The 61,145-nt window shown below is 43.0% G+C and overlaps 1 protein-coding gene and 2 pseudogenes across 1 annotated transcript; all 3 read right to left on the bottom strand.

Moving 5' to 3' along the window:
- Positions 1 to 4,749: 4,749 nt before the first annotated feature.
- On the bottom strand, positions 4,750 to 9,421 carry LOC123191368 (uncharacterized; annotated as a pseudogene).
- A 515-nt stretch (positions 9,422 to 9,936) lies between these two features.
- LOC123184381 (GDSL esterase/lipase At5g33370-like) lies at positions 9,937 to 12,591 on the bottom strand. The gene is made up of 4 exons (XM_044596522.1): positions 12,256 to 12,591; positions 12,056 to 12,183; positions 11,698 to 11,940; positions 9,937 to 10,893 (listed from the first exon to the last, which is right to left on the bottom strand). Exons 1-4 carry the CDS (start codon positions 12,503 to 12,505, stop codon positions 10,405 to 10,407), a joined length of 1,110 nt encoding a protein of 369 aa, XP_044452457.1. The 5' UTR covers positions 12,506 to 12,591; the 3' UTR covers positions 9,937 to 10,404.
- A 21,365-nt stretch (positions 12,592 to 33,956) lies between these two features.
- On the bottom strand, positions 33,957 to 36,741 carry LOC123184380 (indole-2-monooxygenase-like; annotated as a pseudogene).
- Between the last annotated feature and the right edge of the window lie 24,404 nt (positions 36,742 to 61,145).

Raw genomic sequence — 61,145 nt, 5'->3', positions numbered from 1 at the left:
TGAATTCTTTGTAAACTTGTGTGAATCTCATGTTTGTGATTAACTTTACTAGTGCCATTAGTTTTTCATTTCTACTTAGAACTAAATACTTATAGTTTTTTAGTGATTTCTTTTTTCTTTTAAGTCACAAAAATTATAAACTTTCTGTTAGTGATTCTAGTTTTTCAAATTAGAATAGTTATAATTTGAATTCTTTGTAAACTTGTGTGAATCTCATGTTTGTGATTAACTTTACTAGTGCCATTAGTTTTTCGTTTCTACTTAGAACTAAATACTTATAGTTTTTTAGTGATTTATTTTTTCTTTTAAGTCACAAAAATTATAAACTTTCTGTTAGTGATTCTAGTTTTTTCAAATTAGAATAGTTTTTCAAATTAGAACTAAATACCCTCACCCTTTGGTCCCGGTTCGGGCCACAAACCGGGACCAATGGTGGTGGGCCAGGAGCCAGGCCCATTGGTCCCGGTTCGTCCCACCAACCAGGACCAAAAGGTCCCGACGAACTGGGACCAATGGCCCACGTGGCCCGGCCGGCCCCCTGGGCTCACGAACCGGGTCCAATGCCCCCATTGGTCCCGGTTCTAGATTGAACCGGGACTAATGGGCCGACCCGGCCTGGACCGTTGCCCCCTTTTCTACTAGTGTCGTCATGTCCGTGATCACATCCGGGACCCCGAACAACATTCGGTCACCAACATACATAACTCATATAATACTATATCATCAACGAACATTTAAGCGTGCGGACCCTACGGGTTTGAGAACAATGTAGACATGACCGAGACACCTCTCTGGTCAATAACCAATAGTGGAACCTAGATGCCCATATTGGCTCCTACATATTCTACGAAGATCTTTATCAGTCAAACCTCATAACAACATACGTTGTTCCCTTTGTCATCGGTATGTTACTTGCCCGAGATTCGATCGTCGGTATCTTAATACCTAGTTCAACCTCGTTACCGGCAAGTCTCTTTACTCGTTATGTAATACATCATCCCGCAACTAACTCATTAGTTACAATGCTTGCAAGGCTTATAGTGATGTGCATTACCGAGTGGGCCCAGAGATACCTCTCCGACAATCGGAGTAACAAATCCTAATCTCGAAATACGCCAACCCAACAAGTACCTTTGGAGACACCTGTAGAGCACCTTTATAATCACCCAGTTATGTTGTGACGTTTGGTAGCACTCAAAGTGTTCCTCCGGTAAACGGGAGTTGCATAATCTCATAGTCATAGGAACATGTATAAGTCATGAAGAAAGCAATAGCAACATACTAAACGATCAAGTGCTAAGCTAACAGGATGGGTCAAGTCAATCACATCATTCTCCTAATGATGTGATCCCGTTAATCAAATGACAACTCATGTCCATGGCTAGGAAACTTAACCATCTTCGATCAACAAGCTAGTCAAGTAGAGGCATGCTAGTGACACTATGTTTGTCTATGTATTCACACATGTATTATGTTTCCGGTTAATACAATTCTAGCATGAATAATAAACATTTATCATGACATAAGGAAATGAATAATAACTTTGTTATTGCCTATAGGGCATATTTCCTTCAAGTTCGACTTTAGATGTCATCCTGGAGGCAGAAGTTTCATGTCCAGCCAATCCGCCATGCATGGCCTCTATAGTGCACCGTGCTCATCCTCTAATTGGGTTCCAACAGCAGCATGTCCTGCAGCCCTTATTTCTTGATGTTCGATTCCACCATGTGCTGTTTCAATTCTATATGGTAGGAGCATCAATCCATTGCGTTCCTTGAGCATTACGCTATTCAAAAAATTACTTGGGTGTGTGGAGTCTGTGGACTTTGTATAGCACATGATCGACTATGGAGAAAGAGTAGGTGATGGGTGATGATGTTACTATAATCATTGATGATAGGAAATATGCCAATCTATAATAACTGCAAAGTGAGGCTGGACCGCTGGAGTGAATGCATTTGTTAATTACTACGGTTTTCCTCCTAGACCGAGGGAGTATGTGCTAATTTACCTCTTTTGTTTACCTTGATGATTAGCTACGGTTTTCTTCTTCAATTTGTCAGAAGAGGCTGGACCACTAGAGTGAATAGATTTGTTAATTACCATGTGCTAATTTTCTCCTTTTTTACTTATTGGTTAGCTACAATTTTCTTCTTCAATTTGTAAGAAATTTGTTGGGCCTAGGAGCCACTGGATCGAACGTGTTAGTTATCTCTCTATATCTACTCCGGACCTTTGGTTCCTTGATTTTGGAGTACATGTGCATGCTTGACTCAGTGTCCCAATGGTATATCTCATACATCCAGGTACGATATTTCTATCCTTCAAAGTATATATGGAGATAAAGCCATAGTTTGGTTTGAATGCTATTCATGCAGTTTTTTTAATCTAATTGGGATAATTCGGTTATAAAGCACATACGGCAGGTTTATAATACAAGCAAGCCGTGTGCATACACACCTCTCTACTTCCCTGCTACTTCCCAACCACGTAATGTTCAATTCTCCTATGTCATATTTTTTCAATAGAGAGTGTAAGTTGACCTCCTGTGAAGCCATTAAAATTGATAGGTGAAACAAAAACAATAACAAAATTCGCATGAGGCTTGGCATCAAAATATGCCTGTACTGATTTAGTTATTCCCTATATGTAATGCATTTAGTATTTTTTTCTTAAAGATTATTAATGAAGACAATCACTTGCTCTATCTTTTCATATTAAGATTATCATATCTACTTGAGGAAAAAAGGGTTCAAAAAGTATAGGTCAAAGCCCTAGATTCAAATGTTAATTGCATATTTGAAACATATGGACTTTTGACTTTGCTAGCTGAATGTTTGGTCCTTTACATCCAATATGTGACCCCCATGTAATATGCTAAACTTACAGGAAAACTGAGATATAGAAAAAAAATGTTGTCTCATAAGTTGGCATAGTAATATATTTATGTTCCTGCAGGTCTTTCTCAACTTCCCTTTGGTATGTAACAATCAATTGTTCTCAAAATTCTTAATAGTTTCTTTGAATTCCACTTTCTATTGCCAAAAACAAACTAAATAAATGACTTAACACAAATATAGCTTCAAATCCATTGTGGTTTAGAATATACCGAAATTATATTTGTTATTTATTTAATAGCACCTTCTACAACAATATCGAATATCATTAAAATATTTTGAATTAATCTATATTTTTAACTGATTTGTTACCCTGAAAACTCACAACCAATAATAGGAGTACTCTCAGATTACCCATTATTAGTAGAGGCGAGTTTCATGGTTTGCGAGTTGCTTACGTTATGCCATTATATGTTTAACCAAAGGTTACAACAAAGTATGTTTCTTCATGGAAATAATCATCCTCAAACAATATTTGTTTCGTTTCTAACAATATCATGCAAAACAATGTTCCAATATGTAGTTGACTTAAACTTTGTTCTTCTCTTTTCTTTTTGCGAAAATTTGTTCTTCTCATTTGTGTTGCCCATAATATGTTCTCAGTTATTTTCAGTTTATTTATTGTTGCTACAGGTTGCATCTTTCTTAGAGTGTATTTAAGATTTAGGAAATTACTAAAGGGATATTTTTAATTTTCCCCTATACATCACCAAGGACTACTTTCACATGTTCTAATAAGTATGCATTTTAAGTTCTTTTATGCTAGCCCATGCAGTTGCATGGGTTGATGACTAGTATATGAGTCAAATACACAAGACGAGTTGAAAAAACGTGTGGCAATGGACTCGTAATATGTGATGGGGCAAACTCCATTTGTTATTTTAGGCAAAATATACTTTCATTACTGGACTGTCACCATTACAGGGATGAAGTAAAGCTCCCTAGGGATTCCAAGCCAGACATGAAAACCATTCCCTAGTGCTAAAGCATTCTTTGCAAGACGATCGACCTCAACATTCGAGGTCTGAAACTCATGACTAACAACACCATAAGTAGGTGCACTCCCATTCTTGATTGCGTCCTCCCCCCTCCCCCCCCCCACCTTACAATATGATGCCACTGTTGTCCTCCGGAGGTATAGATCATCAGCCAACGCTAGGGCCTCCCCGACTGCCAAAGCTTCCAGCGTCGTTTGGTCGACAATGTAAATTTACACTACCGCTGAAGAACCATGGAATAGACCATACTAGTCTCGACATAATGCTGCCACCGCAACATGGTCTCCCGCTCTTGTCACTGCAGCATCAACGTTGATTTTCATATGTCCATCAGGTCGTGGGATCCACCTAGTTGGTCTAGGACATCTGTGCACTACCAGCGACATGGTAGACCTATGAAGAGACTCATTCTCCCTCATATACAATGTGATGAAACTATGTGTTGCATAAGGGCTCTGGAAAATGTCTTCATGGATTGCCTTACATCGTGAACTCCAGATTGCCCACAAAGATACTATGAGTGTGGTGAACTAGTCCTCTAGTATTTCTTCATGCATTGTAAATAACTAGTTCTTTGCACTTGGGTCCTGGTTGCAACACATGTGTTCCTGAAAAAATAGGTTAGCTCTAGTAGTTCACGTACCAACTAGAAGTGAGAATACAAAAAATAAAGAGAAGAATGACCACAGTAGTTGTTAAAAAAGATTACATAACTTAAAGTCATAATCTATTAGTGATGTGCTAGCCAAACCGGTTGAATAACGCACGTGCAACCATCTCCAGACGGTTGCACTCAAAAACCATGTGCTGTGTAGGGTCCCAGTGATGACCACATACACAAATATAATCTAGCCCTAAAGGTAACCTGCAAAAAGTAACAGAACGATCTATTAAAGACGTAGTCATTTGAGCAATTTAAAATCGGCCAAAGTAAGGCACAGTCCCCTACACGGATATGACTCTTAAGCTTTTCTATGATACCAACAAATCAATTTCCAAACTAATTTGGGACACTAGTTGGGGGTGACAAGTTATACACAGCATGAACTATACGCCAAATCAAAGCTGCGAAAAGGGCAGAAAATAAAAGGATGTTTAATAGATTCATTTGATAATAAAAAACAACATTTTTTCATCCATTCCAGTTTCTTTGTTGAGGATCACCTCCCTTTGAACAAACCACATATTTTTTAATCTTTAAAGAAACTATGATTTTCCAAACATTGTTTCTATGAAACACTAGCCCCGTATTGATAATATCCCTATACATACACTTGATAGTAACACTCAGTTGGTATTTACTCTCCATGTAAAAACATCAGGCACATGAGATAAGTTGACCACCATCAACCAGCAAACTAAACGGAGGCATGCCTTCCATTCATCAGCAATCAGGGCCCTCCTAAATTGGATATTTAGAGGTGTTGATCCAAGTACATATTTAATAGTAGCACATTTGTTGTACTATATTGTAAAGTGGAAGGTACTGGACTATGAGAGGATTATTACCAAGCTAGGAATCTTCCTAGAAACTCGTGGATTTGCCATCACCAACTTCGAATGAACCTCTCATAAAGAAGAATACTTGACCTTTATGACAAACTTCAAAAAAGGAGAATCCATTGGTTTGGAATCTACTTGAGATATGGTTTTGGAGTATAGTTTATTATGAAGGAGCTCTTGTGAGATATCTCCTTGTTTTGTAAGTTCAATACCATTTACGAAGCACTCACTTATTTTTAATTTCTAAATTTTTGATACTCAACCCACCCTGATCCTTAGGGCCATACAAGATATCTCATTTATCAAGTCTATTCTTCCGTTTATGCCCATCACATTGCAGAAGAATCTAAACCGATAAAAATCTAGTAGTTTCAATACCCATTTGCGTATTTCAAAAAAACATCATAAACATGGACAAAGATGTGAGACCCAAGTTGACAAGAGTTAATTGTGCCCCATATGACATGAGTTTACCCTACTAATAACTCAATTTTTTTTCTCAAAACAGTCCTCAATGCTTTTCTGTTCTTTGTTGGCGAGCTTACGATGATGAATGGGTATTCCAAGATTGGTGAACAGGAGCGTGCCCACCTTACACCCGAAGATCTACCTATATTGGTGTTTCTATTTTTGTGGGTCTACCAAAGCAAAAACAATCACTCTCATGGATGTTTATTTTGTTATGGGAAAGATGCTAAAAAGACAAAAAAAAATCAATTTCATATTGACCTCCTTTTGAAACCATTCTCGATAAAAATAACCGTATTGTCGGCATATTGAAGAATAGACACACGTCCATGCACTAGGTGCGGGATGACCCCCGATCTGACCATCGTCCTTAGCCATTCATATAAATATAAAGATTGCCAACTTATCGGTGATGATGTTAAAATGGATGGGAAACACAGGATCACCCTGCCGAAAACCTTTTATGGTCAAGAAATAATGACCAATATTACCACTTACCTTGACACCAATGCTCCCACCTCGAACAAAAGATTAAACCTAATGGCGCCATTCCGTGGAAAAAAACCCATTCTACGCTGAGCTTACTAAAGAAAAGAAAAGTTTTAACTTATCATACACCTTTTCAAAATCGAATTTAAAGACAAACTCCATCAAGTCTCTTTTCGTGAAGCTCATGGACAGTTTCATGTAGAACGACCACCCCGTCCAACATGTTTCGTCCATGCATGAAAGAATATTGCAAAGGGCATACCACAGAATGGGAAATAGTGGGAAGCCCATTAGTACCCACTTTCATGAATATTTTAGTACTGACATGTAGCAAAACAATAGTCCCGAACTGCTCGATTCGAATTGGCGCTTCTTTCTTAGGAAGCTATGTGATTATCCCAAAATTGTGCCAAAACAACGATAGATCATCATATTGAAAAAGTTCCTCAAAATGGGTAGAAGGTTACATTTGATTCTAATCCCCCAACACTTCGAACTATGCAGGGAACCATCTAGTCCCTAGGCTTTATTCCTTTTGAATTGACAAATGGAGTAAAAAGTCTACTTCTCTGAGAAAGGTGCTACCAAAATAGAATTTTCCTTGAGAGAGAGTTGGGCTATATGATCAGTAATCTCCTCGTCCATCATGACAAAATTGGTGACAGGATGCCCAAGCAAACACTTATAATAATTGATAATATATTCCTTAACTATATCCTGACCAACAATATTACCTTAATCTTGTTTGAGTTGATAAATCTTCTTTTTAGCACGCTTTGCAGTAGCAGTCAAGCGAAAAACCAAGTATTACTGTCTCCTTCCCAGACAAATTAAACTCCAACATATTGAGACCGTTTCAACTCTTCCTCCCACATAAGGGCAACTCTAACCGATCCCCTGGAACTTAAGGGAGTAAACGGCGGCGTAAAGTTAGTGGAGTAAAATTTTACTCCATAACAGTGGCCGCACCGAGCCGATCCCCTAGAAGTTAGGGGAGTAAAAATAAAATTGTCTCAATTTTGTGTCCTAGCCGTACCATCTTCAAACACTACTTAATACATATCTTAAAAAACATTCAAATTAAAATATGCATAGCATAACCATCATAACATAATGTTTCATCATCCCATTTTTCAAAGTAAAACATGTCAAGTTCACCCAAAAGACATCACGTCAAATACAATGTTTGATTAAAAATCACCACAAACATATCATGTATATGTTGTAGATCGAGCAAACGTTTGGCATGCACCACTACCTCCTCGGCCACCACCACTCAAATGATGTCGTAGGCAAAGAAATCAACTTCACCATCCTCTCAGCCACCACGACCACCGCCATGCACACCGACATCCTCACGACCAACACCACCAACATCAACACCGCCATCCTCTTGGTCACCGCCACTACCAACACCATCGCCTCCACCACCCCCTCGGCCACCACCATCAACACCACCTCCTCGGCCACCACCATCGACACCACCTCCTCGGCCACCACCATCAACACCACCCCTCAGCCACCACCAACATTCCGAAGAGAGGCTTCTAAGATCTCTCCATGAGTGAGCTCCCAATACTTTCTTGTGCTTTCTTCCATTGTGTTTCGATTCATGAACATGATAGCCCATTTCAGCCTTCTTGGCATCATGTATCCTCTCCTCATCCAGTGCAAGCCTATGCCCCTCCGCCTTCAACTTTCCCTCTTCGTACACCGACTTGGCCTTCCATTTATCATCCTCCAATGCCTTGAGCTCATTCCACCTCATCATCTTCTCCTCTTTGCGTAAGTCCGCCAACATCTTCTTGGTCTCCATCATTGCCACAAGTTCTTCCTTGTAAGTGCCAGCGAATGCACTTGTCTTCTTTTTTCTTTTGCAATCGTGTTTCCTTCTGGTCTATTATTGGCATCTTCATCAACCTCATCGTCCTCCTCAACGGAAATGCTCAACCTTGACCTCTTTGTAGTGGTCTACACAATTCTTTGGATCCAGTTCTCGTTCTTGCATAGTTCTTTGTAAAAATGATGCAAATTGAAGGGCTTGTGGCTGAACTTGGTGTTCTGATGCTTGAATAGCTCTTGGATGTAGGGGCCATACTCCGCCACTTGCACACCACTCGGTGGATCATGATTCACTTGGTCGATGCAACTGGACCATCGGCTGCATTGGTCATGAATGAAGATCCAACGATGCCCAAGAGAACCTTGGGTACGGCTTGAACGCACGTCCACGGAGTTGTTGTAGCGGTCGGTAATCCTCTCCCAAAACATGGTCTTGGTTTGATCCGTTCCGATCGTTGCATCCATGGAGATGGCGCACCAAGCATCACAAAGTGCAATGTCCTCCTTTTGGTTGTAATTTTGGGTGTGGCACCTTGGGACCTTTGTGCTATTGCTTCGGTCACCTCCGCAACCTCGTCCTCCTTGGCCAACACCTCTTCGACCTCCTCACGGCCACCCCCTCCTCCATGTCTTAGGTGGTCGAATGATCCCAAAATGAGTCGTAGTTGAGCTCATCAAGACCAATGGCAGCTGAGGACTCCAACGATGTGAAGAATTCAGACGTGTTCATTTCCACACTACAATATCAAAGAAAACACTATCAACAATCATTACCGGTCACCAACAATATCGCATAGAGACACGACGCAAGGTTTTTATTATTGCCTTGTTGGCATTTCATCGAGCACTTGGCGGCTGCGATTCTTGTTGTCGGCTGCAGCCGCCGCTCAAGCCGGAGCAGTCGGCGTAGGGGCTGTCGGAGTTGCAACACGATGCATCGGCCTAGGAGGATGCGCCGTTTAGGCCTGGTACATCTTCTTCGCGGCTGCCTCTGTTAGTTGTGGCGAGCGGGTTGTGCGCCATTGCCGGAGAGTCGGTGGCCACCCTGGAGACCATTCAAGCGATTGGGGGAGGAGTTTGGACGCAGTGGGTCTTCTTCACACCCAAACTCTTCTTCGGCAGCGACGACGCGTTGGTGGTTTCCGACGATGAAAAGTCGGTGCCGGTGGCCGGCGGGGTGAGGGAAGGGGCCGGGCTATCCATTCCGGCCAGCCCGGCAGTCATCGGCGGTGGCGGCGGGGTGTGGCGGCTGCGTCGGCGCGAGACAGTGCGGCGCGGGAGGGGCGAGAGGGAGAGGCGCCAGTTTTACTCCGCCGTGGCGGGATGACATTAATTTAGGAATTTTTTTGGGGAAATATGGAGGAGTAAAAAATCTACTCCACTAAGCCGGATAAGGGATCGGCTAGGTGCGCCTTAAGGGAGTAAACCAGAAACTTTATTCTCTTATGGTCTTTTAGGGGGAACAGTTAGAAATGCCCTAAGTTGGCTATGCAGAGGGGTGATGATTCGTCCTTGATATGTAAAGCGGCACTCAGATTCTTCGTCCAACCCTAAAGAAACTGCTTGAGATGAGGAATAATGAACTACCAATTCTCAATATTAGGTGAACCTCTCGTTTCCTTGGACCATTTGAGATACCAAATGTTGCAACCCTTCCCTTTTAAACCAAAGATGTTTCGAAAGAGAAAGCACCCTTGTTACAGAAATGAGCTGCCGCACGGAGTCCAAAACAAGAGAAGTATTGTCAAAAGTACTTATGTGGAGGGCTCGAACAATCACCAGATGGGACTTCTGCTCCCACTCAAAGCTCGTCAATATACGATCAAATTTTTCATAAGTGGGAACCTTACGTTTATTAGCCCAGTTAAAATGTCGACATGGCAAAGCAATCTCTCCAATGTTCAAGTTTTCAACACTGAAAAAAATAGCGCACTATAGCGTCGCTAATAGCACGCTATAGCATATTGAGAATTGCCTCGCTATGTATATCCGTGTACAACGTCTCGCTAATAGCACGTTATAGCGCGATATAGCACGCTAATACTAGCATATTTTGAGATCGGCACTATTTTGCTGTAGCACGCTATTTTTTTCATTGGTTTTCAATGATCGCATTAAACATAAACAACCATTTTATATATATCTAGCTAGGCAGTAAGTGTACTGCTTCCTAGCTTTGGCATCATACTAGTATTATGTGGAGTATATCAATCCATTAGGGCGGCGTCTATGTGGAGGGCAGTGCCGAGGTTAAGCGGGCTGATGTAGTCGAGCGAGCCGGTCATGAACTGGCTGACGATGATCCGGTTGGCGCGCTCAGTTGGGTGGTAGGCGTCCCAGAACACGTACTGGTCCCTGTCGGTGCAGACGTTGGATAGCGCGGTGCACAACCCGATCCCGTTGTGCGGCCCCTGCCCGCAGCATGCCTCCGTGGCCGTCTGGAACCCGTACGCTGCCGGGTCGCTGATGAAGTCGAAGTGGATGCGGAAGGTGTTGGCGGCGATGAAAGTTCCGCTGCCGTAGCGCGCGTTGAGCTCCTGCAGGGCCCGGGACAGCTGCGGGTTGAACAGCTCCGCGGCGCGCATCAGGCCGGCGTCGCACTCCCCGCCGCGGCTCCGGGCGAGCTGCGCCGGCGCGCAACCTAGCGGGCCTGTCCCCGTCACCAGCACACGTCGTGCGCCCATATCATACAGCCTCTGCATACATTCCAGCGTATGTACATGTTAGCTGGTGCTTGTCAACCTTGTTAATACCTTTTTTTAGGGGAACCTTGTTAGTACTTCGTTTCTTTTTACTCCGTATATAAAGAACGTGTATTTGGTGAACATGGTTTTCGCTCACTCCTTAAGAATAATAAATTCGAAAAAAATACTAGAAAAAATCAATAAAATCTAAATATTTTTTGTAGCATACTTATTCAACCGATATATCCATGTATGAAGTTTCACAAAGAAAACACATCATTATTATTCTGGACAAAAATGGAAAAATCGAAGCTATATTAAGAAACGCTATTTAATGAATAGTAAGGTCTCAATTGTATTTATTTTCACATTGGAGTAGAATGGTTGACAAGTTTATTAACCCAAAATTTTAGAAATTTTTTCAATTTTCCTAGTATATTTTTTGAACTTACTATTCACGTGGGTGCGCGTGAAACCATGCTCACCTTTGTATTTTGCATATATAAGTCTTATATGCGGAGTAAAATGGACTCCACTACAAATTAAGATTTTTGACCATAGCAAATCGATTTTTTTTATGATAAATTATGTTCTTCCAGGATGGCAAAGTTTAGTCGGCGAGCATGACAAATCCGTCTCAGTTTATCTTTTGGCTAAAAAATTGCAGTGCTTGCAAATTAAATTTGCAATCATCCGTCAACATAAATTGCCATAAAAAACGTCAGATTTGCCATGGCTAAAAATATAACGTTTGATTTTTAGCGTTTCCGGAAAAGAAACGAACGAAATACAGACAGAAAGTACAAATGGTGTTACCACGAGGATTTTCTTGTACTCAGAGATGAGATAGCGGACGTAGTTGGGAAGAGAGAACTGGAGCGAGCGGAGGGAGAAGGGCATGAAGAAGTAGTTGTTGACGAAGTCGTTGCCGCCGAGGGTGATGAGCACCAGCGCCCTGCTCACGATCTGCGTCGCCTGGGACGCGCCCACCACCGCGCGCAGCTTCCCCTGGTACTCATGGAAGTACTGCAGCTGCCTGCTCATCCTCACCATCTCAATCTGTGTACGAGTAGATCCCATGGTTTACCAGTATGGTTGATTGAGATATTAGTACTCTTTTTTGCACAAACTTGTAAATTTGACAGAACTAGAGATGAATTCGTGTCGCGCGTACAAATTGGATGCCCGTGTCGTTGAGGATGCCGACGCCCGCCGACGCGAAGTTGGCGCCCACGAGCAGCTTCTCGCCGTGGAGCTCCGGGGATAAGTACGGCAGCGTGGGCTCCGCGCCCAGATGCTCACCTGAGACGACATCTACATTAATTGCGCCATGCACTAGCTAATCAATGGCAGTGGTCGTCACGTAGTACGTACTGATGATGTCCGGGATGTTGAGGCCGTTGGAGAAGCGGCCGGTGGCCTGGTGCGTGGGGTAGTCAATCCCGTACGGCGGCGAGTCGGCGCGCGCCGTGCTCATCAGGTAGTTGTTGTTGCCGTTGTCCACCAGGGAGTCACCGAACACGAAGAAGGCGCGTGCGGACTCCGCCGGCGACGCCAGAAGGACTACGCCCAGCGCCATTGTCGCCGCCAGGAGAACGCAGCCCGGTGAACTACTGTTGGCCATCGTCACCGTGAACTGATCGGTCGAGGCAAATCTTGCATCGATCCCTTGATTCACCCCCACGACATGTAGTGGGCAATGCACGAGACCGGTCTGGCTGCCTTCAAGCTAAAGAGGCCTGTGTACATATATAGAGGAGCCCAGCAGAATGTTCGCATCAAATTTACTAGACAATTTCAGTATCTTACTCTTTTTTTTTTTGCGGGTGAGTATCTTATTCTTCTGAACCAGGAAAAGCGTTCTGGTAAGGAGATCATCTACTCAGTCCTAAATATATAGGGCCATTGCATAATTATAAAATAATAAGTAATGAACATAAAATCGTATACTATAATGAAAACATTTTTACATGCTGAGATAGACCTTTCCGCCTGCACACATGCTGTGATGATATAGTTGGATGTTGAGATAAATATGTCAGTGGAGATCATCTACTCAGTTCTATATCGAAGATTCACAAGGGCAAACACCTGCCAAGCCCCGCCCAGCCACTCAATTGCATCGCGATTCTTGAAGTATATAGTTGGATCGCGCACGAGTGCACAGTAAGTTTTAAGATTAAATAGTAGGAACTTACAATTTTGCATCTGAAAAATATGATTTTCTCAGTCATCAGTATCAAGTTTCAGAGTTGGAACTTTAGGCGATTTTTTTGTTGATCGCAGGTACCAAACTCGTGATTTTATTTACCACTTGTACTAAGTTTCAAGTGTTGAAACTTAACATTTTTTTCAAAATTTATCAAAATGTATTCAAAAGGATCTTGTTTGAAAGCCCTCATGAATCCCAGCCCGAAAAGAAAAAAAGCAAGCCCATTTGAATGCATATATTTGTCTTTCTTTTCCTTTACCAGTAAATTTCTTTTTTTTTGTGTGTGGGTACGCCAAAGGCGTACCTTAGCTTTATAGAAGGAGGGTTTACCAGTAAATTTCTAAAAAAAAAAATACTTACAAAGTTCACTCAGACTGATATGATACCAGTAAATTTCTAAAAACACCAGTGTGGTGGGCTTGTTGTCGTGTGCTAGGTACGGACGGACCCATCCACCTATATATGCATCATACTACTTATATGAATGGGATCAATCATTCAAACATGCCAGGACCTGACAAGTGGTGACGACAAAGAAATGCAACCAGACATGGTTCCACCGAGTTATCGTGCGCTGAAGGCTGAAGCCGCCGGCCTCAGGGACGATTATTTTGACCGCTACGTGCTATCTGCTGGCAAGCATGCATGCATACACGCACAACGTCCAACGTAAGCCATGGCTGGAGTTGCTGTACTCGATCGCATCGCGCGTGTGCCTGTCTGCTGTTGGCACTGGCCGGGACCGCCGGTTACTATTCTCCGGCGATCTCGCACGTGTACAGCCTGGCTCGGCCGGTCGATGCTTCTCGCCGGCGGCAAACACGCAAGTAGAGCCTGGCTTTGGAAGCAGTCTGATGGATCGATTCTTAACATGGACGTATGGTGGGTCCATTTCTATATGAAAAGAGAAGAAGAAAATGGGAGTGACTGGTGGTTCGGACAGGGCAGCTTTGGGCCATGTTATTTGGTCCCATGAGCTCATGCTGCTAGCACGAGCTGTCTGATCATGTGCAACTACTCCTTGGCACTGGGATAGCTCCCCTCTTAGTGATATCTTGAGATTTCAGACATGTTGGCAGGAGAGAGATGGTTTTAACTAGGTTGCGCAAAAAAGCTGGAATACTTCTACTTTTGTATGTATGACTAGCACATATGCCCGTGCTTTGCAACGGGAGAAAATTGATGTTTTGTGAAAGCATAATGTCCCACAACATGGGATTCACTATGAAGAACATGCTGCAACGCAACATCTTTCTACAAAATGAACATAAAAAAGCAATTTAGCCGTGCTCATATTTTGTGCAAGCATAATGTCCCACAGCATGGGATTCACTATGAAGAACATGCTGCAATGCAGCATCTTTCTACAAAACTAGATGACCCGTTGCGCCAATGGCGCAAAGGGCTGCAGCAAACCAGGTACTCATAGAAAGTTAGTATGCGTTGAGATAAGGCGTAATCAGTAACTGGTTGTTCAATCCGTAACTACTTGCTGATACAGAAAAGTATCACCAAGCAGACAGGTTAAGGGACATGTTAGTCTATGGGCAAAAGGCTCATATACCAAACCGAAATAGAAGATCCGAGATCAAATACTTGATGTGTAAAATTTTGCTAACGAACCAAAGAAAATCTGATTCATCTTTTTATTTTTTTATTTTTTTGAAAAGTAAAAGGTAGAGATCGCTCTACCTTATATATTTCAAACAGGCAAGGCCTGGGTAACCAAGAGTGTGGTACAAAGAATCGCACCAAGGTGCAAAGGAAAAGGAAAGGAGAAGAGATCATCTTTTTATTTATTACTGTAAAACAAAGCAACTCAATAGTAGGATGATACAAATCCACAAACATGCATGATGGAATGCGCCGTTTGTCTCCGCTCTGCCTCCCTCCTCTCAAACCATCCACCGTGACCTGAACTTGAGAGACTATAGTCAGCGGTGAAAAAGGTCTGAACTTGAAACAACTAATGTCAGCAAGACCCCAAGGCTTGAAGCTTTGCATATAATAAAAAACCAATTCCCAACTATTTTTGCCCAATCATCCCAAACAAGCACCATGTATTTTAAAGAGAAGTTCAGTCCAAGCAGCTTCATTAATCCTTCAGGTGCATAATCAATCACTGTAGTGTTCTATACTTAAGAAACTGAAAAAGAAACAATAAAAAACAAAAGTAAAATCATGTGTAGCAGCAGCAAAAGCAAAACTAATCACATTCTGTCATTCTGACCTATCATCTTTTAAATCAAACTACACAAGAATAAAATTATCTAACAGAACATGAACACCATGTATCCTATTCAGAGCGGTACCAAAAAGGAGACATCTTCACTGCATATATATGCTAGATAATCAAAAATCTGAAAGCATCTTAGAGGAAGCCCTCACTAAGAACCTTGGCAGACGTTCATGAAGCTGCGCCTACATTGGCTACATGACCGACAATTACTCAAATCTGTCATAGTACACAAATAACACAGTTGAACAACAGAAAAATAGGAAGAGAAATACATGAATTGCAGTCAGATTTACATGCCTGCTGCTCCTCGACACTGCAACCCTTCCTCGAGGGCCGACATGATTTGGTCTGCTTGTTTTGTTTACTCCGGCTATTCATTGTTGGTGCTGGATTTTTATTGTCTGCATTGCTGCATAAGATGAATATTTGCAACCGTAAATATTCCAAGGGAAAAATTGATTTGTGAGATTATTTTCTATAGGATGTGAGAAGCAATACTTACTCTTGCTTTTGTCTTTTGGGAGGAGCACAATCCTATTCCCTTTTTTTTGCGGGGAACGTTCCTATTCCTTTGAGCTGCATTCCAAAATATTGTACATACGTACTGCTACTGTATGAGTGGATATAGAAGAATAGATAAAAAATCAACGAAAACAATACAGAGAACTAACAAAAATTGCAGGAAAACTAATTATGCCTGCCTTCTTTTAGATAATATAAGATAGTTTAGGGGCTAAACCAACTAATCAATAAAAAGGAGAGCATGTAAGTAGTTCATCTAGTTATTATGAAACATGTGCTTTATAAGCATATGAGTGTTGTGATATCTGTCAAATTTTTCGGATTAGAAGGCAGTGTTACATAGCAATGAAGCAAAATTTAATTCAGATTTCAATCAAGGAAACAAAAAATCTGAATTATTAATTCAGATTTGAATTAAGCAAAAAAAATACAGAATTAGCCACCAAGGGGAACCTGGGAAGAGTATGTACCAGGAGCCAAAAATCAGAGGCGTATGCGTATGCAGTGACGTGATGGACGAAGATGACTACTTGAGCTTCTCCAGATCACAACACCTGCAAAAGTGATGCAAGCAGCAACATGAAATAATTAGAATGCAATGTTAGATATCCAATCAAGGAAAAAGAAATTCAGATTCGAATTAAGGAAACAAAATTTCAGAATTAGCAATGGACGGGAACTTGGGAAGAATATGTACCAGTAGGAGGAAAAAATTGAAGGAGTATGTGTACGCAGTGACGGGGCCGACGAAGATGACTACTTCAGCGTCGTCCAGCCCGCACCACCTGAAATTAGAAATATTAGAAAACCCAACTCCTTCTAAATATTTACAGGAGTTCCTTCCCAACTCCAGTCAGACTACTTATGGTTATCAATATATTCAATAGTCAGAACACATAACTAAGAGTCTAAATACCGAGGTACAAATTCAACAACAAAAAAGTACCCACAAAATGGGACATAAAGGAACATAGGCAGAAATCCAGCATTGGAATCTTCATGCTTGATACAAGGAAGATAATCAAACGTATGCACACACTAAAATGCAAGCAAGATTAACTGACAGATTAAGTACCAATTAATCGAAGCAAGTCGATGTGCCTTCAACCTTCTTGCCAGCTGACAAATGTCTGCGGAAACTGGACAACAGACTGAGTTCAGCAAAGTAAGTGATTAGTTCCTATAAGTGCATTTCCCAGCTGAGTGTTGCATGCTACATAGAGGGTCAATCTCCGCGTCGAGCGGACAAATGGACGGAACTACAGCCAACAACTATATGCATCTCAGCCACCGGAATGTAACTCTAGATACCTGCACAGCAAGAAATATCACCGGTCAACAAAATATGTACTATCCATTCAGAAAATTCATTGAGTATAGAAACTGTTGGAATTAAACACGACAAAAGCCTCCCATAATGGTACGTGTCCAGGTTGGTGTGCATACATGTATCCGTGTAGTGCTAGAGCTTGTCTCCGAGTAGTATTGGAATTAGCTTCCGGTAGTTTTTCCTCTCGTAGCTAGCTAGCTTGGTACTACTATTTATATGGGTGCAAACAGACCTGTAACTTGTACCTTGAGTTGAAACAATAAAGCATACACAAGGCTCGATACGAGCCTTTGGCAATACGCCGGCGTCTCGCGTGCGTGCGTTTGTGTTTCCGGCCGTGCTGGCCGTTGTGTGCGTGCGTGGCTATTAGTAGATCGTTTACGATCAGCCGTGATACGTAGGTGTATTTTGCTTCGGCCACTTGGGGCAGGAACCAAGACTGTCGGCAAGTTCTTCGTCGTCGTTCTTCGTCGGTCGTTTACGTGTCGCCGGAAAGTACTCGGCGTGCACAGTTTGGGCCAACAATTGGTACCAGAGCAAGGTTGATCTTCTAGTAACGGAGGATCATGGCGGACGACGAGAAGAACAAGCAGCTGGCGGAGTACTCCGGTGCGGCTAAAGTAATTGCTGCTCCGGCGAGATCGGAGTATCCACGATTCGACCGTGGGAACTTCATGGTGTGGGCGACCATGATGGAGTGGGCGCTCGAGGACAATGAGCTCTGGGAAGCCGTCGACCCCGGCGGTGACGAGTACCTGAAGGGTGGTGCCTTGTATCGGAAGGATCGCCAGGCTATCACGGCCATCTGCTCGATGATGCCGGTGGACGTGCAGCAACATCTAATCTCGAAGAAATCAGCGAAGGAAGCATGTGACACGCTCAAGACATTGCATCTAGGGCACTCGCGTGTGCGCGAGGCGAACTTGCAAACTTTGCTGAAAAGTTACGAGAATCTGAGGATGGGAGAAGATGAGACGGTGGATGCCTTTGCAGCAAGGGTCGCCACGATGGTAAACGGGATTCGCGGTCTCGGGGAGAAGCTAGAGGACATCTCCGTTGTCCGGCGTTTCCTACGTGCCGCTCCACCGCGCTACATGCCGATTGTGTCAGCGATCGAACAATGCGTTGATCTCAAGACTCTCACTTTGGATGATCTGGTTGGTCGCTTCAAGGCCCATGATGAGCGGATGAAGCTGAGTTACGGCGACGCAAAACAGGATGAGTACCTGATGCTAACACGTGCTCAGTGGGAGGCAATGGTTTCCAAGGAGAACAATTTCGACAAGGCGTCTGGTAGCAGCGGAAAGTACCGTCCCGCAAAGGACACCGACGAACAGTCGGAGAAGCCAAGAAAGAAAAAGTTCGACAAGAGGAAGATCCGTTGTCACAACTGTAATCTGCTCGGACACTTCAAGTCCGAGTGTAAGAATCCCCCGAAGGAGAAGGCGCTCATGGCTCAGCTAGGAGATGAAGGTGACATGATGTTGATGTGTGAACTCGTGGACAAGGAGGATCCAGTTCTTCAAGTGCCGGCTAAAGAAACTGTCGCGCTCGTGGAAGAAAAAGTTTGCCATCATGATCGTGGTTCGAAAACCTGTGCCGAAGCTACAGGTGCGGGGAGTGATTCCGAAACTTACGTCAGTGCTATGGACGTAAGTGCCAACTTTGCTGGAGCGGATGAAGCGATAGCTGCGTGTGCTCGACCATGGAGAAGCAGTCTTCCTGCGATGCGTTTAGAAATAATGGAGGCGTACGTGGCGCCGGAAGTCCAAGAAGAAATAAGAGACAAAAGTGATGCAACTATAGTTGATGTGTGTGCAAAGGTGATCGCGAGTGCAGCAAGAGCGGCCACAAGTGCAAGTGTTTTGGCGGATGCAAGTGAAGCTTTCCGCATGTATGCCGTTGGCTCATCTAGTGCAAGGGATGTTGCACCGTATGCAGTTGGCGCTGCTCCGGACGGGAAAAAACAGGCAGCCGCACTTAGCAATGACGTGCCGGCAGCAAGTAATGGATTCCTGGAACGAGGCGGCATAGGTGGGCTAGGCCCATCGGCTGGACTGGGTGGTGGCTTGGACAGCAGGCCACATAGGCCATGGATCACCGGAGGAGGCCATCCAGGAGGGCAAGGCCCATATGCTCAATCCGGGAATCACCCTACATCAAGGAAGGTGGCAACGTATGCTTCTGTTGGTCTAGTTGAAGGAAATATGCCCTAGAGGCAATAATAAAGTTATTATTTATTTCCTTATTTCATGATAAATGTTTATTATTCATGCTAGAATTGTATTAACCGGAAACATAATACATGTGTGAGTACATAAACAAATAGAGTGTCACTAGTATGCCTCTACTTGACTAGCTCGTTAATCAAAGATGGTTATGTTTCCTAACCATGGACAAAGAGTTGTTATTTGATTAACGGGGTCACATCATTAGTTGAATGATCTGATTGACATGACCCATTCCGTTAGCTTAGCACTCGATCGTTTAGTATGTTGCTATTGCTTTCTTCATGACTTATACATGTTCCTTTGACTATGAGATTATGCAACTCCCGTTTGCCGGAGGAACACTTGGGGTGCTACCAAACGTCACAACGTAACTGGGTGATTATAAAGGAGCATTACATGTGTCTCCAAAGGTAGATGTTGGGTTGGCGTATTTCGAGATTAGGATTTGTCACTCCGATTGTCGGAGAGGTATCTCTGGGCCCTCTCGGTAATGCACATCATATAAGCCTTGCAAGCATTGCAACTAATATTTTAGTTGTGAGATGATGTATTACAGAACGAGTAAAGAGACTTGCCGGTAACGAGATTGAACTAGGTATTGGATACCTACGATCGAATCTCGGGCAAGTAACATACCGATGACAAAGGGAACAACGTATGTTGTTTTGCGGTCTGACCGATAAAGATCTTCGTAGAATATGTAGGAGCCAATATGGGCATCCAGGTCCCGCTATTAGTTATTGACCGGAGACGTGTCTCGGTCATGTCTACATTGTTCTCGAACCGTAGGGTCCGCACGCTTAAGGTTTCGATGACGATTATATTATGAGTTTATGTATTTTGATGTACCGAAGGAGTTCGTAGTCCCGGATGAGATCGGGGACATGACGAGGAGTCTCGAAATGGTCGAGACGTAAAGATCGGTATATTGGACGACTATATTCGGACATCGGAAAGGTTCTGAGTGATTCGGGTATTTTCGGAGGTACCGGGGAGTTACGGGAATACGAGGAAGAAGCAATGGGCCTTGATGGGCCTTAGTGGGAAGGACCAGGAGGTGGCGCGCGCCCCTCCCAAGTCCAGTCCGAATTGGACAAGGGATTTGGGGCGCGGCCCCTCTCTCCCTTCCTTCCCCTCTTCCCCTCTTTCCCCCCTTGACCTAGTTGGACTAGGAAAGGTGGAATCCTACTCCCGGTGGGAGTAGGACTCCCCTTGGCGCGCCCAAACAAGGCCGGCCGCCCCCTCCCCCTTGATCCTTTATATACGGGGGCAGGGGGGCACCTCTAGAGACACAATTTGATCCTTGAGATCGTTCCTTAGCCGTGTGCGGTGCCCCCCTCCACCATATTCCATCTCGGTCGTATTGTTGCAGCGCTTAGGCGAAGCCCTGCGATAGTAGAACATCAAGATCGTCACCACGCCGTCGTGCTGACGGAACTCTCTCCCCGGAGCTTTGCTGGATCGGAACCCGAGGAGCGTCACCGAGCTGTATGTGTGTCAAGAACTCGGAGGCGCCGGAGTAACGGCGCTGGGATCGGTCGGATCGCGAGGAGAACGTACGACTACTTCCTCTACGTTATGATCGCTTCCGCTTCGGTCTACAAGGGTATGTAGACAACACTCTCCCCTCTCGTTGCTATGCATCACCATGATCTTGCGTGTGCGTAGGAAATTTTTTGAAATTACTACGTTCCCCAACAGTGGCATCCGAGCCTAGGTTTTTATGGTTTGATGTTATATGCACGAGTAGAACACAAGTGAGTTGTGGACGATACAAGTCATACTGCCTACCAGCATGTCATACTTTGGTTCAGCAGTATTGTTGGATGAGATGACCCGGACCAACCTTACGCGTACGCTTACGCGAGACCGGTTCCCTCGACGTGCTTTGCACACAGATGGCTTGCGGGAGACATCTCACCAACTTTAGTTGAATCAAGTGTGGCTACGCCCGGTCCTTGAGAAGGTTAAAACGGAGTCTATTTGACAAACTATCGTTGTGGTTTTGATGCGTAGGTAAGATGAGTTCTTGCTTAAGCCCGTAGCAGCCACGTAAAACTTGCAACAAACAAAGTAGAGGACGTCTAACTTGTTTTCGCAGGGCATGTTGTGATGTGATATGGTCAAGACATGATGCTAAATTTTATTGTATGAGATGATCATGTTTTGTAACCGAGTTATCGGCAACTGGCAGGAGCCATATGGTCGTCGCTTTATTGTATGCAATGCAATCGCCCTGTAATGCTTTACTTTATCACTAAGCGGTAGCGATAGTCGTAGAAGCATAAGATTGGCGAGACGACAACGATGCTACGATGGAGATCAAGGTGTCGCGCCGGTGACGATGGTGATCATGATGGTGCTGCAGAGATGGAGATCACGAAGCACAAGATGATGATGACCATATCATATCACTTATATTGATTTGCATGTGATGTTTATCTTTTATGCATCTTATCTTGCTTTGATTGACGGTAGCATTATAAGATGATCTCTCACTAAATTATCAAGAAGTGTTCTCCCCGAGTATGCACCGTTGCCAAAGTTCGTCGTGCCCAGACACCACGTGATGATCGGGTGTGATAAGCTCTACGTCCATCTACAACGGGTGCAAGCCAGTTTTGCACACGCGGAATACTCGGGTTATACTTGACGAGCCTAGCATATGCAGATATGGCCTCGGAACACGGAGACCGAAAGGTCGAGCGTGAATCATATAGTAGATATGATCAACATAATGATGTTCACCATTGAAGACTAATCCATTTCACGTGATGATCGGTTATGGTTTAGTTGATTTGGATCACGTGATCACTTAGAGGATTAGAGGGATGTCCATCTAAGTGGGAGTTCTTAAGTAATATGATTAATTGAACTTTAATTTATCATGAACTTAGTCCTGGTAGTATTTTGCAAATTATGTTGTAGATCAATAGCTCGTGTTGCTGCCTCCCTGTGTTTATTTTGATATGTTCCTAGAGAAAATTATGTTGAAAGATGTTAGTAGCAATGATGCGGATTGGATCCGTGATCTGAGGTTTATCCTCATTGCTGCACAGAAGAACTATGTCCTTGATGCACCGCTAGGTGACAGACCTATTGCAGGAGCAGATGCAGACGTTATGAATGTTTGGCTAGCTCAATATGATGACTACTTGATAGTTTAAGTGCACCATGCTTAACGGCTTAGAATCGGGACTTCAAAGACGTTTTGAACGTCATGGACCATATGAGATGTTCCAGGAGTTGAAGTTAATATTTCAAGCAAATACCCGAGTTGAGAGATATGAAGTCTCCAACAAGTTCTATAGCTAAAAGATGGAGGAGAATCGCTCAACTAGTGAGCATGTGCTCAGATTGTCTGGGTACTATAATCGCTTGAATCAAGTGGGAGTTAATCTTCCAGATAAGATAGTGATTGACAGAATTCTCTAGTCACCATCACCAAGTTAGAAGTTCGTGATGAACTATAATATGCAAGGGATAACGGAAACAACTCCCAAGCTCTTCGTGATGATGAAATCAACGAAGGTAGAAATCAGGAAAAACATCAAGTGTTGATGGTTGACAAGACCACTAGTTTCAAGAAAAGGGCAAAGGGAAGAAGGGGAACTTCAAGAAGAACGGCAAGCAAGTTGCTGCTCAAGTGAAGAAGCCCAAGTCTGGTCCTAAGCATGAGACTAAGTGCTTCTACTGCAAAGGGACTGGTCACTGGAAGCGGAACCACCCCAAGTGATTGGCGGATAAGAAGGATGGCAAAGTGAACATAAGTATATTTGATATATATGTTATTAATGTGTACTTTACTAGTGTTTATAGCAACCCCTCAGTATTTGATGCTAGTTCAGTTGCTAAAGAGTAGTAACTCGAAACGGGAGTTGCAGAATAAACAGAGACTAGTTAAGGGTGAAGTGACGATGTGTGTTGGAAGTGGTTCCAAAGATTGATATGATCATCATCGCAGACCCCCTATACTTTCGGGATTAGTGTTGAACCTAAATAAGTGTTATTTGGTGTTTGCGTTAAGCATGAATATGATTTGATCATGTTTATTGCAATACGGTTATTCATTTAAGTTAGAAAACAATTGTTGTTCTGTTTACATGAATAAAACCTTCTATGGTCATACACACCAACGAAAATGGTTTGTTGGATCTCGATCGTAATGATACACATATTCATAATATTGAAGCCAAAAGATGCAAAGTTAATAATGATAGTGCAACTTGTTTGTGGCACTGCCGTTTAGGTCATATTGGTGTAAAGCGCATGAAGAAACTCCATGCTGATGGAATTTTGGAATCACTTGATTATGAATCACTTGATGCTTGCGAACCATGCCTCATGGGCAAGATGACTAAGACTCCGTTCTCCGGAACAATAGAGCGAGCAACAGATTTGTTGGAAATCATACATACTGATGTATGTGGTCCGATGAATATTAAGGCTCGCGACAAGTATCATTATTTTCTGACCTTCACAGACGATTTGAGCAGATAAGGGTATATCTACTTGATGAAACATAAGTCTGAAACATTTGAAAAGTTCAAAGAATTTCAGAGTGAAGTGGAAAATCATCGTGACAAGAAAATAAGGTTTCTACGATCTGATCGCGGAGACAAATATTTGAGTTACGAGTTTGGTCTTCAATTAAAACAATGTGGAATAGTTTCACAAACTCATGCCACCTGGAACACCACAGCATAATGGTGAGTCCGAACGTCATAACCGTACTTTATTGGATATAGTACTATCTATGATGTCTCTTACCGATCTACCACTATCGTTTTTGGGGTTATGCATTAAAGACAGCTGCATTCACGTTAAAAGGGCACCATCTAAATCTGTTGAGACAACACCGTATGAACTGTGGTTTGGCAAGAAACCAAAGTTGTTGTTTCTTAAAGTTTGGAGTTGCGATGCTTATGTGAAAAGGTTTCATCATGATAAGCTCGAACCAAATCGGAGAAATGCGTCTTCATAGGATACCCAAAGGAGATTGTTGGGTACACCTTCTATCACAGATCCGAAGGCAAGACTTTCGTTGCTGAGAATGGATCCTTTCCAGAGAAGGAGTTTCTCTCGAAAGAAGTGAGTGGGAGGAAAGTAGAAAACTTGATAAGGTAATTGTACCTTCTCCCTTAGTGGAAAGTAGTTCATCACAGAAATCTCTTCTTGTGACTACTACACCAATTAGTGAGGAAGCTAATGATGATGATCATGTAACTTCAGATCAAGTTACTACTGAACCTCGTAGGTAAACCAGAGTGAGATCCGCACGAGAGTGGTACGGTAATCCTGTTCTGGAGGTCATGTTACTTGACCATGACGAACCTACGAACTATGAAGAAGCGATGGTGAGCCCAGATTCCGCGAAATGGTTTGAAGCCATGAAATCTGAGATGGGATCCATGTATAAGAACAAAGTGTGGACTTTGGTTGACTTGCTCGATGATCGGCAAGCAATTAAGATTAAATGGATCTTCAAGAGGAAGACAGACGATGATAGTAGTGTTACTATGTACAAAGCTAGAATTGTCGCAAAAGGTTTTCGACAAGTTCAAGGTGTTGACTACGATGAGAGTTTCTCACTCGTATCTATGCTTAAGTCTGTCCGGATCATGTTAGCAAATGCCGCATTTTATGAAATCTGGCAAATGGATAACAAAACTGCAATCCTTAATGGATTTATTAAAGAAGAGTTGTATATGATGCAACCAGAAGGTTTTATCAATCCTAAAGGTGCTAACAAAATATGCAAGCTCCAGCGATCCATCTATGGACTGGTGCAAGCATCTCGGAGTTGGAATACACGCTTTGATAAGTTGATCAAAGCATATAGTTTTATACAGACTTGCGATGAAGCCTGTATTTACAAGAAAGTGAGTGGGAGCACTACAACATTTCTGATAAGTATATGTGAATGACATATTGTTGATCGGAAATAATGTAGAATTATTCTGTAAAGCAATAAGGAGTGTTTGAAAGGAGTTTTTCAAAGAAAGACTTCGGTGAAGCTGCTTACATATTGAGCATCAAGATCTATAGAGATAGATCAAGACGCTTGATAAGTTTTTTCAATAAGTACATACCTTGACAAGATTTTGAAGTAGTTCAAAATGGAACAGTCAAAGAAAGAGTTCTTGACTGTGTTACAAGGTGTAAAAATTGAGTAAGACTCAAAACCCGACCACGGCAAAAGATAGAAAGAGAATGAAAGTCATTCCCTATGCTTTGGCCATAGGTTCTATAAAGTATGTCATGCTGTGTACCAGATCTATTGTATACCCTGCACTAATTTTGGCATGGGAATACAATAGTGATCTAGGAGTAGATCACCGGACAGCGGTCAAAATTATCCTTAGTGGAATAAGGATATGTTTCTCGATTATGGACGTGACAAAAAGGTTCGTCGTAAAAGGTTACGTCGATGCAAGTTTTGACACTAATCTAGATGACTCTAAGTCTCAATCTAGATACATATTGAAAATGGGAGCAATTAGCTAAAGTAGCTCCGTGCAGAGCATTGTAGACATAGAAATTTGCAAAATACTAACGGATCTGAATGTGGCAGACCCGTAGAATAAGATTCTCTCACAAGCAAAACATGATCACACCTTAGTACACTTTGGGTGTTAATCACATAGCGATGTGAACTAGATTATTGAATCTAGTAAACCCTTTGGGTGTTGGTCACATGGCGATGTGAACTATGGGTGTTAATCACATGATGATGTGAACTATCGATGTTAATCACATGGTGATGTGATCTAGATTATTGACTCTAGTGCAAGTGGGAGACTGAAGGAAATATGCCCTAGAGGCAATAATAAAGTTATTATTTATTTCCTTATTTCATGATAAATGTTTATTATTCATGCTAGAATTGTATTAACCGGAAACATAATACATGTGTGAATACATAAACAAATAGAGTGTCACTAGTATGCCTCTACTTGACTAGCTCGTTAATCAAAGATGGTTATGTTTCCTAACCATGGACAAAGAGTTGTTATTTGATTAACGGGGTCACATCATTAGTTGAATGATCTGATTGACATGACCTATTCCGTTAGCTTAGCACTCGATCGTTTAGTATGTTGCTATTGCTTTCTTCATGACTTATACATGTTCCTTTAACTATGAGATTATGCAACTCCCGTTTGCCGGAGGAACACTTTGGGTGCTACCAAACGTCACAACGTAACTAGGTGATTATAAAGGAGCATTACATGTGTCTCCAAAGGTAGATGTTGGGTTGGCGTATTTCGAGATTAGGATTTGTCACTCCGATTGTCGGAGAGGTATCTCTGGGCCCTCTCGGTAATGCACATCATATAAGCCTTGCAAGCATTGCAACTAATATTTTAGTTGTGAGATGATGTATTACAGAACGAGTAAAGAGACTTGCCGGTAACGAGATTGAACTAGGTATTGGATACCGACGATCGAATCTCGGGCAAGTAACATACCGATGACAAAGGGAACAACGTATGTTGTTTTGCGGTCTGACCGATAAAGATCTTCGTAGAATATGTAGGAGCCAATATGGGCATCCAGGTCCCGCTATTGGTTATTGACCGGAGACGTGTCTCGGTCATGTCTACATTGCTCTCGAACCGTAGGGTCCGCACGCTTAAGGTTTCGATGACGGTTATATTATGAGTTTATGTATTTTGATGTACCGAAGGAGTTCGGAGTCCCGGATGAGATCGGGGACATGACGAGGAGTCTCGAAATGGTCGAGACGTAAAGATCGGTATATTGGACGACTATATTCGGACATCGGAAAGGTTCTGAGTGATTCGGGTATTTTCGGAGGTACCGGGGAGTTACGGGAATACGAGGAAGAAGCAATGGGCCTTGATGGGCCTTAGTGGGAAGGACCAGGAGGTGGCGCGCGCCCCTCCCAAGTCCAGTCCGAATTGGACAAGGGATTTGGGGCGCGGCCCCTCTCTCCCTTCCTTCCCCTCTTCCCCTCTTTCCCCCCTTGAACTAGTTGGACTAGGAAAGGTGGAATCCTACTCCCGGTGGGAGTAGGACTCCCCTTGGCGCGCCCAAACAAGGCCGGCCGCCCCCTCCCCCTTGATCCTTTATATACGGGGGCAGGGGGCACCTCTAGAGACACAAGTTGATCCTTGAGATCGTTCCTTAGCCGTGTGCGGTGCCCCCCTCCACCATATTCCACCTCGGTCGTATTGTTGCAGCGCTTAGGCGAAGCCCTGCGATAGTAGAACATCAAGATCGTCACCACGCCGTCGTGCTGACGGAACTCTCTCCCCGGAGCTTTGCTGGATCGGAACCCGAGGAGCGTCACCGAGCTGTATGTGTGTCAAGAACTCGGAGGCGCCGGAGTAACGGCGCTGGGATCGGTCGGATCGCGAGGAGAACGTACGACTACTTCCTCTACGTTGTGATCGCTTCCGCTTCGGTCTACAAGGGTATGTAGACAACACTCTCCCCTCTCGTTGCTATGCATCACCATGATCTTGCGTGTGCGTAGGAAATTTTTTGAAATTACTACGTTCCCCAACACTAGTGTGCAGTCCGGGAGGGATCTTACCTGCAATTTTGCCACGTTCAGCCATTGCATCACAAGGAGACAGGAACAACAAGGTAATGCTAGTGCCTGTGGAGGAAGAAAAGACACGTCTACCTACAACCGACCATCTAAGCCCGGTGATCAACATATATCCGGAGGAACCTCTTCGGACGATTGACCCGGTAAAAGTGAAAGGGAGTGGGTGGCGGTGTCTAGCAAACTCCGAGGAACCGACAGATTTTGAGGACGCGAATACGAAGTGGTGTTGGCGTCAGGCTATGAAAGAGGAGTTGAGGTCGATCCACGACAATAATGCATGGGAGCTTGTGGATCTTCCCAACAATGAAAAAGCCATGGATCTCAAGTGGGAATTTACGATCAAGAGAGATGTCGAAGGGTCCGTGAAGCACAAAGCAAGGCTAGTAGTCAAAGAGTATGTGCAAGAGAAAGGTGTTGACTTCGAAGAAGTGTTCGTTCCCATTGAAAGGATGGAATCAGTGAGATTACTCATCGCTCTCGCGGTTCAGGAATCATGAAAGATACATCACATGGATGTACAATCCGCGTTTCTGAACAGAGAGTTAGAAGGAGACGTTTATGTGAGCCAACCACCAGGATTCATCAAAGAGGGAGAAGAACACAAAGTACTGGAGCTACACAAAGTCTTGTTCGGGCTACGCCAAGGCTCTCGGGCATGGAGCATCAAACTTGATCGAACGATGATTTCTCTTGGATTTGAGAAAGCTCCACTAGAGCATGCGATGTACAAGGAAGGTATGACGAAGGTCAACTATGTTTGCACCGATGATCAGCTGGCGGACATCCTGACTAAAGCTTTGGATCGAGAGAAGATCCTGAAGATGCGAAGAAGAATCGGCATCGATGCAGTGACGTGACGACGTCGTGTTTAGGGGGGTGATTGTTGGAATTAAACACGACAAAAGCCTCCCATAATGGTACGTGTCCAGGTTGGTGTGCATACATGTATCCGTGTAGTGCTAGAGCTTGTCTCCGAGTAGTATTGGAATTAGCTTCCGGTAGTTTTTCCTCTCGTAGCTAGCTAGCTTGGTACTACTATTTATATGGGTGCAAACAGACCTGTAACTTGTACCTTGAGTTGAAGCAATAAAGCATACACAAGGCTCGATACGAGCCTTTGGCAATACGCCGGCGTCTCGCGTGCGTGCGTTTGTGTTTCCGGCCGTGCTGGCCGTTGTGTGCGTGCGTGGCTATTAGTAGATCGTTTACGATCAGCCGTGATACGTAGGTGTATTTTGCTTCGGCCACTTGGGGCAGGAACCAAGACTGTCGGCAAGTTCTTTGTCGTCGTTCGTCGTCGGTCGTTTACGTGTCGCCGGAAAGTACTCGGCGTGCACAGTTTGGGCCAACAGAAACTGTGTCAAAATCTCCAAAGTTGAATCATCTCAGCATCATTAAACAAAATCGGCATTTGAGATGGGGAACAACAAAATGTCTATCATTGTTTTTTTACTCTACGCATTATCAAGTAATAGTTTCACCACTACTATAATGATAGCTTAGTTGGATGGGGAAACCATTCCTAGCCTGCTGATTAAAAACTAATAGGAACGTAGTAACAAAACAGATGCGGTCATCATCGTGCACCTGCAAATGATTTAGCGCTGGCCGTCCACCTCGACGGCTTGTATCGGCAACAGGCCGGCCCTCGTCTGCCTGTCCAGCACAGCAGCACGGTTAGCTCCAGAGAACATAAATTTTGAAGGAGATCAGGTTAGGCATATGAAGGCAAATAACCATGGCTCCAACGGCGCAAGCACTCGATTCAAACCAAAATCAGGTCCTTGCTTTTGTACCTTCACAAGTTGGCATTCTTCCAATTTTATTAAACAAAAGAACAGTTACAATCATAGTTTGCTTGAGTTGACTGACAAATATCCTTGAGAAGCAACAACCCAAATACTGGACACGGAAGAAATAAATGTGGATTCGTACAATAACAGCTGAACCAAAATCGAGCAAGATGTATCGCCATGCTGAATAGGGCATAGAGCAGTATTTTCCATGGATGAGCTCATGAGCATAACAGGACAGTGTTCCATTCAACAGAAGATGTAACTAATTTAACATCCATACACATGTATTACAATTTGTATTATATGATGAATCCCCTTTTCACTTTACTCAATCCAAAGAGGGGCAATGTTTTTTCATGCTAACAACTTCGATATAGCAGGATATGTGCCTCCCGCAACACACATGTTAAAAATTATTGACAGACATAATCAACATTTGTTATTATTAGTACTACAAAAGGACACACCGAAGAAACTTTTCAATGTTTATTACAGCCCAAGGAGCACTATCATGCCTCCCTTCAGCTGACCCAACTAATAAAACGAAGCTATCTTTTTAGCTAGGAAGTTCAGTAATCCATGTCAAGGGAAAAAGAAGCTGAGGTATCAGAACGCCACTTGGACCAGTCCTCTTGTTAGATAAAGATTGGTGTTCTCTCCATGCGACATCATAGTTAAAACTGTGTGAGTAATACGACATCTCTTGGATTTGTTTTTATGTGGTTGATTGTAGCTAGAGACAAAAGGCAACATATATAGAGCTGAACTAAAGAAAATACCAAACCATCTGAGATAGGAGATTGACTTGCAGGGAAGACCATAGCATCCATATAAAAAGAATAAGGTGAGACCAATCTGGAATCGAACCAACCAAATGACATTTTTTTTCTAGAACTTACCCATAATCCTTTCTTTAATTAGCCACATCCGTTTAAATATTCTATTTAAGCCCACAATCCTTCCTTTATTTTCTCATTCGCTTAATTAGCTCGCTCTAAACATGATGATTGCCACTCGTATATTTAGACCGAGTTGGAATTAGTAAATGTGAAAGGCGCATAGGTTGTTGGTTCTTATATCGAAGAGCTACACAGGAGGTCATGTGTTCAATTCCCACAATGTTGATTTATTTTGACCCAATTATTTTTCGCGGTCTCTATGAAAGCCCATAAAAGGCCCATCAACATACAATACCTGGCCCAGATCGCTTAGCGTGTGTAAACCAAACGAAAAGGACTAAACCAAACCATGAATACATATTCCCTTTAATGTAAGTATGACAAGATAAATGGCAATAGAAAACTAGGAGATTGAGGAGATATTGGAATGGATGGCAAATCAATATTGAAAGGGTGCGTAGAAATCTAAAAAAGGAAATTTCTAGCAAATTTGATGATTTGGTAAAAAAAAAGATGAAACTAGAGCTACTAATCTAAAGAAGCTTCTTAGAAATGAAGAATTGAAATGGAAACAGAGAACAAACAGTAATTTTTTATTAGAAGGAGATGGGAATACTAACTACGTCCATCTCAAAGCCGTTGGACGAAAAAAATTGCAACTTTGCAAAATAATGGTGTTGAGCGTAGGAGATGATGAGCAGATAAAGCACATTACTCAAATCTATAAAACCCTTTTTTGTGCTCATGACACTACCTCCATTTCTTTTGATGGTTTACATTGTTCTCACTTAAGTACTGAGGAACAATATTTTCTTACCAAGGAAATTGATTTGGAGGAGAAGAAAAAAGATATGTTTGGTTTGTACCATAATAAATCTACACAACCTATTAGTTTACCTATATAATTTTACCAAGTGTTTTGGAAAGATATTACACATGATTAGAAAGAAATGTTTGATGCATTTCATAAAGGAGTGTTGGATGTTGAGAGGTGGAATTACGGCATTATTACCCTGTTTCCAAAAGTTCACAATGCTAAGGCATGCTTCATAAGTTCGGGCCAATATGCCAGCTAAGTGTCAACAGTAAAATACTTAAAAACTTTTAGATATTAGATTTGGACTAGTGATGGGAAAGTATATTTCTGACACTCGGACTGATATTATTAGGGGTAGGTATATAATGGTGGGTGTTTGTTTATTTCATGAAACCATTCATGCAATTCAATCAACAAAAAAACTGGGGTGTTGCTTATGTTAGATTTTGAAAAGGTATATGACAAAGTTTGAGTGGACTTTTCAAAATCTAACATAAGCAACACCCCATCTTATGTGAGAAGTCATGGCTGAAATCCTTCATGTAGACTCCTAGGCATGCGATGCGGCTTTTTGGGCTAAGGACAGTTGATCCTGGATGGTTTAGATCTATATAATATACATGATCTGTTTTTGGAGGAGATTGTGTTTAGATGTTGTTATAGTTTTTGTTGCTTTGATACATATGTTGCAGGTGGCTGGTGTTGGCCTTGGTTCTTTTACTCTTTTGAATCATTCAGAGCTTGTGATGTTATTCTCCTTAGCTAGTCTGTTAACTATGGTTTGCATTATTTCTAGTTATGCTTGTTTTTAAAACAGTTGTGGTGGTTTCTCTTAGGTGGATTTGAGCCAGTTTCTCCATACTTGCAGATGCACATGTTTCCTTCCTTGTTGATTAACAATCTTTGAATCAGTGTTGAAACTATACTTTGATACTAATGCAGTTTTAGTATTACCATAACTGTGTGCTCATTTCCAACAGACTCATATCCGATCAAGGTTCAATACGGTGGTTAGCCTAATTGTCTCATTGTTGTTGGAGGTGTTGTTTAAAATGGTTATGGAAGAAGGTGCCCTGACACGTGGCATGATAAACCTTTATTATTCAAATTACTCTTATGGAACATGATAGAAGACATCATCTATTGCAAGGATTTTTATGGTCCAAATTTGGAAGACTAAATACCGGCTGGTGTCATGGAAGATGAATGGAGAGTGTTGAACCTAAATGCCATTGGTATGATTTGTTTGTACATCAATAGTGATATATTCCATAAAGTTGCAACTGAAACAAAAGCTTATGAAATGTGGTAGAAGTTAGACACCATATTTGGAAGAAAGATATTAGTAAACAAGGCCATGGTAATCAAATATTTGTGAAGCTTGACTAGCAAAATGAAATAAGGTGATTGAGAAATTGAATGTCTTCTAATATTGTCTAATCAACTCTTATCTATGAAGATCAAGTTTGACGACTAGGTGCAAGCATTGTTGCAAATGAGTTCCATTCTTAATAGCTAGAACACATTTTTTTGTGTCACTCAGCAGTTCAGGTTCAAATGGTAGGCCAACACTAGAGATGGTGACGAACATCATGTTGAATGAAGAATCCAAAAATATATAACATGGAGAAACAGTGCCTCTTCTCATTATGCAAATGTGGCTAAACCCAAGGTAAAATATGGGAATCATGGAAGTAGACATGCAAGACTCAGCAAGGCATAGATAAATCTAGTGGGAGATCAAGGTTAAGACAAAAAGGAGTTTACTTGTGGCAATCCAGGACATCAAAGGAATGATTGCATGCTATATAAAACAGATCTTGGAGAAGGTAAAGCTACAAAGTAAAACCAAGAAAATGGAAGAGACGTTTTCCGACATGACTACACAATGTGAGGATTATTTAGTCATTAGAGATGAAGAATGATATATTGTTGTTCATGACAATGCAATGAGTTAGGGTGTGCATTGATGTGTGTCCTTACATATCACATCATACTAAGAGCACTTCAGATCACACACCACTTGCATTAGTGGCTCTATGAGAATGAGAGACAGTGGTCTATCAAAAAATATTGACAACCATATGCTTTAAACCAAACATTGGTTGCAGGTTGTTGCTCAATGACACGAGGCATATTTCATTAATAAGGTCGCTTGATGATCTCATCAATGGCAATTACCATGGTGAAGGAAAATGGAAACCCACCAGAGGCTCTTTGATTGTGACCCGCAGAAGTAAGCAAGGGTATCTATCTGTTACCAAAAACCAAGTTGTACAAGGAAGTATTGAGTATTGCTGCTAAGGACATTTCAATCAACGAGTCGCACATATAATGTTATAAACTGTTCAGATGAGCATTCATGTACTAGTCTTAATTTATACTAATGAATATGGTGATCGATTTTTGATGCAATGCTTTGTTTATTCAATACACTCGTGCTTAACAAAAAGTCCGAAAATCCATATGACTATTATGTAGGTAGTTCCTATGTTCCAGTTTTTATTAATCTTCCAGCACTGCAGGGACAAGGAGGAGCTTCTCCTTTCGGTGTACTGTTACCCCAAATGATTCAGTCATACTGATGCCAGCTTCCATTGATTCTGATGGTAGCTTCCAGTCGAAGTGGTACATGAGATTTGCTAGCATGATTTCAATCGTCACAATAGCAAAGTTGATACCTGGGCATATCCTCCGCCCAGTCCCAAAGGGCAAGTAAGGGAAATTGTTTCCCTTGTAGTCCATAGTTGCAGCGCTACCACCTTCCATAAACCGCTCAGGCATGAACTCTTCTGCGCTCTCCCAACTACTGGGATCCCTTGCAAGAGCCCAGCTGTTTACGATGGCGCGCGTCCCTGATGGTATGGTGTAGCCATTGATTTTGCAGTCGGCCATGGAGAGGTGAGGCACAAGGAGCGGTGCGGGCATATGGAGCCGAAGTGTCTCTTTGATGACTGCCTTTAGGTAGGCCAAACTGCTCAGATCGTCTTCAGCAATCATTTCTTTCCCCTTGGATATAGTGCTCCTGACCTCGGTTTTCAGCTTATTCATGAGGTGGGGTTTTTGCATGAGCCGAACCATGGCATATTCCAACACTATGAACGATGTATCGGTGCCAGCTTCAAACATGATCTGCATACATAAATACATACGTATACACATATAAGAACGAACAACATATATAAGCTACACTCTCCGTTCCAAATTATTTAAAGTTTTATGTTTGTCTTAAGTCAACTCTTTTAAATTGACCAAGTTTATAGAAAAAATATAACAATATTATTGAAGCCAAATTAGCTTTGTTACAAAATATATTCCGTATACTATATATATTTGATGTTTTAAATACTAAGACACTTTTGAATAGACTTAGTCAAATATAGTAAAATTTGACTAAACACAAAGCTATAACTTCAAATACTTTGGAACGGAACCTTAATATATGTAGGTAGGTGAGGTTTGTGAGGTCCTACCTCCAACTGAGCCTTAATATGGTCTCTCGTAAGATTGTACTCTTGTTGAATGGAAAGCAACACATCGATGAAGTCGCTGTCCTCGCCGCCTTGTTCTGACGCGGGCCTGCTTGCATGGTCATCGATGAGGCTATTGAGAAGTTTGTCCCACATCTTGTTCACCTTCTGGGCCTTGGCGCACACCATCTTCTTGATGAAGTCCAACTTCACCAACACTGGGAAGTAGTCTTCCAGGTTGAAACCGCCGATGAGCGACGAGTTGGCCTCGACGAGCTCCCGGAAGAGCTTGTTGTGGCCTTGTTTCCTGAAAGACTTACCGGACACAGCATGGCAAACGATGTCGTTGGCGAATGCGTTGAGGAGGTCACTCATGTCCATGGCGATGCCAGTGGTGGCCGCCTCCCGGATCTTGGCCACCACCAACCTCACCTTGTTAATCGAGGAGGCGAGCAGAGGCAGCAATAGTTAATTTCAGTATGGCTAATGAGGTGGACAACATGCACTGACGCAGATTTTTTGAGCACCTGCATCCCGGCCCTGCTATCCTGACTCTCTAATGTCGCTTTAAGATCTATGTGACACAACTAACTTTCTACATATGTTTTTTTATTTTTTGTTTCTCTCATATAGAACATGCCTTGAAGTTCAAACCATTGCAGTGTGTCAAAGCTTTTTAATTAGAATCTAGGATAAATGTTTCAGAATTTTTGGTCCGACATAAATACTAAAAATAAGATTTTTTTAATCAGACAAATCTTATTTTGTATATTTATGTTTGACAAAAAATCTAAAAGTTTTATCCTAGATTCTAGTTAGAAAGTTTTGCTGCTCTACATAGGTTTAAACTTCAAGACATGTTCTACTCCCTCTGTTCTCAAATAATTGTCTTTCTAGCCATCTCAAATGGACTACAACATACGGATGTATGTAGACATGTTTTAGAGTGTAGATTCACTCATTTTGCTCCGTATGTAGTCACTTGTTGAAATCTCTAGAAAGATAATTATTTAGGAACTGAGGGAGTATATAAGAGAAACAAAAAAGAGAAATGTACTTGCATGAATCATGATGCGGGGAATGGATGACTAGGTAAGAATGGCCTGGATGCAGGTGCTCTAAAACATATTTTCGCAGCATGCACTGATGCACAATGTGCAACCAAATTCAAGTTGATGGTTGGCTACCTCGTTCTCACGCGCATGGCGGTAGGAGCGGACCTTCTTGTTGGTGAGGAGGTGCGTGGTGGCGATCTTCTTGACCTGCCGCCAGTGCTCGCCGTAGGGGCAGAAGGCGACGTCCGTGGAGCCGTAGAAGAGGATGTCGGTGACGGGGGAGTAGGCCCGGGACGCGAAGACGTGGTCGTGGGTGCGCAGCACGGCCTGCGCGGCGCTCGGCGAGGTTACGATGAGCGTCGGTACGGCTCCGAGGCGGAGGAGCATGAGTCCATCGCGGCCGTGCTCGGCGGCGAGGTCCCGGAGCGAGACGTGCGGGAGGGGGCCGACGAGGTGCAGGTGGCCGATGATGGGGAGCCTGCTGGGAGGAGAAGGCAGCTTGCTCAGCTGATCTTCTCTGGCTCTGGCGGTGATGGTGGCCGTCGACGGCGTCCCGAAGCGACGTGCCACGAAGAGTACGAGAAGTGGACAGACGAGCAGCAGAGAGACCACTAGGGCTGCCTGTGGAGACGGCGACCTCGCCTGCAGCAGCAGCAGCAGCTCGTGGAGGCTATGCTGCACCTGCGACATGGCTGTTCAGTTTACGGAACGAGGGATTGGTCGCTGGGTTTCTTTCCAACAGCAGCTCAGCTGGCTTATTTATAGCTAGAAGCTTGGAGATTCCAGCAAGAGCAAGGCATCTTTTTTTGTCCGTAGTTTATTTAGAAGAAAACTGCAGGCCGATGTAGAGAGCCACGACACCATGAGAGGCAATTAATTTGCATACTACACATGTGGTGACGTCTTGTAGTTTATCCCTCGGGTCTTCGTCCTCACTGACCTCACACGATAGCCCCTCGATTGTGACACGCTTCAACTACAACAGAACCTTACGTCGGTGAGCACTTGAACACAAACTTCACTCCTCATCCTCGTCTCACACCGCCCGTCTCTTGGTGGCAAGCCGGCATTGAACACAAACTTCACTGGATCCTCATCCTAGTCTCACACCGCCCGTCTCTTGGCGGGCGGCAACACAACTCGCCGTATACTAGCAACTCAACTTCGTTATGTAACATGCCAAAACTCCTTGAAATCTCCCAAATGCTCCTGCAGACACCATGACTTAGGACATGCTAACACCACTCGCACCACCAATCCTGCAGTACCTAATACCTATGCCACACCTAACTAGGATCCATATCCAAACCAGACACTACTACTGTAGCTGCCGTCACCACCACCACAACCACTTGATACATGGGAGTTCTGATTCATTACCGACACATCATAAATGCGGAGTGGAAACAGGTCGAAGAGCGCTTAGAGAAACGACCGAGTAGTTGAAAAGGCAAGTTGCTTTCTGTTCAAGGAAGACTTGTCTTGATCAATTCTGTTCTTACAGACCTAGTTCTCCATATGCTCTCATTTTTCCAACTCCCAAAATGAATTATGCAAGATCGAGATTCTTTTCGTAGGGTACAGTGAAAATGAAAAAATATAGGATAACCAAATGGAGTATGGTTTGTCTACCAAAACATCAGGGAGATCTAGGTCCATGTCGAAAATAATGGCTTACTAGGTAAATGACTTACTAGCTACTTGCCGAGGATGGTGACTGGCAACCCCTCTTGTCCAATAAGTATTTAGGCCCAAAACCATGTCTCAGGCATGATGGAAGCCTGGGAATTCATATTTTTAGGCAGAACTGATGGCGGTAAACAAACATCTTTTCCGCTTTGATTCCTTCTAGATAAAGGATGGCTCATAGATTCGATTTTGGCAAGACAAGTGGTTGGGAAATGTCACCCTCCGACAACAGTATACAACTATATATTGCATTGTTCGCAATAAGAATGATAAAGGGCAAGCAAGAAATGTAGTGCTCTTGCTGAGACAATCAAACACCTCTTCTTCCGATGCAAGGTTGCATGTTCCACATGATCACCCATCCAAATAGTATTGAATTTGTATCAGCTAACAAGTGTTTTCAATATATATGGTCACTGGCCTGACTGTATACACAAAAAGTTGTGTATTCTTGGTGGGATTGTCTGCCTTATTATGGTCACTTTGGCTCTGTAGAGATGATATGGATTTTTGAAGGTAAAAACTCTGCTGCCATGCAGATTATCCAGATCTGTGCTACACCGAATGAAGTACCGACCGTTGTTGTTCACGGAGGTATGTACACGGTTGAAGCAGGTTGTTAGGAAGATTTTTACCCAACGTGGGTGGCAACATAGTCTTTGAATAGGACCTCCACCACCCTCAACACAAGCATAGTTTCAGTCTCACGTGGCTTATTTTTTCATTTAGGTCTTTTTTACTTTGCGAGCCTTTTAGTATTGGTTGTATGCATGGTAATCATGCAGATGTTGGTGTCACTGATTATGCTATGTATTCACTTTATGATACATTTTGAATTGATTTTGACTTATTAAAGATATTTTTTATGGAAAACAAAAACTACGATTCAACTCCAAACTGGAGACAACCATAGCTACTTTCTTAATATATATTTTTGCAAGTTAATTTAATCACACGGCAACCTTAAACACTATTTTTCTTTTGAAAAAGGGGGATTATCCTTGGCCTCTGCATCAATATGATGCATGCAGTCATATTATTAAGCATGTAGTCAATAAGGTCTGTAATTCGGTACAAGCTCGCAAAGAGATGAATTGCGAAAAGATAAAAGTGCCACAACCGGCAAAAATAAGTCCAGATGACTAAACACCTAGCCTATTATTGGATCGCCATCCAAACCGGTTGTATGTATCCTGTGCTACCTACTAACTATTCAATTTACTCAGACCAAGACAAGATCATTTCTATCAAGAAGAAATAAACGTGGCATGCATCAAGACGTACTCTTCTGAAAACTGGCAGACAAATAGCAAAGACAAGAGGTGGATACCTGCTTGGGAGGAGCTAGCTAGATAACGTCCAAAGTGAGGCCCTGAAGAAGATCCTGAATCCAACATCCAGATGGATACGGTTTCTTTTGAATCGTGGGTTTCCATCACATAGCCGCCCCGCCATGACTTTGTGGAGTGCCTGCAAATCTCTTGTGATCTACTCCCTCCGTCCCATAATGTAAGACGTTTTTTAACACTACACTAGTGCCAAAAAACGTCTTACATTATGGGACAGAGGGAGTAGTATGAAATTAAATTAGTAGCAAGGAAAATAACGGGGTATCATACCATTCGTTCTGCCAAAAGGATGATACGGACATTCGTCAAGGCAATAATTAACTAACGTAATCGTGTTTACAAAAAACGCCAGCGTAGTTGATTTGTTGTCGTCTACTAGATATGAATATGATGGACGAACCTATCAATGCATATGCACATCATATGATAGGCGGCTAAAATGAGATAAATTATTCAAACATACCTGGTTCGGCCGAGTTATGTACGTTGAAAAGCAGCCGGCCGGCTTCAAAGACGATTATTTCATGGATGGTGACACATTTATAGCCTCAACATAATATGGCTAGTGAAGGTAACATGGAGTAGCAAAAACATTTGTACACACATTTGGGTTCTGCGCGCGTGAGTGCAGCACCACGCAGATCCATGAATATTGGCTTCTTTCTCCACCATACCCTCTCCGGTACTACTGGTTTTCTCCCTCGCACCTTCTTCCGCACCTTCTTCCACAACTTCTTTTTGCGGCGATGTCGTGGACTCTTTCGACAACTAGGAATAAGATGGTGTTAGAGAAGATTTTTCCGAGGAAGGCGTCTGACTCCTTCAAATTCCTTGCTTTCCTGCAGCATTGGCACCCGCTCTCGAGGCAGCGTGATCGCGACCGTCTTGGCTTGATGATGGACGAGCTTTTGGCTTCGGCGCGTCGACTATCTTCCTCATAGTGCCGCTTTGCGGCCGCCACTAGGTGTTTTTTTTCCTATTTCTTTTATGCTTCCTTGGGCTTGATTGTGTTGTGGCCTCAGCCGTTATTTGTCATGTGCTGTGGAACTGACGTTGTATGGACCGTTGCTTTATTTATAAAGCGGGGCGAAAGACTATTTCGAGAGGACCACAAAGGTCTAATGACACATTAGGTTCCACATTTGTAAAAAGAAAAAACTGACTGCTACAGCATACACTGACATAAACGGCATGGAACAGGGGTCACTTTCCATCACTGTAGACGGCATGTGGTCTCCTAGCATGCATAAATGTAGACGGTAGAGAGTATACTATACAAGTTGCAGGATCAGATCCAGTCCCCGCACTGCTATACACTGACATAGACGGCATGGAACAGGGGTCGCTTCCATCCCATATGGTCTCCTAGCATGCATACATGTAGACGGACAGACGGTAGAGAGTATACTATACAAGTTGCAGGATCAGATCCGCTCCCCATGCCGTCCGTGTGTGTGTGTGTGTGTGTGTGTGTGTGTGTGTGTGTGTGTGTGTGTGTGTGTGTGTGTGAGCACGAGAGCAGTGGCGGAGCCACATCCACATCTTTGGGCGGACCAGCCAAAAAGTTAGTACAGTATACATCTAAAGTATTGTTCTTAGGGCCCAAATTAAGCACCAGTCTTCGCTAAACTTTAGTTGAGCTGGGCGGGTCATGGCCTGGTTTTACCCAGCCATAGCTCCGCCACTGCACGAGAGATACATTATGTGAACTTTTCTTGGTGCATTGCCCATCGTACAGTAGTTTTACGTCGATGGATTTGGAGTTATGTAGCTAAAAAAGTACCAAGCGAGTGAGAAGAATTCGCCACAGTGGTGGAAGAATAAGGATAAGCGCCAGCTGTATATTGGCGGAAAAATCGTCTCAATGATACATTAGTGACCATTTCATGAAATGTTTGTTGACTACTTTAGTCTTTGTCCATTAGTGACCTTGCAAAGGGAGATTTGGTAATCGCTTGCTTCATTTCGGCACGTGATGCATAAGCTGCTCAGATGTCCTCTCGGCCATTGTGAGCTCTCAATATATATTGGCGGCACTGTGCCAAACTGAATGTAAAAGCCCATCACCTTTGGGCTTCACCAAGTTCATGTTTTAGCAAGGAGTCCAGTCCCACCAATATGACTATGTTTTTTTTTAAAGGAGGATATACCCCGGACTCTGCATCTGGACGATGCATGCAGTCATATTATTAATTATTCACAAAGACCATACAAGGCGATACATCAATAAGCCTGAAGCAACCATCTTGGCAACACCGTTGCTACTCTTATCACCTTGATGAAGGCATGCCAAATGTCCGGGCCTAATACCAAACAGACATTGCATCAAAGCCTAACATCTAAAGCCGTGTGTCCCATCAAAGACACTACCTGAATTGGGTCCCACACCGGTCTGACACACTCACAGTGAGCACCGCACGCTGCAAGGGCTGTCACCTCCTTCATCTCTCGGTCCATCCTGAGCAGAACTGAAGCACCAACCTTGCCAGGCCTATCTGCCATCAACGCCACCATGACGCCAGACAGCTTCCTCCTCCTGCACGAGTCCATCTCCGCGCATCAGACGCCGAGTCTCCACAGCGCCACGCCGCCGAGATCCGCCACCATCAATGTGTAAGATGAAGCACCGCTCCACCAAAGTCGCCGTCCTCTAGTCCCTCGAGCCCGTGTACACCTCCAAGAATGACGCCCCCAGGGGGGAAACGACACCAGAAAGCCGCCGTCATCCGATCTACTGATCTAGGGTTTCCCCCGGAGGTAGCAGAGAGTGGCCTTGAACTTCTCCACGACGATGCCTTCAGGAAGGGAGCGACGCAGACAGCGTCGCCATCACCGGCCTTGGCAATAGCCAATAGCAGGTTTTCACCCGGATCTGATCGAAGACCTCCATCTCTCGTGCACGGGTCGCACCCATCCTTGCTGGGATCTGGATGATCCCGCTGCCAGATCTCAGCAAGGAGAAGCCCCCCCACCGAGACCCGCCGGCCGAGCAGGGGAGGCCGAGACCGCGCCCGCAGGATCAGATCCGTGATGGATCCATGCCCGCGCCGCCGCCCCGGAGTCAGCCCCGCGCGCAGCCGCCATCGCCTGCCAAGGCTCGCCGCCGCGTGCCCCGCGCCCCGCCACCGCTCGCCGAGGCCTGCCACCTCACGCCAAACCGCGAGCGCCGCAGCACACCGCCGCCTGCCGCCTAGATCCGCCGCCCGTGGAGGAAGGGGAGTCGTGAGAGGGGGTCCCCCCGCCGTCGCCGTCTGCCACGCGGGTTTCACCCGGCGGCGTCACCCGGCGGCGGCGCTAGGAGGGGAGAAGGAGAGGGCGGCGGCGGCGCCTAGGGTTGGAGAGCCCCCGAGTCGCCCAGGGCGGGGGCGACGCGAGGGACGAAGGGAGTAGGATATGACTATGTGATTCCTATTTAAAGCTCATGATCGTCAAAAGGGCGTGGTTTCGCTGAAGCGCGGCCCCCTGATGCCCCAGATTTGGCCGGCCCATGGTTGCTTTGCTGTTTTTTCTTTCTTCTGTTTCTTTTCTCTTTTTTCTGTTTTTGTTTCTATTTCTTTTCTTTTATTTTTCTTTCCTTTTAATTTTCTATTTTTCTTTCCTTTTTGTGCATTATACAAATTTCCTTGTGTCTTACAAAAGTGTTAATCATATATTAAAAATTGTTCGTTATAAATTGTTCAACGAATATACAAATTTTCACTGTGTGTTTTGAGATTTGTTCAATGTATATTACACAAATGTTCAGTATGTGTTCCAAAATTGTTCAACGTATATTATTAAATGTTGAATGTGCATTCAAAATTTGTTCAACGTATATATTCATATTCTTTCAAACATTTCATCAAATAATACAAAAAAGTTTAACATGTATTATTAAAATTTTCTAGCTACGTACTTGGGAGGAGCTACTTAGATAACATCCAAAGTAAGGCCCTGAAGAAGATCCTGAATCGAAAATCCAAAGAGATACGGTCTCGGTTGAAGAAGATCCTGCCGCGACTTTGTGGAGTGCAAGCAAATTAAGGTTGATCTTGTATGAAATCAAATTAGTAGCAAGGAAGATAATGGGGCATCATACCATTCGCTCCACCGAAAGGATGATACTGACATTCGTCAAGGCAATAATTAACTTATGTAATCGGGTTTACAAAAATGCCCGCGGTGTTGATTTGTTGTCGTACTACTAGATAGATATGGTTGATGGATCCATCCGTGTATATGCGCATGATATGACAGGCCGGTAATATGAGATCAATCATTCAAACACGCGCCTTGTTTGGCCGAGTTACGTACGTGGAAAAGCAGCCGGCCGGCCTCAAGGACAGATTATTTTTAGGGTCGCGCTAATTGCCACACGTGTGGTGTGAAGGGAGACGCACCACACGTCTCTAATGTAAACAAATTGCCATCTCATTGCATGCATGCATGCAGGAATCTTTTTAGATTTTCAATTTTTAAAATGTTTTATCTCTTAAATGAAAATTTTGATTGAAAATCCGTTTTCACCATTAAATCCCTCGGGATGAGATCTTTGAAACTAGATCACATGTTGATATGTTTTGATGAAATTTTTTTGGATTAAAAGTTGCCATGTCTATTGCATATGAATTGCCATGATGTTTACACTGAAGTTGCCATGATATGTTTCAGCTATTTTCTTCTACATTTAAAAGTAAATTTTGACATTTATAAAACGGGGAATTAAGAAACTAGACTTGCCATGAACCATAAACTAAAATTGCCATGGTTCATACAAAAAATAATTTTCATGGTCAAAGTACTGGAGTTGCCATCATCAAAATACTAAAATTGCCATGATCTACAAACTAAAATTGCCACATGGCAACTTTAGTTTAAGCCATATGGCAACTGCAGTGTAAACATCGTGGCAACTTCTGGCAGAAAAAAAAAATTCGTCGAAACATATCAACATGGGGTCTAGTTTTGAAGATCTCGCCGAGACGGATTTAATGGTGAAAACGGATTTTTAGTTCGCTTTTTTATTTAGGAGATACAACATTTTTAAGCCGAAAACCAAAAAAAATTCTGCTGATGTCATCTATTCATACGTGGCAAAATGAGTGATGGTGGAGGCGTGTGAACGATGTGCAAACGCCCACACGTGTAGGCGTTAACATTTCCGTATTTTTATAGATGACGACACATTAAAACCTCAACATAGTATGGCTAATGAAGGCAACATGGAGTAGCAAACCATTTGTACCCGCACTTGGGTCCTGCGCGCGTGAGTGCAGCACCACGCGGATCCATGAACACTGGCTTCTTTCTCCAACTCACCTCTACGGTTTCCTGGCACTTGCTTGAACAACTTTTTGTCCTGGTGAATATATTAACAAGAATTTGTTAAAATAGAAAACTGAATGTGACAACATACGTGAATATATTATATATACACTACAACAAAATATGCATGTAGAGACGTCAGATTTGTAAGCTAGAGACGCGTTATTTCATCTCAAATAGAATGTAGAGCCGCTTTCATAAAGCGTCCTTGGAGCGTCTCCTCACGGACCGTGTCAAGTGACGTTGAGACGTTTGCAAAGCGTGTCTACAGGAAATGAGACGTTTTATAGGGACGTTCAATTCGTGTCTATGCTAGTAGAGACGTCCGGTTAGACACACCCTACACCACGTCTCTACTGATATCGAGACGTTCTGTAGGGATGTTATAAACGTCTCTAGATGCACAAAATGTCATTTTTGTACTCCCCTTTGCATTTCGAATTGTGTTGAAAATGTAATGCGAGTTTTATTCATGCACACACATGGTCGCATGAAGGCAATGCTAGAATCTACATCCTCCATTTCATATGTAAGCACGATGTTCTCACGATCAACATTCAACAGCACTAGAAAAACATATCACATAGTTGAAAGCAGCAAACCAATACTTTTATTTATATCTTGTGGAGTTAACATATCAGAACTGAACTACACATCCGTGGATAAAAAGTTGCATACATATCAAGAAAAATATCCTACTGGCTATGAAGCTGGAGTCCTTCCATAAGCTGCAGGCAGGAACTGATGTATTTGTGCATCCAACGTATGCTCATTTCTCCTCCGCATCCTCAATTATTCTGCTAAGTTGGTTGAAAAACAAATAGCTTCCCATAGCTCTTTAGACCTGTGAAGCACAACGTTAGTTGAAGGATACCAAAGTTGAAGCAACTAGTAGACTTCTACTATAATTTTAGTTAAAGACCTCTTATGACCATTGAAATATTTTCTCTTCTACTACTCTCCTTTTTTTCCTAATACTCATTAGGATGTTGTCACATGTAAGCTCTCTTGAATCATTAGGGTAGTTAGATTTCAACAAGTATATAATTGATTGAAAGGATGTCAAATGAACATACTGATTCAAGTTACGGTGCTATGAACTTTTTACCTCCAAATATGTGATCTGTTGCCCATGTTTCGGCAAAAAACAATTCATTAGTTGCCCCATGTCAGAATATGCAATTTGTCCAAACCTTGATTTCTTTGCTGGCCAGCTGAGACGATGAATAAGAATTGCAGCGGACCTTTCATTGGGAACACCAATTTTCAATGGTCTCCACAATTATATTTACGTACCTAATTTCGACAAGATTTAAACTCAAAATTCCCCTAAAATCAGTCACACCTTTCCATCTTGCCCTGCATACTACGTAATTAATAGAAGTAGAACAATTCATATGTAAGGTCAGTCTCTAAACACCAGAATGCAGTCCAACAAGGTTATGGCTATGGCAGTAGAAGCAAATGAAACATGCGCAAATGCGCATCTAATGCTTTTGTTTATTCAGAATAATAATTAGAATCAATGTACAATTTCTAACAGGCACCACAGGAATTTATTGCAATTTACTCATTAAAAACATATTGTATTGCAGGTAGTGAATGAATCAACGAGAAATGACACTGGGGATAATCTATTCGGAAATATTCAGAAATCCATGGAAAGCTATTTGGTCATCTCCGATTCCTAATAAAACGGAGAACAACTGTAGACAACCTTGCCACGAAATGAAACAAATTCGAAAGTAAGAAGAAAAAAAATCATATCGTGATTTATATTGTAGAAATACTCATGAATGTCTATGAGACAATAAATATGCAACTCATTTGAAATAAAGCTCAACACCACATATACAATTTCATTCCATTTTGGCAGACAACTCAAAGAAGTAAATATATCATAGTTTAATTGCTGGCAATTTTCTGATGTTCTAGAGTATGCGAGCAACGAGGATAGTTAGAAGTTATAGGACATTTCTTGGTAGATTGTATGCATATTGGCAACATAGTGATCTTTCGAACAGATGTTAGCCTAGCTGGGACTCATTGCATATTCACTGGGAACACCAATTTTCATGTGTGAGAAAATGGACTCTTATTTATTCTGGTGGACCAAACATATACATGTAATTAGGAACGGCGGAGTGGTAACTAACACCTACAGACCAGCTACATCCACAGCTACCGTAGATATAATATCACAGTTAATGTGGTGGCAGTTATATATATCAAAGAAAGAGGAAACTGCATACCGGCTTGAGCCATGTTTTTATGATCATGCAACACGCAAATTCTTGCCAAGCATCTGTGAAACTAATTCCTCAACAATGAGGACATCGACCACCTTAAGAGACATACTAAAAGAAACAAAACTATCAACATGAACCATGTACAATGTAGAATATATTAAATGCCACACTTATCACTAGAACATTCAATCGTTAATATGGTACTATCCATGTTTTTGCTAGCTGAAACAAGGACCAAACTGAAAAGTGATAAACAAGTACTCCCTCTGTCCCAAAATATAAGAACGTTTTAAACACTACACTAGTGTCAAAAACGTTCTTATATTATGGGACGGAGGGAGTACATATCAAGCACCTTTTATGATGATGTGTTCAACACACTCACTTTTATAATCAGGAAACAATAGGGGATAATCCTCTTGCAATTTACTAAAAATGGAACGTGAATGTGTACATCAACATTATCATGGTTGCCACAGCATGCCTGTGATGCCTCAAGAATGTACCTAAGCAATGTCTAGGTTAACTTACTAGGCTAACCTGCATCACCGTCATGGCTAGCTGACTTGTGTAAAATCATAATGTTTCAATGCTGTATCAGATGGTAGGTAAACGAGAATTATCCTAGTAGGCGTATGTGATCAAACTAAGTGTGAAACTGCATCTAGTTTGAATCTTTTTCAATACATAACTTGGCTTGGTCTAATACTTTGATCTTACTTAGGCCTTATTAAGATGCAAAATCTTCCCAGAATGGTATAGTTGTGAAACATACTGAGCATCTACAGAGCTAAAGTAAACAAAATCCATGAAAATAATATGTATAGTTCATTATTGGTGGACCAAGAACTACGGCTTCTCTGCCACACAAAGTCATGTCAAGCAAGAACTCATAAAGTGCAGACCACGTAGTCATGTCATTTTGCTTCGTAAGTAGTAGGGCAAACCAAGTGATACTAGATTGTGAAAGCAAAAATTATACATCATTAAAAATGAAAGGTAGGAATCATGTTGTGATTGCAGATTAAAGTGGAATTCTCTTGAAACAAGTACCCGAGCTTACAATCTTGTTGTGACGGCTGGTTCGGTCCGACAAACTTTGAGGGGTTTTTTTTTTGCAAAAAATACAGCGCGACAAGCTTTTTGGGAAGGAGGGAGTACATTTTTTAGGGGTTCTTACAACAAGTAAACGCAATCTACTAATGGCAAGTCATCTTATCATACTAGCAGAATGGTATCCGAGGGAGCACCTGCTTGAAGTGTCCCGAACACCAGATTAATGTATTCGCTCCTTTCCTCCCAAAAGAATGATCTGGCGAAATTCGTTAGTTACAGTGAGATGAAGAACAAAAAATGTGTACACAAGTTGCAGGACGCACCACCAACGAGATTTCTCCATTAGATCTGATGCATGAGTTCTCTGATTGATGGTGCTTGGTCCTAATTGTGAGATTTTGTTGACAATTAATCTGGATATAAAAGGCGTGAGATGCATAATTGAAGGATGTACCTTGTTGATTTAATGGCATAAACTGTGGACGAAATGGGAATGGAGGGAACGTGGAGGAGTTATGGCTGGAAGTTGACGCCGGCGTGGACCTGGCTTGGCAACGGTGAGGACGACGTCTGGAGAGGGCGGAGCGGTGATGGGGAGGACAACGGACGCCGGCCGGGATCTGACTGGTGAGGTCGCCGATGGAGGAGAGAAGAAGCAGTCGGCGGAGGGCAGCGCTCGGAGCGAGGCTGCTGCCGCATAGGATGTGGGAGTGGCCGGGCGACGCATGGGATAGGCTTGGCGCCGCCGCCGCAGATTAGATATTGGTGGGAGGTTGAAGAAAGGGATTGGAAGGCGGAAAAGATGGGGGCGTGGGAAAAGACCCTGGATTTTATGTCAGCGAGAAAAAACAGACGCAGGTATTCCTAAAAACAAAACAAGCGGTAAAGCCAAACGAATTTGGTACCGCCAAAATTTTAGTCCAAAGATAAACCCACGTATGAAACGTCTCAAAGATCGTCTCTAACTTATTAAAAAATAGATACGTATTTAAAAAATACCCAGTTCTTATAATAACTTTGCAGCGCCTTTGTAAACGTCTTAAAAAACGACTTTAGCTTCCTAGTGTCCATGAGTGTAGAGGCAAATTAGAAAACGTCGCAGAAAAAGCGACCTTACGCGACTATTTTGTTGTAGTGATATGGCTATTTTCTAAAAGGAGGAAGACCCCCGGCATCTGCATCGCGTGATGCACACAGTCATTTAATTAAACAAAGTAGCCACAAAGTTCGTAGTTCAAATCTAGTACGCAAGCGAAGCCAAGTTCAATGAAAAAAAGCCACAACCGGTGAAAATAGGACACAATGACTAGCCACCTATCATATTGTTAGACTACCATCCAAACTGGTTGTAAGTATCCCGTGCTACCATCTCTCATTGGTTACACACATAGGCCTCTCTGACTTTAGCATGGGTGAGTAACGACAACGTACGAATACAGCCAAGCAGGAGGCACTTCGAAGCCCTATACTCAGAGAATAAAGCATGCATGCATGTAGCCCGCATAGTATATACATACAAGCTGCAGTATCAGATCCACTCCACTCAGCTGGGTGTGTGCCTGATTCAGTTAACTCGTTTTCTGCCAATTTTTTTAAAGGGTAAAAGACTTGCCGCATTCATTAATTAAGAGAGATTGTCCGCCCTAGGGCAAGTAGCCGGTAAAACATTTTCTGCCAATAAATGAGTCGGCGAAGACCAAGGGCCACATACCGAGATACTGGGTGAACAGTAGTGATACAAAAACACACGCACGCGTAGCTCATATACATTGGGTGAACTTTTCTTCGTGCATATTCCTACACCGATGGTTTTGGAGTTATGTACCTGCAAAGGTACCAACCGAGTGACAAGAACTCGCCACAATGGTGGAAAGTAAGGATAAGCGTCATCTGCGTAAGTTAGTGACCTTGCAAAGGAAGATTTGGTAATCGCTAATCTTCATTTGCATTTAACTTTTTTCTTCTTCTGTTAAATTCCAAAAAATAGTGCGGGCAACAAGATTCAAACACCAGACCACTCCTTTCGTAGGCAAACCGACTAACCACCGGGACTTCTTCATGCTTGTGACTATTCTCATAGATCTTCTTCTTATGTCGTCTTCAGTTCGTGGAAGCTCGGTCTTTGGAAGCTACCGGCCGGGTTTTTTCGGTTTTTTTTTTCAGACAACCTTTTGTGATAGTTTTTTATTTCGTTGTTCGTTCTCGTTTAATTTCTTTACATTTCTTTTTGCTTTTTTGAATGCTCTTTTTTCAAATCGATGAAGTGTTTTTTCAAAATCGATGAAACTTTTTTGAGATTTTGTGAGGTTTTTCCAAAAAGCGATGATCTTTTAAAAGTTTTGTGAGGTTTTTTTGGTCAAATTTGAAGAACTTTTTGATTTTAAATGAACAATTTTCAAATAGATAAACTTTTCCCAAAATTGATGAATCTTTTTCCAATTTTGATGAACTTTTTTCATGATTGGTATTTTTTTTGAATTTCCCTTTTTGAAAATCCGTGAACTCTTTTTCAAATTGATGAAGTGTCTTTTCAAAATCAATGAAACTTCATGAACCCTTTTTTGAAAAACCGTGAACTATTTTTCAAATCAATGAACTTTGTTCCACAATCGATGAACCTTTTTTCAATCTTGTTGAACTTTTTTCATGATGGTGAACTTTTTTTCAAAAAATTTGAAGTCTTTTCGAATTCATGAACCCTTTTTTTTTAAATACTGTGAACTCTTTTTCAAATCAATGAACTTTCTTGCAAAATCGATGAACCTTTTTTTTCAATCTTGATGAACTTTTTTCATGATTGGTGAACTTTTTTTCAAAAAAATTGAACGTTTTTCGAATTCATGAACCCTTTTTGAAAATCTGTGAACTCTTTTTCAAATATAATGATTTTTTTTCAAAATCTTTGAACTCTTTTAAAGATTAATGAACTTTTTCAAAATCGGTGAACTATTTTTCAAATCCGACAAACTTTTTTACAAATCGATGTACTTTTCTCAAATTTGTGAAGTTTTCTTCAAAAAATGATGAACTTTTTCTAAATTGATGAACTTATTCAAGTTCACGGTTATTTTAAAAAATTGAGAAAAGTGAGTGCATTAAATAGCGCGTCCGCATGTCCTTATATTATTGACACTTTTTTCATCCACTAGAGTTGAGTGGTTCTACTGGTTATGTGTGCATGTACGTGAAGGTGACGTCTTGAGTTCATATCCTGGAGAGGCAAACATTTTTTGCACTTTTTCGCTCCTTCACTGCACAGCACCTCGAGTGGTCGTAGCAATCGGGCGCATCTGCCTTGTTGGGCCAGGCCCAGGTGGGCAGTGCGTGGGCGCCAGTACTCGCCGCCGCTTAGGAGCTCCACCACCTATGACTATGAGAAGAGAACGCCCATCTGCTGCTTGCGGGCGGCAAACAGCAGTGGCTTCGCTCACAGCGCCTGCGGGTGGGCCAGGCCCAGGTGGGCAGTGTACGGCTGCCAGTACTTGTAGCAGCGCCAAAAGCGCCACTTAGGAGCTTCCCCACCTATAACTATGAGAAGAGAACGACCATCTGCTGCTTGCGGGCGGTAAACAGCAGTGGCTTCGCTCATAGCGCCTGCGGGTGGGCCAGGCCCAGGTGGGCAGTGCGCGGGCGCCAGTACTTGTAGCGGCGCCAAAAGCACCGCTTAGGAGCTCCCCCACCTATGACTATGAGAAGAGAACGCCCATCTGCTGCTTGCGGGCAACAAACAGCAGTGTCTTCGCTCGCAGCGCCTGCTGGTGGGCCGGTACAGTTCGCGGCAGTGCGTGCTGTGCATTTTGCTGCTTCATTTTTTTGTTTGATCTTCAGTTGCTGTTTTGTTTTGTTTTATCTTTTTGGTTTTTTTCTTTCTGGTTCTTTCATGTTTTCCTGGTTTTATATTTGTTTGTTCTATTTTCTTTTTTGTTTTCCTTTTTCTTCCATCAATACATAAAGATAATGCTTTATCATGCATTTTTCCATTAATACTATGAAAAAACTTTTATTCCTTCATTTTTTTATTCATTTTTTTATTTTTTTGTATTATACAAGAGTTCATCGTGTATAGAAAAATGTCCATTGCCTATTTAAGAAAATGTTCACTGTACATTATATAAATGTTCAAAGTATTTGGAAAAAAGTTTCATTGTGTACTTAAAATATGTTCAGCTTATTTCCTAAAAAGTGTTCAATGTATATTGACAATTACTCAGCATATATCACAAAAATGTTCTTTTTCACATGAATTCACATGGCGATGTCATCAACAACAATATAGATTTCTGCCAAATCTTGATCTGTTTCCTTAGGGTCCATATTCCAAACAACAATTCTTTTTATTTAAATGACATACCAATGGGAACATTGCAGTTTGGGTAGAACTGGTTGAGGGAGCAAATAACGACTGATGGTGATAAGTAGAAGAGTGAAATACAAAGATTAGTGTGAAATTGTAGGGATGTGTTTGCCAACAATAATATAATTGAATATAGATCTCCGACCAAAGTCTAATATGTTTCCTTGAGGTGCACATTTTGTTTGCTATATTTCCATAAAATTTAAATATTTCATCGATGCTAATGTGAACACAAAAATAAATGAAATAACATTGGGCCACAAGGGTGGATACTAATGGTAATAATAAAATATATACTAAACTAAGGTGTGAGTGAATGATAGAGAGTATTTTTAGTAAGGAATGACAAAATCATGTCGAGTATGTAATGAATATTTTTTACTTTTCTTAAAATTTCAAGTTAAATGCACAAGAAATAAGAATCATCAAAAGTAACATGGTCGAAGGAGGGCTAGTGAGAGAAGAGATGATATGAAAGCATGTACATGTCAATAAAACCACAAGCACAATATGGCCAATGACGTGATAGGTGATGAAACAGATGACAAGATATGGAAACAAATATAATGTTTATATTTCATCAGTGAAATTTCATAAATGTATAGTAGGTGCAAAGATAAATGTTGAGGGATGAGAAACAGTCACGGTGGGCATAAAACCCGACCCAAAGCCCGAACCCGAACCCATAAAAACCGAGCACTAGATCGGGGAGCAGTTTTGAAAACCCGAAATTTATTTAGGTAATTCCGGTCAGGAGCCCCAGTACTCGAATAACCCGAACAACCCGAACTAAATTGGCAGCCCCGTAAAATTACTAGTGAAAGTGCAAAAAGAAATGAGGCATAGCCCAAAATCCCATTAGCCCACGAAAGCTTAGGTCACCACTCATCCCAACTTCCGAATCCCCCATTGCCAGTTACCGCAGGCCGCGACTCCTGTTCCTATCCACCTCTATGGCTCTACGCCGCCAGTCGCCGACCCCGTAGGAGCTTCCCCTGTGGCTCGCACCAATAGCACCACTGCTGCCCTCCTACGCCTCCTCTCCACGCTATCTTTGACCAGCCGCATGCCGCCTCCACGCGCATGTGGACACAGCCGTTGCACGCAGCACCGGGCGCGCGCCGGTTGGGCTCTGGCCATTGTACTTTGCGAGTTGCGGCAGGCGAGCTCCGCCTCCTCTGCAGGTGTGGCCCGCCCGACGACCTCATTCTCTAGCCAAACTCCAGTCGATGCATGCTGGGCCTCCTCACGTCGCGCTGCTCCATGGTTCTTCTGTTCTTGTATTTATTTCGGGTAATTCTGGTCTACCCGAACCCGAACCTGATTTTGCGGGTACCCGAATTATCGGGTATCAAAAAAGTTGGACAAATTTCGGGTATTAATTTTGAAAACCCAAAATTCTTATAACCTGAATTACCCGGCCTGAATTATTGGGCAAATCCGAACGCCTAGCTTGAGAAAAGAGCGAACAATATTATCAAAAGTATTTTGCATGGCGGGACACATACGCTAATTCTGTTGATCATCCAAGTCTTCACCAACAACTTTAAACATATGATGGAAATATTTCCACCAAAGTTTAATCATGATTTCGAGTCTTCCAAGTTTTTTCATGGCTATAATTTTATATATAAATATTAAAAATAAATGAAAGAAGGTGTGTAGAAAGAATCAGCAACAGATAAATATGTAGACCACGTCTAGCAGTGTGACCCACACATTTGTGTGTCTATAGGTATTAAAAAAAGTGTTCGGCGCATATCTCAAAAATGTTCAGTATGTATTTGAAAATTGTTCAGCATATATAAAAATGTTCAATATGTATTTAAAACTTATTCAGTGTATATTATAAAAAATTTCAATGTGTCTTTCAAAACTGTTCATAATATATTACAGAAAAGTTGAATGGTCGAAAGGTCGATTTTTATTGGATCTGCTACTGCATTTATATCTTAGATGTTTGTGTGGCCTATTGACCACTAAGACTCGTCAGCTCAAGTGGTATGAAATATTAATTCTCTATCGTGGGGTTGCGAGTTTCAGTCAAGCGTCTTTCTTTAGGATTTTAGTAGCGGCCCATTCAGATTGCGCACTGTGTGAAAGCTGATATGTTTGAGCGTCAGCTAGAGGGAGCAACTAGTGCCCCTTGTGGGAGCCCCGCAAGGGTCACTTCCACGTGTCGCATGCTGGCAAAATACGTGTATTTTCTGTTTCCACGGAAGGCATGGATTTGCTTACGTGAGAAGTACATTTGTGTCTCTCAAAAAAGAAAAAAAATGCATTTTGTTTTGCTTCTAGGGGGCACAAATTTCTTTCTTGTGGAGGCATAAATTTGCTTCTTGTGAAGGTATAGAGTTGCTTCTTCTTGAGGTACAGTTGTGCCTCTTGAAAAAGGAATTTCTTTTTTTGCTTTCACGGGAGGCACGGATTTGCTTCCTCTGGCCGTGCCTCTCAGAAAGGGAAAAAACTTCCAATAGAAGTGCTTTCAGCTTGGTATTTTTTTCTTCTAGTTTTTTGTGCAATTTTTCCATCAAAACCTATGGACATGGGATCTATTTTCAAAGATCTCGACGCGAGAAGCACTGCATGTGTGCCACTTGTCAATCCCTGAGAAGGTAGAAGTGAACTATACAAGTGGCTCCTTAATTACTGATTACGCTGGGAGGAGGCGCAACGCACACCGGCCTTGTTTTATTCATTTGATTTAGTTCTTTTTATTTTATGTTTTGTTTTTTATTTCAATAATTCAGGATTTAACAGAAGTTCCAAAATTTAAGAAATTGGTAATTTTGAAAACAAGTGTTCAAGAAATTATCAAATGTTCATGGATTTAGAAAACAAATATCCAAAATATGTTCGCAAATTCAAAACAATGTTCATGATTTTGAAAAAAATGTTCCTGAAATAAAAAATGGCTCGTGTATTCAAATAATGTTCATGAAATTGAGCAAATATTCGCAAATTCAAAAAATGTTCATCAATTCTTAAAACATATTCACCAAATTCAAAAAATGTGCAAGAATTAGAAAAAAAAAGTTAATAGACTTAATAAATGTTTGCTAACTCAAAACATTTCCATATACTCGAAAAAATTCGTCAAATAAAATCGTGAATTTCATAAATGGTTCCCTAAATTTCCAAAAACCAATTGTCCATTTGTAATGTTCACCAATTCATAAAAATGTTCCTGGTTTTCCAAAAAATGTTCACAATTAAGAAACATATTTGTGAAATTGTAAAAAATGTTTGCAAATTCAAAAAATTCATGATTTTATATTTTTCCACAAAATTTATAAAATATCTGGGAAATTAAAAAATGTTCGTGATTTTAAAAAATGTTCACAAATATGACAAATGTTCATGAGTTCAAAAAAGGATCACGAGTTCAATAAAAAGAAAGAAAAAGAAAAGGCAAAAAAATGGAAAAATAGAAAAGAAGGAAAAGAACGCAAATGAAAGAAAACACACAAAAACCAAAAGAAAAAACACAAAAAAAAAAACAGATTGTGAAGGTTCTAGAACCTTCCCAAAATCGGAAAGAGCTAATGGGCCCCTCCTCTGTGCCGCTTAATGTGACGAACTGCCCACATATTGCACAAGGGTGGTCTCCCCTCCTGGGTCGGCCCACAGAGTAGTCGCCGCGCATGAGCGGTGGTTCAGATACATTTATAGCTAGCAAGTGGAACTCGTCGGCCGCCTCCGCACCATATTTGTGTGCTAAGCGCAACTGAGGGAGAAAATGAGTTCCACTGCCCGGTTAAGCTGTGCATGACTCTTCATCGAACACCTAGGTTTTTCGCATTACGTACCCACACGGGCTACATGGTGATGGCAACCTGAGCAACGAGTCAACTCTCAACACCCATCTTGTGCTGGTTGGTTTATTGGGCCACAGCTCAGGCATAAAGTGGGGTAGATGAGCCATGGTTCAAAAAGTGATTTAGCGAAGCGATCCCCACACCGTTCGAATCTGACTCCCGCCCGCCAGCTAGCCTCCACCGTCAGAACTGTTCATGCGGGTATATGGCGCGTATCCAACTTTCGCGCAGACCAAACATGTCCCATCAAACCAAATTTATTGAATTCCAACAGGGCTACCAACAGACGGGATTTTCCGGTGTAGGTGAGCCTGGGCACCAAAATGCCCTCCTCTTGTTCTACATGATTTACTATTGTCTTGGAAAGATGAAGCTTCTATAATTTTGTCAATAAAGAAACATGCGTACCGCTTCGTTAGGGTTTGGGGACGCAGGGGCGATCGCCACGGCGCCGCCTCCCTTGTTTGCCCGGCCGGCCGTGAGGCAGGACGGCACCGTTTCCGCATGCGCCCTAGGGCTGCAGGGCGGACCTGTTGCGGCCTCGTCCGCCTGTGTCTCCGTGGAACGCGCAAGCGGGTCTCGTGAGAAGTTCGTAGGCAAGTCAAGATCGATCCAAGATGGGAAGAATCTGGGCTTGCCGCAGCCGTGTCCTGAACGGGTAGAGTCTGAGATCCCTCTGATGGACGTGATTCGTTCGTGGGCGGAAGGCATAAGGAAACCGAGGGTTCCCAATCAACCACAGTTTGATCTACGATTGAAGAAGCCACCCGACCGTGACTCGCTTCAGTACCCCAATGGTACCCTGGCGTCATACAAGGTTCTGCTCCTGGCGGCTCCCGTGGTGAAATCGAAGGCTGGTGGGGGCGATTATGGGACACCCGATGAGGGAGTCACCCGCCCGAAGCCAGCTATAGATGGATCCCTAGAGAGCGCGGTGGCAGGCCCGGTCATGCAAGTTTTGGCAGTCGAGGAAGGGCTAGAGACGCAGTACGTTGCAATGGAGGAAGAGACAGATAAAACCACCTTGGAGGCAGCCAGCCATGGGGCCGCTGGTAACCTGACGGGGCCAAATGTGGCGCCCCGTCAGGAGCAATGAATTGCATCAGTTGGAACTGTCGTGGTGCGGGGAACGCTACGACAGTTCGAGAGTTAATTTCCCTAGTTAGAGTCCATAATCCTTTTATTGTCTTCCTTTGTGAAACACGTCAGAAAAAAGAAAAAATGTTTCGATTGAGAAATAGATTAGGCCTTAGTGGTTTTGAAGGTGTTAGTAGTGAAGGTCTCAGTGGAGGTCTTGCGTTGTATTGGCATGAGAGTCTTAACATCGAAGTTAAGTCGAGTTCTGGCCGGTACATCGATGCTTTTGTTCATGATGGTATGGATAAACCTCCATGGCGACTCACATGTGTCTATGGTGAACCAAGAACAGAGAACCGGCACATCATGTGGGAAACTATGCAACAATTACGGGCTGAGTCTGACTTGCCATGGTTATTGATGGGGGACTTCAACGAGGCACTTTGGCAATTCGAGCATTTTTCTGTCACTCCACGGCCGGAAAATCAAATGGCAGCCTTTCGGGAAGTTCTCGCGGTATGTGAATTAACTGACCTTGGCTTTTCAGGGATACCATACACATATGATAATGGGAGGCAGGCCAGGGCCAATGTGCGAGTGCGGCTGGACCGCGCCCTTGCGGACGAGAGATGGCGAGATATCTTTTCAGAGGGCCAGACGGTTCATCTAGTCTCTCCGGCGTCAGACCACTGCCCAATTCTTATGAAGCTCCAGCAAGACTCCCAGGCGGATGCACCACGGCCGCAACGTCGACACTATGAGATATTCTGGGAGCGTGCTGCTGACCTCCCGGAAATCATTGCCATGGCCTGGGCTTCACTGGGTACAAAAACCGACTTGGGTGCTATTAAGGATGCGCTTGATAGCCTCATGAATCAACTACAGGGCTGGAGCAAGAAGCGGTTTGGAAATACCCTGAAGGAGTTGGAACGTGCACGCAAGGAGCTGGAGGTGTTACGGGCTAGTAATGCTAACCAGAAAGAAATAAGGCGACTCTCTGACCACATGCATGAATTGTTATACAGGGAGGAAATGTTATGGTTGCAAAGGTCACGGATCAGCTGGCTACGCGAAGGTGATCGCAACACAAATTTCTTCCATCGGAAAGCAATATGGCGCGCGCGTAAAAATAGGATTCGCCGCCTCCAAGACGAAAATGGTAACTGGTATGAGGAAAAGGCGTCAATGGAAAACTTGGCTGATCTTTATTTCCGAAATCTTTTCACTAGTGATCCTACGCTGGATGCTAGCAATGTGGTACACCTCTTCCAGGAACGTGTAACTGGAGATATGAATGATGCATTATGTAAGGATTTCTCGGATGAGGAGATAGGAGATGCCCTCTTTCAAATCGGACCTCTCAAGGCACCGGGCATCGATGGATTTCCTGCACGCTTCTACCAAAGAAATTGGGAGGTTATGAAGGCTGAAGTTACTAATGCGGTAAAATTATTTTTTGCCACGGGTGTTATGCCAGAAGGAGTGAACGATACAATTATTGTTTTAATCCCTAAGTGTGATCAACCAGAAACAATGAAGGACTTCAGGCCTATCAGTTTATGCACGGTCTTGTACAAGGTAGTGGCGAAGTGTTTGGTTAATCGGCTTCGACCTATCCTTGGGGAGCTTATCTCTATTAATCAAAGCGCTTTTGTCCCAGACCGGCTGATCACTGACAATGCGCTTGTGGCTTTTGAGTGCATGCATTTCATTGAGCATAACACCAAAGAGGATAAAAATTTCTGCGCATACAAATTGGACCTATCCAAGGCATATGACCGCGTGGACTGGGATTTCTTGAGGAAAGTGATGCAAAGGTTGGGCTTCTCTTACCGGTGGGTCGAGTGGATTATGTCATGTGTGACCACGGTAAGATACTCTGTGAAATTTAATGGAGTCCTCCTGGAGTCATTCTCCCCATCCCGCGGGCTTCGCCAAGGTGATCCTTTATCTCCGTTTCTTTTTCTTTTTGTTGCTGATGGGTTATCTAGTTTGCTTCAGCAAGAGGTCCAAAATCAGCGAATTGAGCCCCTTAAGGTGTGTCGTCGGGCACCTGGTATTTCACACCTCCTCTTTGCGGACGATAGCCTCCTCTTCTTCAAAGCGGAGACCAATCAAGCTGAACGGATTAACCATGTGCTTATGGAGTATAGTCGAGCTACGGGGCAGCTGATTAACCCTACCAAATGTTCTATTCTGTTTGGTAGCTCTTGTCCAGAAGAGATACAAAATGAGATCAAACAAGTGCTCAATGTTGGCCAAGACTTGTTCGAGGCGAAATATCTTGGATTGCCAACACCCGAGGGGCGAATGCATAAAGGGAAGTTTCAAAACCTCCAGTCCCGACTAGCAAAGAGGATCCTTATGTGGGGGGACCCCTCCCAAGGCGGCAAGGAAGTCTTAATAAAAGCGGTAGCCCAAGCGCTACCGACTTACATTATGGCTGTCTTCAAGCTTCCTTTTGGGTTGTGTGATGATCTCACAAGTATGATACGGAAATTTTGGTGGGGCTCAGCAAAAGGGAAGAGAAAAACACACTGGGTGGCATGGGAAAACATGACCAGACCAAAGAATCAAGGCGGCATGGGATTCAAAGATATGCGCTTGTTCAATCAAGCTCTCCTGGCTCGCCAGGCTTGGAGGCTTTTGCAATTTCCTGATTCTTTGTGCGCGCAGGTACTTAAGGCTAAATACTACCCTAACGGAGTCCTTACCGATACGGTCTTCACCGGCAATGGCTCTTCTACGTGGCATGCAATCGAGTATGGACTCGAGCTGCTTAAGAAGGGTATCATATGGCGTGTTTGCAATGGGGCGAGCATCCGAGCATGGCGAGACCCCTGGATACCAAGAAACCACCAGCTACGACCAATCACCGTGAGAGGGCGATGCCGACTACGCTGGGTTTCAGATTTTATACAACCCAATGGCGGCTGGAACATGGACTTGCTGCGGCGGCATTTCCTCACAATTGACGTGGACGAAATTGTAAAGATCAAACCATCAATGCGGAACCAAGAGGACTTCATTGCATGGCATCCGGACAAGCACGGATCCTTCACTATACGGAGTGCATACCACCTTGCCCTTGATGAACAGTTACGCGTACAGGGGAGCGGGGCCTCAAGCAGTAGACCAAGCGGAGACAGACCTGATTGGAAACTCATCTGGCAATGTGCAGTGCCGCCCAAAGTACGTATTTTTGGCTGGAAGCTTGCGTCAGATTCCCTTGCAACCCAGGTGAACATGTGCATACGTGGTATGGAGGAGGATCCGACCTGTACATTATGTGGCCGGGAACAAGAGGACTCGTTCCATGCCTTGCTTAGGTGCAACCATGCGCATGAGCTTTGGCTGGCTATGCGTAAGGAATGGTTGCTGCCTGCTGAGGAGGTGTTCACACCATCTGGTCCGGAGTGGATACTACAAGCCCTGCATGAAATGACTGATCAACAACGAGCCATGTGCCTGATGATTTTATGGCGTATTTGGCATGCACACAATGAGATGACTCACAACAAACCTCCACCAACGATTGAGGGCTCCAAAAACTTTCTCACTAGCTACTTAAACTCGCTGATGCTCATCCAGCAACACCCCAACGTGGATGTGGAGAAAGGCAAGCAAGTGGTGCAATATGTTCAGAGTAGTGGATCATCACGACACATGCAGGATGGGCGTCAGAAGGCACGGCAGAAGTGGATGCCACCGCCAGAAGGTCGAGCTAAACTGAATGTGGATGGATCCTTCAAGCAGGATGGATCAGCAGGTACTGGGATGGCACTCCGAGATTCTGTGGGATCGTCTATCTTCGTTGCATGCAGGTACCTCTTCGGGTGTGCAGACGCGGTGGACGCGGAGTTGGCAGCGATGGAGGAAGGCCTCGCCCTTGCCCTACATTGGTCACCCCTGCCGTTGACGTTGGAGACCGATAGTTCTGAAGCGGTCGCTTTGGTGAATCCATCTACGCCCAACACATCCCGATATTCGTCTAGGGTTCAGGTTATTCGAGAACTCATCGAGGAAAGAGATGTATCTATTATTAAGATAAACCGCGAAGCCAACTCTGTGAGTCACGGCTTAGCGAAGCTAGGTAGAGAGCAGGTGAAAACTGCAGTGTGGCTTCGTAATTTCCCCCCGGAAATTGCCGCTGCCATGAACTCTGATTGTATCTCTATTGTTAGCTAATATAAATACTCTTTCCCCGCAAAAAAAA

The sequence above is a fragment of the Triticum aestivum genome, chromosome 2A, assembly GCF_018294505.1.
Source record: "Triticum aestivum cultivar Chinese Spring chromosome 2A, IWGSC CS RefSeq v2.1, whole genome shotgun sequence".
In the NCBI taxonomy this organism is placed as follows: Eukaryota; Viridiplantae; Streptophyta; class Magnoliopsida; order Poales; family Poaceae; genus Triticum; species Triticum aestivum.
Note: the sequence above shows the minus strand (reverse complement) of the source record. Positions and strands in the feature narration are given on the sequence as shown.

Coding starts and splice junctions, on each gene's coding strand:
- LOC123184381 (XM_044596522.1), bottom strand. CDS start 12,505: ATGGCCAACAGTAGTTCACCGGGCTGCGTTCTCCTGGCGGCGACAATG. Junction 12,184..12,255: donor CAACATCCCGGACATCATCA/GTACGTACTACG, acceptor ATGTCGTCTCAG/GTGAGCATCTGGGCGCGGAG. Junction 11,941..12,055: donor ACGACACGGGCATCCAATTT/GTACGCGCGACA, acceptor ACTCGTACACAG/ATTGAGATGGTGAGGATGAG.